The sequence below is a fragment of the Bidens hawaiensis genome, unplaced genomic scaffold, assembly GCF_021521415.1.
Source record: "Bidens hawaiensis isolate Kalapana, Puna unplaced genomic scaffold, B.hawaiensis_p1.1 tig00025960_1, whole genome shotgun sequence".
In the NCBI taxonomy this organism is placed as follows: Eukaryota; Viridiplantae; Streptophyta; class Magnoliopsida; order Asterales; family Asteraceae; genus Bidens; species Bidens hawaiensis.
Genome location: NW_027494162.1, coordinates 254841 through 320875, shown reverse-complemented (window position 1 = coordinate 320875; position 66035 = coordinate 254841). Strand labels below are relative to the sequence as shown.

The window sequence follows — 66035 nt, the reverse complement described above, 5'->3', positions numbered from 1 at the left end:
GGAACATATAAAGGAGCAACATTTTGTTTGAAAAGTAGCAAATAGTCACCCATTGATGTGGTGGACCCTGCCACAGGTTTGACTATTTTTAGTCAGCATGCTCTACATATTCATTAAGTTTTTCTTCAAGTTTTATGTTTCGTTGTTTGTTTATGCAGAAACCTTTGCACACATGTGTGTCGAGAAACGTGTCATGTTGGCCAATGCCCGTCACCATATAAATGTTCCAAAAAGGTAATAATACCAATGACGTTTATTTGTTTATTCATAATAAGTTTTAGTGTTCAATAGAATGTGTAGTTTAATATGACAATCTGTAAATATTTCAGGAATGATTGTCTTGCATTTGCATTCGGGACTCACCTGTGCAAATCAGGTCACTTATCCTATCTCTCTTATTTCTTCATAAGATATTATGCATTTGTGTTGACATCCGTGACATTGGAAGCTATTTTTAAGTAATTTAGTTGAATTGACCTTTTATCAAAAGGTGGCCCGTTTTGACCCAAAGCCATTTTGACCTTTGTTAAAACCAATTCAACGTAATTATTTTACATATGACTTATTAAAAACCATTTAGAAAAAGTGTTGCGTAGTTTTTTTACATTGGATTCAAATTTGATACAGGGGTATTGTGGTCAGAGTTGCATATATGTTTAATGGTACGTTATGACATGAACCAGATGACCTTTTTTAAAAAATGGCCCGATCTGACCCAACCATGTCTTGACCCAAACCAAGTTGACCTTCATTAAAAAGTAGCCCGTTTGACCTGAATAACTGGTTCATATGTTTCTTATATAAACGAAAATTCCCCCGAATTTCAGTTCGTTTGCAAGCCTAAAAGTTATTGTTGGCACGTTGTGGTATGGCTCATTGATATTTTATACTTGCAGGGAATTGCGTAGCAAGACGACTTGATGAGGGCCATGGGTTTGACCCCTTTCTTTTTTAGTTAGTTTTTTTGTATTATTAATTTAAGGGGGGTTACTTATTAAAATTACTTACCTACTTAGTTTAACGTAGTTGCAGGTTATTGTATGTATCGTGTAATGCAATGGTTCTTCGTATTGTAATGAGTCTGAAATGATATTGTTTCTGTTACGAAAATGGTTTATAATTTCTGATGCAATTGTTGTTTTTTGAATGCTTGATGTCCGATTCTTATTTACTCATTGTATACATGAGTGTTGGGGTTGACCTTTTATAATAGAAATTTTAATGCATCTATAATGCAACAGCTCTTGTTTGAATGCAATTGTTGACCTAAAATACTCAAGTAATGAAGATTGTACTAATTACATACAGATGATCAAAGAGTTATAGCTATAGATTTATTGAAAACTTATATAGATATTTTATTGACCAACATATGTAGATTTAGTATAAATCAACGATGGATTTCAAGTAAAAGTTATCAAAATGGGAGCAGTTAACACACGAATGCTTATTTTTTAAATGGTTATATTTATGACTTGTGTTTTCTTATTCGTGTGTTGGTTTATTACATTGAAGCGATGCTCATGACTTATGTATTTTCTTATTCATGTTTTTTACTTTTTACTTAATTGAGTAATGTAACGCTTATGACATTGATTAACCACACCAATGCTACAAATAAGAAAACTAATACATGAAGTATACTATATATACCGAGAGGGTTGATAATGTAACAGAAAACGAGTATCGCGTTGTAAATTAGCGCTGCCGACGGCATCGTGTGGTCCCCTACCAATATATATAGTGTAACGTGGCAAGAGAAGAGACATGGATATTCTGTTAGTTTCAGTCAGGCCCGGCCCAGAGGAGGGCGAGGGACCCAGGTCCACTCTCCCGAGAGACCCATAATTTAAAAAAAATAAAGTTGTATTTGACTTTGCTTTTGGTTGAATAGAAAGTGTTATAGACTATGGAAACAAATGTCATAGGTTCAATTCCCATAATTGGTATTCTGTTTTTTTATATATAAAAAACTTCATTTGTGTTTTATACAAGTCATTGGTATTCTTTTTTTATATATAAAATACAACTTCCATTACTTGTGTTTTGTATGAGTTATTTAAGTAACATGTTTATTATTAATTGTTTGTTTTGGGCTTTTGAAATGCCACCTTATTGATAAATTGTCAAATAATCTATTACATAATTGAGATCGCGATTTAGGGGCCTGTTTTTTTATTCGTCCAGTCCCCAAAATTTTAAGGGGGTTCTCGGAGACGGCTTGTTCATACATTGTATATATATAATAGATTCGAATGCTTAAACAAAGCTTAGGGACCCAAAAGATTACTAAACCAAAGACTAGGATGCCACTGCAACGTACAAAACCATAGGTAATCAACGCCATAGGTTCGCTCTACTTAGCCTATGTTGCTCAATCCATTACAAGGTTTTCGTTTTCACGGTAAACACCCAAAAAGGACGAGGCATTCACGTTGATGAATAATGTGATATTTTTACAAAAATGCCCATGCTTGGAATTTTTGGCTATGTAATACGTAAAGGTATTGTGATGTAAGTTGACACAACTTAATTTTTGGCTATGTAATACGTAAAGGTATTGTGATGTAAGTTGATACAACTTAATTTTTGGCTATGCAATACGTAAAATTGCATAAACCATTATATATTATCATACTAGGTTAGACACTTTTGTATTACATGTGTTGAATGAATCCAACACATTGCAAATCATCATTAGTTTATAGAGATTTTGTATTTAGATGCCATAAGTTACTGGTGAAATAAAAATATTGAAAATTTAAAAATTATAAAGTTAATTTTATATAAAGTAAGATATATATAGTTGAAATGTTCTTATGATTTAGTAAGGTTTTATAAAATATTAGTATAACCTCATATATTTATCAATTTAAGGATTATTATTTCAATAGAAGCGAGAGTTATTTAATATGGGAGAGGCACGAAGAAAATCTAGCAAAGCTAAAAGGTTTACAACTAAAATTCTTGATAGGAGATGTGGAATGTGACATTTATGACCACTTATAAAGAAGGTGTGATGTCACTTTCATTCAAAATGTTAAAACTAATAAATAATTCTTTTTAATAAAAAATTACATAATTTTGAATGAGCTTTTCAATATTTTTGTAACTACTGTTTCTAGTGTCTTATATTTATAGTAAACATTGTGCATTGCAAGCCATCAGGTTTCAGGGCATCTTTGTAAGAGACTGACTTTGCATTAAAGAGAGATTAAAACATATAGATATGTACATTTGGTCTAAGATCATATGCTTTGACAGTAAAACAATAAAAAAAATACATAAAAGAAAAATAATTATATTAAAAAAAGTTTAAGAGTTTAGAAGATCATCAAAATTTGACTCATAGTTCTCACACTCTAACAACCATTTTACCTTCTCGCTAACTTCATTTTTCAAATCCAAATGTGCCCTTTCTTTTCTAACATTAGCAAGATTCAAGTGATTCAAATCTCTTAAAAGAAACATATATTCTAATATTGATTTAGGATAGTGCCAGTGTTACACGCGGTGGAACATATTTAAAACATAATATATATATATATATATATATATATATATATATATATGTAACATCATATAAATTTAATCAAATGCAAATGTTGTACTTATAAATAAATGATATATTTCAATATTGTTCAATATTGTTCCAAATGATAGTATTTGAACTAAAAATATTTTTCAAACCCAGGTAATATTTAAAACGAAAGTACGAAATAATTCGTAGTAGTTGTAGAGATTATAATATTGGATTTGAAACTGAAATAGATTGGAAGATAATTTTGAATTTCGATTTGTTAATATTAAAGTCTATAACTTATTTTTGTAAAGTTCATATAAAGGTTGAAAGTTATAGTCAAATCATTATTCATTATCATTATTATAAAATAAAGTCTAAATCATATAAAAAATATGCATACAATTACCGGAAAATTAATTTGAATTTGTAATTTATATATATACAATAATCAAAGATATTTTTTATATTTATACAATATTGTATATTGTATATATTGTATATGGTCCTTAAGTTATTAACCTTTATAAACACAATTAGATTAAGTTGTTTAAATGTAACAATATAGTCAAAATTTAAATGTATATAAAATAATATATTTTAGTCAAATCATTATTATCAATATGGATCATTAATTATAAATTAATGGTTAATCATATACCAAAAATGTTTAGAATTACCATATTCAAAGCATTAACCTCCACTGGCCTTAAATATATAAGGTGAAATTTGAGTGCGTGATCAATTTTATAACTATCCATTACATATACTTATTTATATAAGGTATAATATAAATAGAAACGATAATAAAATTTTGAAATTAGAATATAAATAGTAATCAGATAGTTTCGTAAATTATCAAAATCTATCTATTCTAATAAAAGACTACCTGTTTTTGCCACTTGTCACTCTCGTAGCACTCCTCACATTTTTTTCACTTATTTTAATATATGGTCCTTATCTTTTAAGACATGTCAATATATGAATTCAAGTTTGCTTTTATTATATGTAAATCCTAATCGATTCATTCATTAACATTAATGGTAAAATAAGAAAATAAGGAATATTAAAATTGATGTTGCAGGTTTGTTAGAATATAATTTTAAAGTCACACCTAATTGCAAATTAAAACAAATAAAGGTGCATCATTGTCGAAGAATTTGGATTTGTATGGTAAACTACAAATTGTTTTTTAAACTGGGATTCAAGCAACCATGCTTAATTTTTTATATAAGATTGTTTCAGATTTGGATCTAAATCTTCTCATATGCATTTGAACTCGGGAAGATGTGATTTTCTTAATTTTCTCCAATAGTTTTCTATAAATATTGCAAACATAGAGAATATATATCTATCTATTATAATAAAAGCCTACAACTTTTGTCACTTGTCGATACCATAGCCCTCCTCACCCTTTTTATCAACCAATTTTCATATATGGTCCTTATCTTTTAAAACAATTCAATATATGACATTAAAATTATAGGTTTATTCCAACTAAATCCATTACTACATATAATAAGTATTCTCCATATGGATTGACAAGACACGATTAGTGAATTTTGAAGTGTTAATTAAAGTGTTTAAAATTATTTATATTCAAAATAATAAACAATAAGCATTCAATTCATAATATGTGGAATGAGAACAATTGACTTGAACTAAATTCTGATAACGCCAGCGGCTAAGGCTTAGCCTTTAATACCTAAAAATACATATGATTTTAAAACTAAAAGTTTTCATGTTGACCCGAAACCTAGAATTTGGACCCAAGAACCAGCCCGAATTACTTCGGTTCAGGTTCATGTTAGTATTTTCTTGGGTTCGAGTTTCTCGGGCCAGGTTAGTTTGGGTTCAGGTACAGGTTTTCTTAGGTTGCGTTTCATGTTACGGGTAAAAGTGGCAGCCCTACTTTCAACGATTATAAATAAGAATCACTACATTAATTTTATGCAACTTTTAATCTTCTAATATTATTTTAACTCGGAATAATCACTATTATTTGAACATGGTTTTAATGTTAGTATGTATTTTTCATTTTCCTGGCAATTACATTCATATGAAATAAAAAAATCATTTTGATATATTTAAATTTTCGTTTTTTATGTTGCTTGATTATACAATTTTTAATTGTAAAATATGAAGTTAATTAAAAAATTTATCATACACAGAATATTAATGAAACAAATTTATCATGATCAATACATTTCAAATTGTAAAGATTTTAAGAATAATTATATCATCAAAGTTCAGGTATATGGTTTTGGGATAATCATGTTTTTTTTTTGGATAAACATGAGGAGATGTTCTCAAATGACATCATATTAATTGATTAAAAGCTATGATATTTTATGTGTATGAATATTTTTTTATTAGTATCATGGATATATATTATCATTTATCTAGAGTTGGTATGTATTTGAAGAACCTTTTTTTGTCACACGAACAACTATATATAGCTATATCAAAAGTTATAATCAGATCTATATGTTACTTTATTAAGAATTACAAGCAGACATGGACTAAAAAGTTTGATTATTGATAAACAATGTATACCTAATACAATCATAAATATAATCGTAGTTATGTAATTTCTGTAATTTTAATCTAATTGTAATTGTATTAATAATATATGATCTATTTGTTGACTGTATTTCACTTAATGGTCAAAGTTTAAAATTTTCAGCAATTACCCGTGTAATACACGGGCCTCAAACTAGTAAGGTAATATAACTTATCTTTGAAAATTTTAGTCAACTTGTTATTTAAATTATTGATCATTAATTCTAAAATTAAGTTGTTTAAATGTAACAATATAGTCAAAATTTAAATGTATGTAAAAATAAATATTTTAGTCAAATCATTATTATTATGGACCATTAATTATAAATTAATGGTTAATCATATACCAAAATTGTTTATAACTACCATATTCAAAGCATTGACCTACATTGACCTTAAATATGTATGGTCAAATTTGAGTGCGTGATCAATTTTATAACTATCCATTACCTATACTTATATATGGTGATCAATTTTGTAACGATAATAAATTTTTTAAATTAGAATATAAATAGAAATCAAATAGTTTTGCAAATTATAAAAATACGATAATATGAATTATGTTTTAAAATATAGTCAAAATTTAAATCTATATAAAATAATATATTGTAGTCAAATCATTATTATTATAGACCATTATTTATAAGGAAAGTCAATATTCAATATTGATGTTAATTAAAGTGTGATTGGGATAATTAAAGTATTTAAATTACAATATTCATGTTAATTCGGTTATTTAAACAAATAAGGAAAGTCAAACTAAATAAATTATATTAATGGGATAATTAAATATGTACATGAATATACATGATTATTCAAAAAAATAAATATACATTAGTATTAAAAAAATACATCTTATAAAGTAATCCTCAATCCGTGAAATTAGATAATATGAGTGGGACAATAACCTGAAATAATAAAAATTGGATATTAATATTGATATTATGGATTATTTTAATTGTAATTAATAACCGGAAAATTTTAAAGGTGTTCCCGAAAAAACGAAATTGTGAGAATGACCATGGTATCTCGGATTTTTTCGTAAAATTTAAATTGAAATTAAGTTGTATGACTTGTGACATTCACCTGAAATTATAAAGTAGAATATTAATGTTGATGTTATGAAACATTTGATATTTAATTTATAACCGAAAAATTTAAATGTCTTACCAGAAAATAACAAATAATGATAATAACCATGGTATCTCCGTTTTTTATTAAGAAACTAAAATCAAATTTTCGTAAATCAATCGGGTAAATTACCTGAAATAATAAAGTTTTGTTATAACATTGATATTATGGAATATTAGAATTATAATTTATAACCGGATAATTTAAATGTGTCTTACCGGAAAAACGAAATAATGATATTGAATATGGATGATGCTGATTTATATTTAGAACCTAGAAGAAAAACATGTATAACAAAAAAACAGGAAAAATATTAAACTTCAAATAAATATAAAACACCCATTGTTATAGGTATAACACATAAACGAAAAACTTACCGGAATAACGTAAATACGTAGAAATATTAGCTCCATCGCCGTTTTTGATTTAGAACCTAAACTGATTTAAAAAAAATCAGTTAACAATGAAAATAAAGATAAAAATGTTAGATCTACAATAACCGGAAGAAAATATAATGTTGCCGGAAAAAGATATAACCTTGCCGGAAAATCATATAACATTGTTGGTGTAACATCCTGAAATTTCCAAAATAATATTAACTATATTGTTTAAAATTGGAGGGAAAGTTTACTCGGGTTAGCGGGAAATAATTAAATAGAGTAGGAGTTGGTATGGGTCGGGCTAATGTTGGGTTATGGACTTGGGCTATGAAGGAAGGAGGGAAGGACCATGGGCCTAAGCCCATGATCCATAATTATATAAACCTTAAATCACCAATTATCATTCATTTTCTCATACTCCATACACCACCCAAAACACACACTTAGCTCTCTCTCATCCTACTCTCCCTCTCTCTAGCCGAAACCAAGAAGAAGAAGAAGGAGAACCGATTTCCGACCCGAGGTAATGATAGTATGATACTGTAGAGGTCTAAAACCGTTAGATCTAGTTGCAAAACGATGAACCGACACCGTTAAACCGTTGAATTCACGAGATCCGGGTGGAATCAGGTATAAACCGAACCTAAGATGAGCTTAGGGGTCACCCTAGCTCAGATCTGGATTGAACGGGACGAAAAACGGTGAAAACGGTGCTGGAATACGTTTTTCCGGCCACCGCACGGTTTTCCGGCGAAGGCGGCGCCGGAAAGGCGGCGCCGGAGTTGGCTGATATGAGGATAAGGTAAATGTCAGAGAATGTTCTGACATTCTCTGACCTAAACCTAATTCGTTAGCGGAAGGGAGACGAACTAGCCTTAGTTCGTTATGCCGGTTCGCTAGGGGAAGATAACGAGTTAGCCTTAATTCGTTATGTCAATTCATTAAGTCAAGGATGACGAATGAACCCCTAGTTCGTTAAGGGTTCAGTTCGTTAAGGGTCAGTTCGTTAAGGGCCAGTTCGTTAACAAGGTCCAATTCGTTATGGAAGATGACGAACTGGATTAACGAATCAACTAAGGAAGGATAACAAATCAGAAGGTAATCTGGATAGCGAATTAGAGTGTGATCTGATAACGAATTACACTTAATTCGTTATGGAAAATGTGATGGTGAATAAAATAATAATTTAAAATCTTAGTGGAAAATGTGTTAAGGCGATTAATAGAAATAAAATTTTTCCAAGCTGATCTGGACCCTGCTAGGGGCTGCCGCCCCTAGACCCCGCTGCCAGGGGCGCTGCCCCCGGACCCCCGTTCGTTGAGGGTTGTAAATAGACTAGAAACGCGATATGGATAGTAATAGTTAATTGATATGTGTATTTGTTATACAGTTAGTCGCGCACAGCTAAAGAAGGAGTAATTGTTAACCAAGTTCAGGTGAGTTTCTAGCCCCGTTCCTTGTTATGTTTTCGGGTCTATGTGCATACTCAATGTGAAGTGTGAATACACTTACCTTAAGTGGTAAGTGTATGCTATAATGTTTAATGTGATATATTTATATATGTTATGATTGGCTGTCTGTTGGTGCGTGAACGATCTTCGGACATTGCACGCGTAAACAGGGAAGGTTAGTCGGTGTGCGAACGATCTTCGGATATTGCGCGTACCGTCTTTCGGGAATGATCCCCAAGTGGTTATTAGTGTGTATATAAATGTTGTGATGTAACTTGATTATTATATAAATGACGTGATGATATAAAGTGTGTTGTAGACAAGTAGAAGTAGGGTGTGATAGAAGTGGCAAGGGTCTAGTTAGAGTGTTAGTGGCATGACGATAGTACGTGGTAGGGTAAGCCTATACGTGAGTTCGTTATTAAAGTGGCAAAGTGGCATAACGTTTTCGTTATTAAAGTGGCACAAAGTGGCATAAGTGGCTAAGCTGTAGGGGTAGTTAAGTGGCTAAGCAGTAGCAGGCTAGACAGTGGGTTATGTGTCTACGGATATGTATATATTGTATGTAGTGGTTGTATGACAAGTTGCCTGATTAACTAGAACTCACTCAGCATAGCTGACTTTTAGTATGCACGCAGGTGAGTAGATGAAAGAACTAGCATGGGAACGGCACATGGCATGGATTGAATGGCTGGCATCTTGTAACATCCCGAAATTTCTAAAGTAATATTTATTATATTATTTTGTCGGGTGAAATAAACGAGTTATTGGAACGATAATAATAATAGCAAAATATGAAGACTTAGTAGGATAATTAGATGGGATTAGATATGGACCAAAAGGAAGTATGGGCCTTCGGTCCATGGGCTTAAGGGAGTATAAATACCCCCTTAAACCCCAATCCTTTCCATTCCATCCATTTATCCATCCTAATCTCTACACACTCCAAAACACACACAACCCGAACCAAGATCCAAAGGCGAGGACCCGAGCTCGTTGGTGCTAGATCGTCGTGACGAACCAAAGCAACAAGACCAGCTCGTGTTCGTAGTTCGACTCATTTACGGTACGTTTATATCGAGAACTTGTTCGTTTAGGTTTGGATTAGTATAGAAATGATAGATCTGTGTTTGTATGGAAAAATGAATCCAACAAAGCTAAACTTACTGAAAATGGATATGATTTGATGGGTTAATCGATTGATAAAAGAACCCGTAACCTATATGCCTAAATCGCACCCTTTAAACATCGATGTTAGGTCGATTTGATGGTTGGGGTTTGTAGGCACTGGTCAGACGATTCCGTGGATACCTAAATCGAGTTATTTGGTTAAGAAACGAAGATGATTAAGGGATTTAAGGACGAACAGTACCTGCAGCTGGACAACTTCGCCTGCAAGCTAAGTTCGCCTGATGAACTTCGCCTGCAAAGCTAAGTTCGCCTGATGACAACTTCGCTGCAAAGCTAAGTTCGCCTGATGACAACTTCGCCTGCAAAGCTAAGTCCGCCTGATGAACTTCGCCTGCAAAGCTAAGTTCGCCTGATGACAACTTCGCCTTCAAAGCTAAGTTCGCCTGAGGTTTAACTTCGCCTAAAGCTAAGTTCGCCTAAGGTTTAACTTCGCCTAAAGTCAAGTTCGATTAGAAAATAAATTAAAAACGATAAGTAAAAGTAAGCTAATACTAGGCAACCAGATTAAATCAGGCGAGTATTGATACGTGTAACTTATACAGTCAGCCGAGCTCAGTTAAAGAAGGGATTTACAACTATCGGAGGAAGAAGCAGAGTTCAGGTGAGTTCTAGCCCCATTTATGTGTTATGTTTTCGGGGCTGTGTGCATACTCGATATGTTTGTTAATACGCTTATCCTAAGAGAAAAGTGTATGCCTTATGTGAATGATGTGATATGTATGAATGATTGCTTGATGGTACGTGAACGATCTTCGGATATTGCATGTACTGTCAAGTTGTAACGCTATGTATAAGGTAAGTATGATATGTATGCTTATGTGTATGAACGTGATAAAATTAATAAAAGAAGGAAATGATGGTTGTATGGTTGTATGGTTACGAAAAGGGTACCGAGCCCTAATAATACTCGAGGTATGATGTATGGTTGTATGGTAACGAAGAGGGAATCGAACCCTACTAATATTCGAGAACTAGGGAACCGAACCCTACTAATATTCGAGGAAAGAGGGTACCGAGCCCTAATAATACTCGAGGAAAGAGGGTACCGAGCCCTAATAATACTCGAGGAAGGAGGGTACCGAGCCCTAATAATACTCGAGGTATGATGTATGGTTGTATGGTAACGAAGAAGGAATCGAACCCTACTAATATTCGAGAACTAGGGAACCGAACCCTACTAATATTCGAGGAAAGAGGGTACCGAGCCCTAATAATACTCGAGGAAAGAGGGTACCGAGCCCTAATAATACTCGAGGAAGGAGGGTACCGAGCCCTAATAATACTCGAGGAATGTAGGGCGTAATGCTCTTTATAACGTAAGATATGAAAGTAAGTTAATACAAAAGAAAGTATGAAAGTATGAAAGTATGAATGAAAGAATATAAGTTTATGTGTATTGTATAGTGTATGATTAACTAGAACTCACTCAGTGTAGCTGACTTTTAGTATACACGCAGGTGAGTAGAATGAGACAGCTAGCTTGAGCGGGCACATGGTGGGTGAATAGGAGACTGGCATCTGAAGACTCAAGATGTTTTAATGTAATTGACGTTTATTTTGAAAGACAATAATGTTTAATTGAGGCAAGTTTTGGATTGCTGTAACGTTTCATGAAAGTTTTTATATTCCGCGAAAGTTTTAATGAACTCTGATTTGTACGAACTGTGTTTATGAGTAAATCCGACGCTAAAGTAGGGCTACCGGTAACGGGGCCTTACACATCTGAAGATGGAAGAAAAGATGTTTTAAATATAATGTTTTTGTGTTACGGTATTAAAGAAAAAAGGTTTAATGTTTGTAACGAATGATTTGAGTTAACGTTTCCGCGAAAGTTTTAATAAACTCTGATTTGTATAATTGTGTTTATGAGTAAATCCGACGCTAAAGTAGGGCTACCGGGAACGGGGCCTTACAGTTGGCCATTAAAGTATAATATATAACATTACCGGAACACGATTAATCTCGATCTACATTACCGGAATATAGAAGATGGTGGATGGTGGAGTTAGTAAGCCGAGAGAGAGAGAGAAAGAGAAATTAAAATGATTATTGTGGAAAATTCTAAGGTTTAAATAATATGTGAGATGACACGTGACAGAATATTAGAGCACATGAGAATGGAAACATGCTGACTGGATTGTACATGTGGACAGCCTAGAAGAAGACCATGTGTCCACATTGCATTGCTTTAATAGTATTTAAAGATTTTAATGTTTTTTTTATATATAATATAATTTAAATAATTGTGATAAAGTTAAAATTTCCTTTAAATTATTGAAGACATTTTTTTCTTTAGTTGAGAAATTTTTAGTGTTTGTGAAGTATTTGGCAGGATTTATGTATTGGTGTAATTGACCACTTTTCGAAGGTTATTTTGATTAAGTTGTTTTCGGATTATGTACAAATTAGATGTTTATAAACTTAATACTGTTTTATTTGTGGTTGATCTATATACAATAGTAACCTTAATATGTCTTACATAGTTATAAAGTGTGTATGATTAATTGGGAAATGCATTTGCAAGCAATTTCCGGATTTGGTTATTGATTTTTTTTTATTTTGGGGGGTATAGAAGTATTACAATGCTACTAAAGAATCTTGTTTTTCCTACCAATATTCTTTGATTATATTGTTTTTGGGCTCAAGGTTTCTTTGATTTAAATATCAATGTTAATTCAATCAATCATGCCCAGTAAAATCCCACCGACAGCAAAGCTATAAGTAGGGTCTGGGGAGGGTGGGATGTAGGCACACCGTACCTCTATCCAGAGGAATAAAGAGGTGGCTTCCAGAGAGACCCTCGGCTCTAAGTATATGTGTATGAAGCAAAATAAAAGCTAATAATAAAGGAAATAAAGGAAATCAAAGTTTAACCGTTATATAAAAACTACTACTAATTATAATAATATTAATAATAAGATCACAGTTTAGCAGCTATATAAAAGCTAATAATAATTATAATAATAATAATATATGTAAGGGAAATACCATTATGGTATGTGACCTAAATAAGTTAAGTCTAAGCCCTAAGGTATTCAATTCTCTCTAAAAATCCTTAACTTTAATTCTACTTCTCCACGAATTCCTATCCTCAACCATGTCCTCGGAGAGGTTTAGGTCTATCAAATCATGCCTAATCCTCTCATCCCAAGTCAATTTCGGTGGTCCTCTACCCCTCCTCCCCTCTATAGTAATGTTTTCTACGGATCTAACAAGATTCGTCGTCTGTCTTCTCTTTACATGTCCAAACCATCTCAATCTCCACTCTCTTATCTTGTCTGCTATGTTCGCCACCCCTAATCTCTCGCGAAACACAACGTTTCTTATTCGGTCTAGCCTTGTGTGCCCACACATCCAACGTAGCATTCTCATTTCTGCTACCTCCAACTTCCGCACTTGTGCCTTCTTGATGGCCCAAGAATGTTAATTGAGCATATGTTCATACAAGCATAAAAGGGATCAAATACAAACCACTAAGATACTTAAAAACTCGTGAAAGCAATTTTAAACACATTCTTGTTTTTTTTTTCCAATTTGTATTTTTTCAATTTTTTATGTTATTAATCTTTGGCAAAACCGCAAAACCAAAAAGAAATTAAAAAAATATGTATGTAGCTCACAAAAGTATATATATGTAAACATCATAATATCAAAAATTTGTACCCTTTTATGCATATTTTTCTTATTATTAGCTCAAAAGTTGGAGGAAGAACTCGATGGATGGCTTAGGGAATGTGGTTTGACCAAGTCTTCCGACGTACGGGCTGTCATTGCTCCGTAAGTAAACGTGCACTTTCAATGTTACTCATAGTTTTGCTTTTTTAACCACTTTAAATTTATTTTCTTTAACTTGTTATTGTAATTTTGGTGGTATGATTCCACTAGACATGCAGGTTACTCTTATTCTGGACGTGCAGCAGCCTTCGCGTTTGGAAATATCGATCCAACTAACATGTAAACCTTATTCATCAAAAAACATAAAAATTTATATAATAACACACGTTTATTTTTATATATTAATATATATTTACATTATTTCAGCACTCGAATATTTCTTCTTGGTCCGTCACATCATCATTACACTCCTAAATGTGCTCTTTCTAAAGCAACAATTTCGTCTATTACAGCTCCGATACTTCTGTTACCGGGTTCGATTATGTAAGCCCTAGGTGACAGAATGTTGTGACTGTTGCCGAGTTCCATTATAGAACTCTAGGCGACGGGTCTGGCGACTTATGGTTGTCTATGAAGTAACAGGATGGTGTTGTCGACCGTGTTTGTGCTTTGATTATGAATGTAGCCCGTGTAGTCTCTGCTGTATTTATCTTCACATCATGAAAGAAATGACCACAAAGTGATTGTTGGTTTGAAGTGACAATGGATTAATCACATATCGAGTTGTAACACTTCTTAACAAGTGATGTTAGATTTTAACGCGCCCAAGTGTTCTTGAATTAGGACATCCATTACATTGTAGTCACAGTTAGTATATGCTAAACTAATTAATGAATTTGATTTATAATAGTCTGGCTCCGGGTCACAATCAAAGTGAACGGAAGATTTGAAATATTTATAATAGTTCTGGTACGGAAGTAGGCTGATATTTGGAGTGTTTGTTAACGGGCTAACACGTTGTCAACTGATCAGGTTCATCTCAGTTGATGATAAGGGTATTTTTGGAAATTTTGGCAGATTATATTTGGTTAATAACGGGTTAGACATAGTTTTTTCTTGATTTTGGGTTAATTATGTGGTAGTAGTATTGTATTCAACAGTTGTTGCAAGGGTATTTCAGGTATTTATGACTTAACTGACAGTTGGCAAATTGATATTTAGTTAGGCTCGATCTCGATCAAGATCTTTTTAAACAGATGGGATAAAAGGTAGCCTGTTCCGTGTTGAAAGTGGTTGTCCTGACTCAAAATAATATCTGTACATAACTATTTAAATGACAAAAAAAAAAGGATTTCTATTAGTTTGGATTATTGTTTGCTAATGTAGTGGTGATCTATTTGTTTCAAGGTTTCGAGAGTTTTGAGTGAAGACGTCAACAAACAAGGTCTCGGAAAGACCCCTCTTCGTGTTGCTAAAGCCCTTCATGAAGGCACTAGAGGTAAACTTTTGATTTCCTTTTAGGAGTTAATCTGTCTATGAAAATTACTATATAAACATAATTGTAAGTTAACTGGACTTGAAATGAGAGGAGTTGTAATGATAAGTCATATGAGCCACACAGAGAGTATTTTGTTCTTTTTTAACATTTGTGTAGTCATGAAAAGTCTTTGTTCATTTTCCTTTACAGGTGGACTACATATTAGGAGATAAAGATATCATATATGATACGATATGTCACAAATGAAACAAGAAGAATCATATAAGCACTTTCGAATTGATGTTTGTTGGCGAACTTATCAGACGTTAGTATGTATGTACCAAAAACTTTTTCATATAAAATGTTCTGCCACAACATGCTGGGTAGGGGTATGAATACTAGAATCAATTCTTTATCAAAATCAGATTACATTAATTTGTATCATTAGGCTAATAGAATCAATTCTTCTTTTTTTTTCTAGCAAAATGACACATGTAAGAACATGAAGTAAATTTAATATTACTTTTGCAATTTTTGTGTTTATTTGGAGTGTCAAACATCACATTAGGTAGAAGAGTCAACCATATTTAGCATAACAGTTAGCTAGAATATGTGGCTAATTACATTATAATTCTAAATCCGTGTAACACTTGAGTTATAAAACCTAGACACAAACCCATGCGGATTCTGTTGTGCGGGTTATAAAACCTAGTTTGCTATTTAATTTTTAAAGTTCAAAACCTTATATATGTTACATCTTTAAAAATCAAATGCGGATACATAAAGATACCAAACAAAGAGAAAAAATAAAACAAAAACAAAAAGGAAAAAACAAATACCACAACGATAAAAAAAAACTTCAAAAAGGAGGGTGCATATCAACTAGTAAAATTGGAATGGAAAATAAATAAGATACCAAATAATCGTTTTATTTATTAATACGCTTAACAAGCCCAAACACATAAACAAAAACCGTCAGCCACACACTTTCCTGTCCCCACCCCTCTTCTTTCACGACATGTCTTGATACAAGTATAAGGTTCACATGGATTAAACCTCCAAGTTTCAGAACACGCTTCGCCCGTCATCAGTGTGCTCCCTATATCAGTTAGACATAAATAAAGTAATACAAATAAGTAATATGTTAGCACAATCGTGTTACTCATATATAAGAAGGTTAGAAGTAAATAACTTGAACGCGTGATAAGCAAAAACTAATGTATAGCTTACCGACAGTTGCGACTATTAGTAAGATAGCAAAAAAAGTCTTTATAAAAGACATGCTTATGAGATTTTGTTGTATTTATTATAAAAGAATTATGTGGTGGAGTGTTACTTATAGTCAGGAATTTGTTGATCACAAACTAAATTTTGATGGAGTATTAAATAACAATATTTACATGATTTTAATAATATTAAATGACAGTAAATGCATGACATTAATAATGATAATTTTAATAATATTAAATTGCAACAAATACATGACATTGATATTGTTGAATAAGAATAAATTCATGATATTAATAATATAAAATTATAGTAAGTGTATACTATTAATGATATTACTGTGAAAACGTTATACTAACAAGATCTAGTTTTAAGACATTACATGAATTTGAGTTGAGATTATGTTTGTTTGAAGATTTACTTAAATTATATACATGAAAAAAACCTATATAAATTAGCTGATAAATAATAAACGAGTCGAGCGAGAATTCTAACATACAACTAACAGGTCAAGCTCGAGCTTTTAAAAAAGAGCTCGAAATAAACCAAGCTTGAGCCTAGTCAAGCTCAAGCTTGACTCTGCTCGTTTACACCCGTTCACTTGTTTAGTATACACTAATGATTGGTGTGCTTGGAAGAATCTTATTTTACTTTTTAATGGGTTTTTATTAATAATAATCATAATCATAATATAAAATAGTTGTAAATAATTCTTTTACATAAACTAAACGCAATCATGGAGAAGATGAGGAGAGCATCACACGCAGGCTCATGGTACTCTAATCATTTTAAGTTCTTCTTTTAAACATTTTTTAATGATTCATAACCTTTTAATGGTTAAATGGTAGTCTTAAGTCGGAAAGTTTAAAAGTAATCATTAAGAGGTAGTCTTTTAAACATTTAGATTTGTGGTTATCGCTTAACCATTAGACAGCTATGAACATTTAAGAGATAGCCTCTTAATAATCAACTTCTTAATCATTAAGAGGCTACAAAACAACCCCTGAGTTGGGACCAAATGGTTAAGGGCAATGAGGTAAATAAAGTTTCTCTTTGCTCTACATGCAAGTCGCATGTTATTTCCTTCATTATCTTTTAACGTCCTTAAACTTTTTATACGTCATTTTGAAAAAAATTTACACCAAATAATTGTACGCTTTTTTTATATTTAATATAAATATACTATTGTTATACTTTTGAAAAAAAAATCCAAAATCCATTTGGGTAAAACGCAATTGACAAAACAACACATTAAAACACACAATGGACAACATATAAAAAACAATGACTTAGAATTTATAACACACCATATTGAAAACCCAATTGAAAAGGACATGTATTAAAAAACACATGACTAACCTAACCTAATATATATATATATATATAAATGATCTAATACAATAATCTCTTATCGTACAATAGGTACGTGAGTTTCTCGAACGTCGATTTGTGGAAACACGCGGTGGCAAAATTTTAAATTTGTTCAAATCCGATTTCGTCTCTAATTAAATCATTTGCTCATCAACCACGATCATACATAGACTCATCAGAAACATAATCAAATTTAAATTGAAAATGGAACGGTGTTCTCCATCTTTGTTCTAGTTCATGGAGTTAGACTAATTGAAGATTGAGAATTGGACTAATCGAGCAATTGAACTTAACAAACAATAATGAAGGTTCAATTTTGTTTTAGAGTAATTCATATAAAACCTAATTTTAACATATCTGAGCCGTTAAACGTTTAAACGTTCAAAGGTTTGTTTAGTACAAAAAGTTTAGAATGATCTTCAAAAGCACATCCAAACACCCCTATAATTTTTTAATGCTTTTTTAAATGATTTCTTCTAATATTTTTTCTGTTGACAAGCAGATGTCAAAGAATTGTTCGGCGAAAATAAAAATTAAATTTCTACGATACGAGCAATCGAGCCAATGCAAAAGCACACGAGACAGCAGTGTGAGTTAAGCATCAGCAGCAGCCAGATTGGGCCACTAAGATTTCTGATATTATGTTTATACATTTCAATATTTGAATAAATGATCATGTTTGCTTCTTGTCAATAAGATGACATTTCTGAATCTTAATATTTAAAAAAACATGTTTAACATAACATTATAACACAATCGTCGAACGTTCAATAATTAATATAACAATCATATTTTGTTAAGTTTGGCGAGGAGGAAGACGGATGCAGAGGTGACAGCGGCAGGGACGGATTTATTTAATTGAGTACCGGGTCAAGCGAACCAGGTGTTTTTCGAACCGTAGTGGAGCATTTAATAGCGACTTTTTTAGCGAACTAGGTGTTTTTCGAACCGTAGTGGAGCATTTACTTGACCCGAACCGTTAAACCAATCCGAATTGTCAACCCGACCCAATTTTTTTATACGCGTTCTTATATATTTAGAGCATCTTAAAATAGCGAACCAGATAAAAAAAAATTCTAAATCCGTCACTGGACAGCGGGGATGAAAACGTCATTGGGAATGGCTTTCGGGGCGGCCCGTTGCTTGATGAATGTGGTTACGATAGGTATTCCGAAGATGAAGAGGAATATGTCTTTGATTCCCATTCCGGTTACACCGGAATCCAAGATTACATCTTGCAAGATTCTTTGAAACTCTTCCTTGGTTATTGACTTCTCTTTTCCTTTGTGGTGCTTCTGCAATTCATTCTCATTATTCCATTCCAAATATTTCACCAACTTTTGAATCATATTTGTTTGACCAAAATAACAAATCTGAATTGTGTTCTTGTGTTTGTTAGAAGTAATTAAAGGTAATTATTTTTATGTTAAAAAGTGTCAAATAATAATAAAATAACAATAATAATAATAATTATATTATTATTTTTATAAAGAAACAAGTCAAATAGTCAAACAATGAAAAGGGTTTGTTTAATTCAAAGACTTAGACTATTGTAACAAATTTGTTATTTTTCTTAAAGAAAGCAAAGTATCATAAGAGCTTACATGGTAGGCTTGTTCAAGGGTAGAAGTCCTTGGAACATGAAATTGAGTGCTACCAAGCATGGTGTTCATTTCTCTATCAAGACAAAACATACAATAATAAGATATTGTTGCATTTCTTGATTTTATGAGAAAATGCTAAATAAAAAGGTGAAAAATACTCGACGATCTCACTGACTGCATGATAAAACTCAGCCGAGTTCCATTTCTTGTTACCATCTGAAAAGTGTTTATCATAGAATTTTCCTATCATTGGACCGATATCCTTCTTTTCTTCTTTTCCTGTCGAGCCGATCCATCCACTTCAAACATTGTAAAAATATGAGGAAAAAAAAGAAAAATATATAGAAATAGACAAGTTGGAAAGATACCAATAGATTGGCCCATGTCTTACAAAGGTTGAACGAGACTTGAGTTTATGTGTAGTAATATATATGAAGAAAAGGATAGAAGTTCATATAAATGATTCTTGTCAAGGAATATAGGAATACTTGCATAGTGGTCAAGAAGAGTACTTGTGCTTTTGAATGAAGTAAAGAATATTAAGAGTTTATGTAAGGATTTGTTCATCTTCTTTATAATATATAACAAAAGCCCTTCAAATACATATAACAAATTAAAATTTTGAACTTTTAAAAAAAAAGATCTTATTTAATATTTAATACATCAAAGTTATTATAAAAAATCGAGTTGTATATGAACCAAGGGTATTCACGAATTACATGTACCCGTCATCTCGTCTTAACCAAACAAAAATTTGTGAGTTTAAACTTGTTACACAACCCTTACCATGATTACTCACATCTCCTGATCAAATACAACGTTATTACCACAACTCAATTTAAATTATATGCGACATGGCGCAAACAATATAATATTCATACAACATGGCGGTGTTAAGAGGGTTTAGGATCCATTGAACATCCAACTGGCAAAATTTTCTATCAGTAGGCTATTTAATGTTGTCATTTTCTTATAGTTTGACCTCTTAAATTATCGTCAGTAGAGTAGTTGAAACTAATATAAAATTTATGATATGTCATGGGCCCCTATCAATACACCCAATCAAGTGAACATGTGTAGTTTTCTATACTTAGATACACACTAATAATACTTGAAAATCAATTCAAAAACAAAACTAAGGAAACAACTCATTGATCCCTTATAAGGTCTGCCCAAACAAAGTCAAGCTCATCATATCCAACATCCATAAATCAAATCCAGTTATAACAAATCTATAAAGTCCACAAAGGAATCCATAGAGTTGACTTCTTAACATAATATCCACTTGCCCATAGTTGACTTTGACTTGGTCCATACCAAATCATCAAACCATCTATACATACATTTACATATCTCCACTTTCACAAAAACAAAGAGATCTGCAAATCATGGAGTACAAGCATTTCAGCCATGAACACAACTTGTCCATGTACCAAGTGCAACTCGGGCAACAACTGCGGTGCTCTGGCTGTGACAAATTCTATGATAAAACTATCTAAGCATGTTGGCAGTGCAACTTTTTTCTTCACGAGCATTGTGGGAACGCCACTCGATATATAAGACACCATTTTCATTCTCCTCATTATCTCATTCTTAGCCCATACCCGACTTACCCGTCAAATTGTTTTTTGTGTAACGCGTGTGGTACTACCGGGACAAGGTTTTCATATTGTTGTGCTTTGTGTGAAGTTGATCTGCATGTCAATTGTGCTTTCCTCCCTCCAAAGGTATGCTAGTTCTTTAATTATGTTGTTTTGTTAAATGTGATTTTGGTTATTTAAGCAAGATTAGCAATAGATCGAAAGGGGTTTGACCGTTTGACTACTAACAATTGTGTTTACACAAATAGGTAACTCATAAAGCTCACCCGCACGAGCTAGACCTTAACCATGGAAGCCCAGCTGGGGTTCCGAACCAAGTTTGCAAAATGTGTAGAAAGTCATTGGATGCAAAGCATTGGTCTTACGAGTGTCGGGTGTGTGCAAACTATGGAGTTCACACGTTATGTGCAACAAACGAGATAAAGATGGGTTTGTATCAGATGGATGATGGGTCAGATCCCGAACCTAGTGAACCAACGACTCAACCGGGTCCAAGTAATGGTCAGGCTGAGGTAGAACTAACGCCAATGGAAGCTCTGGCAATTCTTATGGGACTCTCAAATGCTGCTTCTTATGTATGAGGCTATAAGCTTTCATCATTATCGTTTTTCATAACCGTTTTAAACTAGTTTTCATATGAATAACCATGAGTTCGACTGTTCAAGCCTTAATTTTTCGAACTACATCAAATGTATTGAATTTGACGCGGATTGTAATCATTTGTAACTTGCTAAAATTATTCTCTTTAAATGTACAAAATGTGAAATGTGTATTGTTTTTTGTACCAGTAGACCCGAAACTACCCGAAACTGATAAAAAAGATAATGATTGTAACATGCTATAGACAATTACAATGTGTATTATTTATTTTGATGATTATGACAAAACAATTAACACGGAATCTGTATTCGACCATACGTGCCAATTCACGATAATCTAGTTACTAAAGCACTTTTGATTTAGGTTATTCATAAGTTTATGATTATATTCGTCCATCAAAATCGTTTCTTTTTATATTCGTTATAAACGAAAACTAAACCAGGTACACATCTAGCATCTAAATGATCTACAAATATATAGGTTCCATAAAAAGTAAAATAGGTAAATAATATGAACTTAAAAAGAATGAGATAGCTAAAATTGTATGATATAATAAGTCACTATATCCAGACCATAAAGAACACAACTAATATTCAAAACTAAAACATATCCATTCCTATATCATGAGTTTATATCTACAAAAGTTTCATTATGTTAATTATTAAGCTGTTACAACATGACTACCTCCTTTCAAAGGAAGCATGCAAGAGTACGTCACATACTTCACACTATCCAAAAGAACCACCACAAATATTCTTGAAAATGATTTACCTTTTCCACCACCACCAATACCGCCCATCACGCCGTCCACGTCACCTCCATCACCCGCCTCCCGAGGGTCAACAAGCACCGAAACGACCATTGATGAAACCGACTTGTTTTTGAGGTGGTCCTCGTGCTTTGAGTCATGACCCGATACTTGTTCTTTGGTGATGTTGGTGGTGGAATCTGAAAGAGGTATTGGAAGACTGTGGAGGATTCTTCTGTTCTTCACGGTGGTGATGTGGGTTGAGTTGTGGTGGTTTTCTGTGGCAGTGATGTTTACTGCTGACGTGGCAGGGATTATGGCTCCTGAAGCTCCAGCCACAGATGCATCAAACTGAAATACTTCAGTGCACATCCCTGAACTCAACATTAGTCCTGTGTAACACAAAACAGTTTTAGATTAGTACCCTTTTAAAACATAAACAATCACATTGTTATGTTTTATTGAGTAATCACAATCAGGTAAAAAAAAGGCTCCTTCAGCTGGGAGTTGGGGGTGTAAACAAGCCAAACCATTTGTAAGCTACTCGAGAGCGGCTAGCTAAAGCTCAAATCAAGCCGAGCTTAAACGAGCAGAAGCCTAAAAGTATGCTTGTTTATCAAACGAGCCTGGGTCGAGCCCAAACTTCACTTATCGAGCTCGAATCTGGCTCGCAAGCCTAAACGAGCCAAGCCACTTGTGAGCCACTCGAGATTGCCTCGCTAAATGCTCGAATCGAGCCCGAGTTTAAACGAGCTCGAGCCTTAAAATAAGCTTGTTTAATAAAGGAGCCCGAGCTTCACTTATCGAGCTCACCCTGATAAGACTTAAGCGAGCCTATTCTTTATATAATGTTTTCTAATATATACTAACTATATATATTTATACAATAATTATTATTATTATGCACAAATTTATGATAAAAATAATTAAATAATATATATTATGTTATATATAGGTATTATAACAAAATATATATAAACCTAATAATGACTGTATATAAATCTAATAATTTATAAAACGAGCCAAGCTCGAGCTTTGGCAACAGAGCTCAAGCCCTCGTTAGGTAAACGAGACAAGCTCGAGCCTAGATGAGTTCAAGCTCGGCTCGGCTCGGCTCGTTAACACCCTTACTCACCAGGAGCAACCTCTCAGTCTCCTTAGACCCTACTTATGAGTGGAATTTCACTGGGTACATTTGTTTGTTTGCCTGTTTAGGTATTGCTAAATTGTAGTAAAGATACAAAATTGAACATTTACCAGAAAGACCTTCGCGAAACCATTGCTGCATGTTACCATTAACATGTTTTGACTGCAAATTCTCCTCATTTGATGGAAGTGCTCTTTGATGATCACTTGAAGTCCTATACATATGCGGTTGTCTTCCACCAATCCTGTTTACAGCTGGAATAGGGATTGCAGGGACCAAATCTAGAGCAACTGCTAAACCAGTATCGTCCTTTTCAACAGTTTCTTGTTCTTCCTTTTTAACCAACTCTTGTTCTTCCCTAAATGCAATAGCTTTCTCACTTGCTAGAACAGATGAGATTATCAAACTACCATCAATTTTCACAAGCTTATTGTTCCTCGGTACGTAAAGAGACGCAACTAGAGGCTCACTAGCGTTACGATTAGTTAAATTAGTTCCATTCACATGTTCATCACTCATCAACACCCTCCCTTGGTGTTGCTGATTGTCAAACTTATAATGATTAGGCTTAACAGAATAACTACCATTCGTTACTCCACCAAATTTCACATTCATAATCGGAACCAATCCACCAAAAAGCACAATAAATAGCAACAATCCAATGAAGCTAATACTAGCAACCTTTCTGGTTTTGGTCTTTGATGTACCGTCAGTTTTCTTAACATCTTTTTTCAATTTCTGTGAAGATGCAGGCTGTTGAGTCTTCAATTTTGGGATTGGGAGCAATGGCACTTGAGAACCGTGTGATTTAACAACATAAGGCGGATATTGCATCCACGGATATCCAACTGGAGCCATTGCAGGGTGCGGTGGATACGTTACCGGAGGTGAACACATACCACCACCGGCACCGGCAACCATTTGTTGCTTCAAAGTTGCATTCTCGGCTGCAAAGTAACTAACTCTAGCATTCAAATCCTGAATAGTTGCATGCATTGCCTTAACTTTATCCTCTAACTCCTCAACATATTGTTTTTTCCTCTGGCGAGATAGCTGTGCGCTCTCACGGTTTCTAATCAACCGCGCTTTCTTCTTATCATCCGTTTCATTAACCTGATTTAATCTTTCAGTAATTATAGAACCTTCATTCGACCTACGGTTCTTAATCGTTCTAGCCTCCGAATTCACATCAAAACTCTCGTTCTTCCTCTTCAACACGAAATTACTCGCCGTCTCACGCTTCATCTTCCTATTAACAACCGAATTTCCAGAATCAGGAGATGGACAATTCACAGCAAGCTCCGATCCAGACGAAACCGGATTCTCATTCCTCTCTAAATTCACATTTTCATCAACAAAAACTCTTCCTGAATCATCCGAAGTGTTATGTTCAGACACGAAATTACTCTTCAAATTCCGATTAACGGAGTTTCCAGAATCAGGAGACGGATGATTCATAGCAGGTTCCAATCCACCCGATCCGCAGCTTCCGGATCCCTGAGACGAAACCGGATCCTCCTTCCTCAATTCCAAAGGCGAATCGTTCAAAATCCTCTCTAAATTCAAAGTTTCCTCACCGAAACCATCCGGTGACGAAACATCAACAATTCCACACCCGTCCAATCCGTAATTTCCTAATAATAAACTATCGTTCCTCAATTCCGATATTAAATTCACATTTCCATCAACAAAAACTCTACCGGAACCATCCGGTGACGTAAAGTTAGGGTTTCCAGAACAATTACCTGACACCGTACCAGCAGTTTCACAATCAGGCACAAAATCGATGAATTCTTCAGGATCAGGAGACGGTAGATCGAACGGATGAGATTGATTAATGAAAAACTGATCATCGTCGAATGAGAAGAAGTCGTCGTCGAACGTGAGGTCATCGTTGGAGAGTATGTAAGGGCTGAGAGGTGGAACTGGAAGCGAGGATAATGGATCGTCGATGGCGGTTGCGTCGGTCATTGTTTTAGGGTTTTGGTGGCGGACTCGTCGGAGATGATGAAGGTTCTAGCGGCGTTAGAGAAAAGAGAAAGAGAAACGTGTGTTTTGCTTAAAGGGAAAATTAACGCGAAGACCCTGCCCGAAGTTAATTAACTAAAAAAAGATAAATACGCGGGTAAGTCTCCGTTTAGACGGTTTTAGGTCAACTGCGAGCTAAAGTGCTAAACCATTAGTGACGGTTTTTAAATCTTGAAAACATAAACCGAATTATGACTAACGGTTTGGTTTCGGTTTGATTTTACGGTTTGTAGCTTGAAAGCAGCTAAATTTAGGAGTGCATTTTTTAACCGTACCCAAATACCCAATGCCACCAGAAATGAGTAAGTGACCCGGCATCTAATTGAACCGAACTTGAAAAAGTCGCTTACCGTATCCGAACTACCTTATTTGGGTCGGTTGTCAGCTAGGTTTTTCCAGATTCCCGTGAAACTTTAGACATAGTAATCTTGATTTTTTTATAGGTATAATTAGTATTTAGTTCAAATTCCAAGCTAACCTTTTCGATTTTCGAAGCTGACTAACCTCTTCGAACTTCGAAACTGAACCATAATATAAGCGGCCTATCAAACCGTTTGTTCCACAACTATCATTCGGAAACAATCGATTCTAGAGACATGCGATTTTACCATTTTTCTTATCATTTCTTTTTGGTTTTGAATATTTTATTTCTTTTTGGTTTTGGATTATGAAATTTGATGTTGTTAAAGTTGAATATGGTTTTACATTAAACCCGAATTTACATGTCCCATTCAACCGGAAACCTGAACAACCCAATCTTATTTGGGTCGATTCTTGGGTCAATTTTCTTTAAACACAAGCCCGAATAACCCGAGAAATTTACCCAAAGAACACCCCTAAGCTACATTATATACACAACTATTTGATAACCCCATTACTTGCCGAAACCTTCATTGTTGCTTACCGTATTATTTAACTAAAAATAAACCCGAACATATGATTAAAATTTCTTGGTTAGTATGGTGGTCAATAATGTGTGCATGATCCATTTTTATCATCTATATATGCTTGATGCACTTTTATAAACTTTTTGGGCTCACATATAAATTTAAATTTCCCTTCTTTTAGAAAACAAAAGATTGAAAAATTTAAGAATAAATTAAGAAACTAAAGGAATTATATATGTATTTTAACCTAAATCCCCTTTATCTATGCTACAATTTAATTTATACGAAAGTATATGGCAAGGTAACTTTAAACCATTGGGTCATGTAATAATATTATGTAAATACACTTAATGATGGTTTAGGCTAAAATGTATACAATTCCCTTGGTTTATTTATTTTTCTCAATTTAAAATAATAATGAAAATTTCATATATACTGTTAGAAACTTGTGTGATCTCATGACACAAAATAAACTTGTATTTACCTAACACGGAAAGTTAATACAAAATATACGCAAACATTGTAGAAACATGATTGCATGACACAAGCAAAATGTTCTTGATATTCAAATTGAATATGTACTTGCGCGTTAGCGTAGTTTAGCATACGCCGACACACATGTAATTATTTTGGTAGAATGGTAAGGTGGTTAGGGTATAGAATAAGAGATTAATGATTTAATCACTGTGGAGTGTAACATTTAGCCGGTCAACAAAAATTGCATGAATCCTGACTCATGATGTATAATTCCTCATTATATAATGCATCTATATCAATGGCTACCAAGGTCAATAATGGCAACATAGATGCTAAATTTACCTTTTGACCTATTTTGCCATTTGTATGCATAGTTCCATAAACAATTTGACTCCAAAGTTAGCTATCAATGATTGTTGACACCCCATGACCATTCAAATAAAACTCACAAAACATCAGTTGCTGCCATTACTTAGCTCTATTATGGAAACATAACAAAATATTGTTTATACAAAAAAATTAATAATTGACATGGATATTAGTATATACTTACATGGAGAAAAAGATTACACTTGGAAGGAATCTACTATAGCTTTCAATGTTTTTTGAGATGTGGGCCATTGTTTATCATTGGCACTAGCAACAAATAAGATGACAGTATTTCCCTTTGCTGTAGCCTTTGCAATATTGTGTGAACCAGTTAATGCAAAAGGAGTCTCTAAAACGTACCTATAATACTGCACAACATATCAAAAAATGTCAACCAAATATATATCACTTAGGATGTTATAATATAAGTGGCGCGTGAAGTCGTGAACACATGTCTCGTTCGTGTAACGAACGGACATGAACACACGTCTCGTTCGTTCATTTATGTGTTTGCATACTTTCATTTTGTTTCGTTAGTTACCTTTGTTTAAGTTCGTTCGTTTACGTCTGTTTATACATTCATTTAGAATACATAGGTCCATTTCAATTTAAGTCTAGTTGTATGAAATTAAAATATCAATCTTACAATTTAGTCTAGATTTATTAACTTTTTGCCTCAACAGATTAATGTCGACATTTACTTTAACTTGGTGTTCGCTCGGTTATGTCCACCCATCATATGGTCATTCGTTTATATTCGTTTATGTCCGTTTACATTTATGAACCGTCCATTTATACTATTAACAAACGAACACAGACACACTCATTTTCTTAACAAACGATCACGAACAAGAAAACCTCATTGGTTTAATTGTTCGTGTTCGATTGGTTCGTTTACAAGCCCAATTACATCTATAACCCTGCAATAATCACTAAACTTCCTCATAGAGCAACAAATTTAAATTACATCCTTTAATGGAAGATATATATATATATATATATATATATTTGCTCTTCTAGAGTATTAATGGTATATAATGCAGTTCAAGATGAAAATGTTTAACATCTACAAAGAAATTTAATAAGTTGTGTAAATAATAAAACATGATCAAAGAGATGAGTCTATAAGTCGATACCGTTTGGTCTCCAATCTTTTCAACTGATGTTTCAACAAGTTCTTCATCCAAATCAAGAGTATTTCCTGTAACAAACGGGCCAAGTGACCCAATAACCTTTTCCGGGCTGCCCATATCTTCAAGTGTTGCATTCGGTTTATTGGTCAAACGTATTAACGGTGAAGCCACCACTTGAACTTTGCCTTGTTTTTCATCCTCGAATTTCACCTCAATCCAAGGCTCTGCACATTTTGGTTGACAGTAATTTCCAGATGATATGTTAGGGATTCGCAACTGTTTCCATGTTGGTGGAAGAACAAATTGGTATGGCTGCACATTTCCTGCAATCAACTACAATCAAAATTTTACTATAGTAACAAATTCAGAAACTACAATAAAAAGGAACATGATTCTAGCATCAACAGTGTTGGTGTAGTCATTATATTTAGCCAGACTAGCTTCACATTACATGCACACAGGATAACAGATCACCTCAACCAACATAACAAATTGCCTATAACGATGTTGCGGCGGTCGGATGTGTTTTGACCCCAAAATGCCCATACAAGATACACAAAACGCGCCCATCACGTATGCGAAGAATTCATTATTAAACAAAGCTAAATTATAGGTAACATTTTAGCTTGTTACCTTTTAAATACTAAAATATAAAACATTCTCAACATCTCACCTCTTTGGTCAGATTTTTTAAAATTGTTGGTCTAATGAGTTCAAATAATCAAAACTCATTGCTCAATCGATGGTCGGATTTGGTCAATCGTATTTGCAAAACTCGGACCCCATTACAAATGCTAGGCGTTCGGTACTAAAATAATATTAAGAATTTGTTTAAAGATAAGATTTTAACTTGTTAACTATTAAACACTAAAAATCCATTGTCTAATTTGTTCCAATACTCAAAGCATTGCTCAATCGATGGTCAGATTAATTCAAAATGCAAGCATTAGTCTAATTTGTACAAATACTGGTTAACTGCATTTGAATGAGATTTGAAAACCTAAAATCAAATGCAATCGACGGTCTAATTTATTCTACTGGTTAACTGCATCAACTGCAGCAATGCGATATCAAAACCGGGAAACACGCACAAAAGATCAACCAAATATTATTCATTACTACATATGGCATATCAATGTCATCAATTGTCGTTCATTTGGATTAAATATAGGTCGAATAGTGTGGTTCTAGACTAGGAGAAATGGAGGAGATTTGATTTGTAATAGTGTCTTTTTCGTGTGGTGTTTTGTCTCGCCCGCTAGCTGCTTGTTAGCGGGTTGTTAGACTGTTTGTTTTATGAAATTTGCTGTTGGAAAAAAAAAACATATGACATATCAATGACCTATTATGGAGATTAAACAAACAAATTCACCCAGTCTCCACTGAATTATATATAACAGCTTAAAATTAGAGCACCTAAATGAACCTAATAAAATGACAAAATAAACCTAACTAATTTATAAACATTAAAGAGACGAATTCGATAAGGAAAACTACCAGCACGAAGAGTCTTTGGAAGAAGCTTGAAAGAGAACGAAAGTGGACTGCGGAAGGTAGGAACCGACCTCCACTTCTTTGGCGTGTGAGATGGAAGGAATTAAAGTTGTTAAGGGTAGTAATACAGTTGAGGAATTGTCTTCTAGAAGAATAAGATGGAGGTTTGGAGTGGTTAGGTTTAGGCTTGTTAGAAGAAGAAGCTGGCTTTGAAGAGGAGAAAATGGAAGATGACACAGAAGCTGAAGCCATGGATGAAGCTGAGAGGATACAGAGAGAGAGAGAGAAAGGTCTCCCGCTTTAATCAGGTTTTGTTTTCGACCGTTCGACAAGGTTGTTTTGGTTACGTGGACTGCAATGCAAGGCAATCCAAACAACCCCTTTTATTTCTGAGTCGTCTGGACGAGCAAAATTCGATACCGGTACCATTTCAATATTATCGGTATCAGTGTAACACCGCGTCTTAAATCCTATTAATATTTAGCTAAATATACTAACTTATAAAGTATAGGGACCAAAATGTAAAATCAGAAAACTTCATCCATCGCGATATGCAATGGGATAGGCATTAAGCCCATCGCGTAGCGCGACGGACTTGCACAACAACCCAGATTTGGGTGGCGTGGCGATACGCGATGGTTCAATTTATTAGACCATTGCGTAGCGCGATGACGAGGATCAGTAAGTGGACACGTGTCTAACTACGTGTCAACACGTGGCACGATATGACATGCCACGTGTCACCATCAGATAAGGCGGCGCCAAATTGCTGCGTCGCGATACGCGACGGGGTGAGAGGAACCCCTCGCGTATCGCGATGGGGTACGGATTTCGCCTATAAAAGGGGTGACGGGTATTGAGCTCTCCTCATCCCATCACACCTCTATTTTCACACACTTAGCATTGAAAAGCGTGCCCTATTGCCGTATCAAGCCGACGTGTCATTTTCTCGAAGTTCGTGCAAGTAATGAAGTCATAATCAAGTAGTAATCATATAAGCGAGTAGATCAAGATCCTGCCTTTTTCTTATTATCATTCTAAGTATCCGATCTAAGGTAGGAGTTATGTTTAAGTTATTTGAATTATAGTTTTGACAATCAATCGAGGCTGTGGCCTTTAACCTTGAAAGTATTTTTGTAAACATTCACATTCATAAACGAGTCTTCATAAACGTTACTTCATAGCAAAGTAATGTTAACCAAAGATATATTTTGGCGGGCATGTAGTAACTGTAAGGGTGATAACACTAGTAGTAAGTTTCTTGCCTAAGGAAAAGTAATTCGTACAAATCTCAATCAACCGAGTAACCCGTTTACTTACCTGGAGAAACTTACCAACATGTTATAACAGATTAAGCCAAAGCATGCTACATCAAACGTCACATAAAAACTAAGTGTTTTCATTCACAATCAAAGATAAACAATTTCAAGGTTAAGCTTAGCAACCATAGCTTAATCAAAACATCATTCAGGTATTTATTCAAACCTATTTATGTATAGGTTAAATATCATTCTCAATCAATCACAGTCAAGGTTTTCCAACACGGACGGTACAGGTGAATATGTTAACCTTTTCAATCAATCAAAACATATTTATACTCGACAAGATGAACGGGTGTTTGTTTTAACGAGTCAGTCAATGATTTCATGAGATTACATGATCTCTAAAACGTTATAATACAAAGTAGATAATAAAATCAAATCAGACCGAATATACATGTGTCTGGATTCAAACATAATTGTTAAGCCTAATCAGTCAAAAGCTAGATAGCCGCAGGCTAAACGGTCATGACTAGTTCTCTGTTCAGGGCCTCGTGGCTCGGAGAATACCGTTATGTGTGTAGGACAGTGGTACATATACCGGAAGCAGAAATGCTTCCGCTGAGCTTGTCGAGAAAACTATATTTGTATTGTAATGTCATTCAAATGTTTTATAGAGTCATACGTGTTCACCAGCATATAGCTGGCGTGTTTTTCCAACCCATTGCAGGTAATTAAGCTTAAGTAGCATTAGTAAGGATTGGAGTCTTAACGAAGATAGAAGCGCGTACGAGATGGCTCCGTTTTTTATAACTAAAATCCTTGTAATATGAAACGTATATTTTGTAACCTAAAACTTGGGTATTTAATTCCCAAGTAAATTTTAAATGTAAATTAATATTATTCAAACCTAAAGTCTTCCGCTAAAATTAACCCATAACTCTGATATATTTACAAAACAGGTACCAACTTGTGGTCACACGTCTAGGCCCTAAGTCGGGGTGTGACCATCAAAGTTTTGGATTTTAGTATTTCTCGAATTTTACCTTAAATACCAGACCATTCCAGTATCGTACTGGTACCGAACCGAAAATTTCGATACCGGTACCCAAAATTTGTGATTCTCTGGATCGGGATTTTTTGGCTCGTTTCAAACTCTTTTCTTGAGCTCGAGTTTGGCTCGTGAGTTGTTTTCTTCAAGCTTAGGTTCGGCTAGTAAGTTGCTTTTTCAAGCTCGAGTTTGGTGTGTAAGTTGTTTTTTCTTCTTACGAGAACTCGAGCTATGCTGGTTTCAAACTTTTTTTTCTGAAGCCCAAGCTCGGCTGGTGCGTTGTTTTTTAAAGCTTGGCCTTGCCTTATTTTTATAAATTAATTAGTTTATATATGTTTTTAATTACTTTTATATATCTTGAGAAAAATCTTATACGAGCCTAGGCTCGACTTGAGTTTGGTTGTGCAATGTGAAATTAATATACAAAAGTCTGAAATAGGTAAAACTTAGTTACACAACACTTGTTAAAACTCGATGAGTCAGAAGCCTAATTAAACAAGCTTCCCATGAGCTTGGGGTTTATAAGTAAACTAACTTATTTGAGGCTCGGGCACGCTCAAGTTCGAAAAAACTTGGCTCATTTCAAGATTTTTTTATCGATTCTAGCTCAGAGCTCGCAAGCAGCTCGACTCATTACACCGTACGAAAAAATGGTTACAAGCGTCAATGTTAAGCTGCTATATATATGTTAGGTTTCAATGTGTGCTTGATTTGCATTTGATAACTGTGGAATCCGAAATATAATTATTGGTCATGAATTTTATTCATATCGAAGGCTCTGTAAATTATGTGATAAATAGACTAATTCCATTTAATCTAAAAAGCAGTGATTACATCAAAACAAAAAACTAGACTACCCACATCACGGGGTGTATTTGAGTGTACTTATAGTTGAGGTGACAAACATATGTAAGAAGTGCAACATTGGAGCTACATGGATTTGGAGGTGATGCACTTCACAACAAACACCCAAAATGCATTTATGGTGGGGCCCATTATATTTAAAGTATTACTTCCTCTGTCTCAATTTAAATGTCCTAGTTTGATTTTTCAAGTCTTTATTTTACAACTTTGATCGTAAATATTTTTGTTCATGTCATATAATTCTTGATGAAAATTATATGAATGGATTGAGTTTTAAATGTATTTTACATTGATATAATTTTCATCAAGTATTATATGACACGAACAAAAATATTTACGGTCAAAGTTGCAAAAGAAAGACTTGAAAAGTCAAAATAGGACATTTAAATTGGGACGAAGGGAGTATTTTTTATTTATTTATTTATTTATTTTTTGAACTGTGACTATATTAAAAACACGGCAAACGCCAAAAAAGACAACAACAAACACCGACCGAATTACATGAGATTAAAAGAACACCAATCTACCCAAGAAACCCGTTGAAGTTTTGGTCTATTACAATACCAGAGGAACCCCAAGACCTTTACATCCTCAATAATATCTTCTACAATAACCGGTTTGTTTTCATAGATCAACTCGTTCCTAGCTTTCCAAATTCTCCAACAAGCAATGAAAATAATACCTTGGAACACTTCTTTTTTCACCTTAGACAAAGCAACAATGTTGTGAAATTCCACCAAATCTCTAATGGAAAAGCCAAAGAACCGATGAACTTTGCACCACGACGCAACCCCACTCCACACCTTGTCCGCTACACTGCAACCAGCAAAAAGGTGATCAACCGTCTCCTTAGCTGAATCACAAAGCCGACAAATATCCGAGTCCACCATGATGTTCCTATTTTTAAGAGCCTCCAGAGTAGGGATACGATCCAAAACGGCTCTCCAAATGAAAATATGGAATTTCCTCGGAACCTATTTAGACCGATCAAACACATATCTGTTACTCACATCCCGATCATCCACAATTAATCTTCTCACACCAGCCACTGAAAATTCTTTTCCAATGTCCCCTCTCAAAACCCATCGATCAGCTCCTCCAACCCCGAGAACCACACCCAACAGGATAAAAAGCTCCTCCCATTCTAAAAGCTCATCCTCCGAAGTCGGTTGTCTTCTCCATTCCCACATCCACTCAATCAAGGAACCAATCCTTCTGACCCTCTCATTCACAAAACATAGTTTTTTTTCCAACTTGAATAACTTTGGAAATAAGTCTTTTAACGGACCTCGATCATGCCACCAATCTACCCAAAATCTTATGGTTTTCCGTCCCCGATCTTTCCTCTGAACAGACTAACCAGACTGCACTGTCTGACCCTTATTTTCTTTACAACAACTCCGATATTTTCCAAACTCCCGTGATTTTTTTATTGACCGGGACAGATTCCCAACTTCTAGAGGAGCAGTGAATCGACTCAATAACTTTCCTCCAGAGACTTCCTTGTTCGGTTTTTAGCCTCCAGAACCATTTGGACAACAAAGATTGATTAACGTCTTTTAACCTAGATATACCTAGGCCTCCCTTATTGATCGGAGAAGCAACTCTTTCCCACGTGACCTAATGAATTTTCCTAACCTCTTCCGACCCTCCCCACGAAAATCTTTTAATCTTGCCTTCCAAGGTGCTGATCACGCTAACAGGAGCTTTAAAAATAGACTGATAGTATATAGGCAATCTTTCTAAAACCGACTTTATAATGACGACCCTCCCCTCAATCGAAAGAGAGGACACTTTCCATTTCGAAAGTCTTGAATCGAAAACCTCAATAACCGGCAACCAACTGTTAACTCTATTCATATTAGCGCCCACTTTTAAACCAAGGTAAGTAAAAGGGATCGAATCTGGAGAGCAACCTAGGAGATTAGCCATTCTACCCACTTCGTTACCATCCACCCCGCAACCATAAAGCTTGGATTTATTCAAATTGATTTTTAACCCTGAAAAAAGATGAAAACATCTAAGAATCCGAGAAAGATTTCTAGCGTTATCATCATCCCACTCGCCAATAATCAAAATCATCCTCAAACAAAAGATGGGAAATCAGCGGACCTCCGTTCGGGACCTGAAAGCCCTTAAAAAGCCCCTCTGAACACGCTTTCTCAATCATAGAAGACAAGGCTTCCATAACAACCAAAAACAGGAAAGGTGAAAGAGGATCCCCTTGTCTCATACCTTTAGAGCATTTAAACTCAAACGTGTGGGACCCATTAACCAGTTCGAGGAACTGGCAACTGAAAGGATACCCCGAACCCAACTTCTCCATTTCACCGAGAACCCCATTTGGCTCAAAATGCTATCCACAAACTCCCAATTAACGTTATCATAGGCTTTTTCAAAATCAATCTTAAATAAAATACCTTTTTCTTATGGATTTTTGCCCATGAAACAATCTCATTTACCACTAAAGGCCCATCCAGAATAAGTCGATTCTTAAGAAAAGTCGACTGAGAGTCCGAAATAACCGACGGAATTACCTTTTAACCGATCGCCACTACCTTGGATATTACTTTGCAGATGGCACCCACCAAGTTAACGGGTCTATATTCTCCGAGCCCTACCGGGTTCACTGTTTTGGGAATTAGAGTAATAAAAGAAGATCCGCAGCCCATGTTTAAACGTTCAAATCCAGGAATCTGGTTATTGATGGGAGACTTCTTTTATATTCTCCGAGCATAGTTTTTTTAATAACTAATTTCAGTAAATAATAATTAATAAATTTTAAACGTTTAAACAAATAATAATGTAAAACAAAAACTAAGTAAATAATAATTTATATTTTAAGTTTTCAATTGTAACTAATAATTTATTTTTTAATTTAAGTTTTATCTCATGTAAGTTATTTTAATCTAAAACAAACTAACTTATTTATTTACATTTGTGTAACAGTTTAAAAAAATCCAAAGGCTTGTTATTTAATAATTTTAAATATTAATTTGAATATTGATTTTCTTTCTATAACTTTCCAACCGACTATTTCTTTTTAAACAATGTAATTATGATAAAAATTTATTAATGTATTTTATTTAATTATTTAAATAATTTCTTTAATAAAAAAGTATATTTAAAAAAAATAAAAAATAATGATGATGTGAAAATAATAAGTTAGGTTGTACATGGGAAGAATGAATATGGTAGCGTTGAGGATAAAATGTGCATATAAAAAAAATAAATGAAAAGCTAATGTTAAATGCTGACTAGGTCTGAATATTATAAATGCGTCTAATAGCGTTACGAATAGTAATTATGATAATTAATAAATGTAAAGTTTACAGCAAAATGATTTTAAGGCTTTATCATATAAAGAATCTTTTTGTGAAGTTATACGTAAAAAGAATTACACCGTGTTGGATTACAAGAAAATGGGAATTATTTGTGACAATTATGAAGATTCCTGAAGGTAATGAGGGGCGAACCTTCTCTTAGCTAGAGGGGGAGAGTGTTCACCACTTTACCTTAATTTTCTTTAGTGTTATTCATATGTAAAAATCCTAAGCATTTATTAAAAAATTAGTGTTAAGCTCCTCCTATCACCTCTTATAAAAATATTCCTAGGTCTGTTATTGGTGGTAAACAAAGTGACAATGAGAAGTCAATATTGGATGTTTGAAGAGAAGATTAGGTGCATGTTTGGGATTGTTTTTTTAAAATGTTTTTTGCTTTTTGGAGAGACAAAATGTTCAAAATGCCCCTTCAAAAGCACCTAAAAGCATCAAATTGATGCTTTTAGGTGCTTTTGGAGGGGCATTTTGGACATTTTGCCTCTTCAAAAAGCAAAAAACATTTTAAAGAAGCAATCCCTAAATATTTAAATGAGTTAAATTGCAATAAACAACTTTTTTCTAGGAGTAGAATAAGTCATTTTTTCTTTTGTCTTTGTATTTTCGGTTTTGTTTATTTTGCATATGATAATTTAATTACTTAACTATGGAATTCGTGTTAACTGAGTTTGTAACATACAATTATGCATGCATTATTGTGAAGCTTACAAAAGCATCATGGTAAGTTTTGCATTGGTTGATAATGGTATATCTAAACACTTGCATAGCTGTAAATTTGGTACGTTACAATATGGTGGTGTTATAACTATCATTACACGAAGGATGAACTGTCTTCTCTCTCTTCTATGTTGTCTTATGGAGTTATGTCCACTTCCGTCCAGCATGTTGGTGTGATAACTATTGTTACATGAGAACTCTTTTAGTGGTAAGTATCAATCCCAACCACCACCAAGCCTATCACGCAAGCTCTAAGCATATCTTCCAACATCTATATTGGTCGCTCACTCTCTCACTTATTTGAGGGTGATAAGGTGTGCTTGAATTCACTTGTGCTCCTAACTCTTTCTCGAAATCATGCATGGAAATGTTACAAATGGATCACACAAAAATGGTAGAGGTGTTCATCATGTACTACAAGTAATGTTTACATGTCATACTTTATAATATTCACTAGAGTATGAGATGTTCAAATGTTCAAGATATAGTTATTAATGTTTCTTGAATAGTTTTATGTATATTTTTAGACATCATCATCACATCATATTATATGATGAATTATTTTTGTTAGCCTGCATAATTCGTCTAAGTTATATGTTTATTAATGTTTGCTTCTAGACACATGAATTTAACAGATTAAAATAAATTAACACGTGTTTTATAACGGGTTCATGAATCTTTCTAGGAGATAGGACAAAGAGCGTTAGAAATCATAAGAGGTAGACTTTGAATTTTTTTTCCTGTATATAAATTGAGATTATAATCAGACCGGTTTAATAACTTCTAAAACTCATGATACAACGTAGAGTAACATGCGATTTTTTCCTTCTAGGGACGTAAATGAGTCAATGATACTAGTCCAATATGAAATAATTGAAGTGACAATAAAGTGCAACGTATAAAAAATAAAACCTTTCACAACATAATAAATACAAGGAAAATTCGACTTTAATAGTTTAAACTATGACTTATTGATCGGTGTTACTTCATATTGACATATAACCAACCATTCATATTGCTACATTTTATTATCGTCATTAAGAATAATTTCAATATAATGAAAAGGTAACTTCGTATACCCTCGTAAACCATCGACTAATTTATATCCTTATCGTAGTGTTGTGAATTGTTTTGAAACGACATAAATGAAAGTTATAGCATTCTAGATTACTTTTATGTTAGAGTAAGATTGTCCTTTACAACGATAGAGTGTTTTGACACTACCAGTGTGAATTATACTAGTTAATAAGTCATAGTTTAGATTATTTAATCCAACTTTGCATAATTATAAGTAAAAGATCATAATCGTATATTGTTTAGATTGTTTACAATTTAAAAGTAAAGAATTATAACCTGATTACTTAACAAATCAGTTAACTATTGACTAATTTTAATCCTAATCGTAATGTTGTGGATTGTTTTAAAATGCCATATGTGAAATCAGTGACACACAAGGTTGCTTTTGCATTATGGTAAGATTGTCCTTACAACGACAATAAAATTTGTGAGTGTTCTTAATCACATTACTAGCACGGACTATTTTTAACTAATACGTTAATAAGTTATAGTTTAAATTATTAAATCCAATATAGCTTAATTATGACTTTAATTATATATTTTTTTCTTTTTATAGATTGATTACAATTTAAAAGTAAAGAAATCTAACCTGTTTAGATAACAAATTTGTTGGACAGCATGTGTGTTTTGAAATATGACAATAATATATGGACAAATAATCTTGGTCGTTGACCAAAGTCAAAAAGGTTGTGAACCGAGAATGATCGGTAAATAGTGCGACACCTGGTCACGGGATTGATTTGCCAACCTACATATGATTTGATATCTGTCCTACTCTGCATGCGCACTATCCCATTATCAAGCAAAAGTCTAATAAATATTGTTTTGTCTTGAAAATATCACACTTATGCAAAATGATATCGTTTTGTTTTAGATGTTGGGACACAATTTGCAAAATTCGAATCGAATTTGAATTTCGATTTCAGATCGATTTTCAAATATGACGTAAGTTCGAATTTGGAATTCAAATAAGCCTATTCACATTTATTTTGTAATCAGATTGGTTTATTCGGATCGGATTTATCTTCAACTTTTCATAATGGAATAACTCGATTCAATTAACTAGAGTAACTCAAAATTCGATATACTGAACATTTGTTGGGTTAATCAATTGACGGGTTGAGTAGTGAAACCCGAAAACCATAAATAATTTGTTTATGTCAAATATAGTCGTTATCAAAATGGGTTGGCATGCAGTAAATAAACCGTAATCAAGTTACAGACGTCTTGAACTAGTCATAAACGGGGTTAACAAGTTGTAATAATGGGTTGACCAATAATCCCACATTTGCGTTTAGTTACACGGGGATAAAAAGGATTACGCCTACCTCAGTTATTTTAATTAAACAAATTGAAGAGGTATGTACCCGCCTCAACACCGAGCGAGGCGGGTCAACCCACAAAGATATAAACAAGAGGCTTGAAATCAAGACATTATGAAGGCGCAAAGCCAAAACATATGCGCATGGCGCATATCACATATGCTCATGCATCACATGCCCAGGCATCACATATGCTCAGGCACCACATATGCTCAGGCATCACATATGCTCACGCACATCACATCTGCGCGTGGCGCATCCGCGCGTGGCGCATATCACATGCTTGTGCATATCACATCTGCGCATGAAATATCTGCGCGTGAGAATAAAGAGAAGACCTCGCGCATCCTCAGGATAGGCGCATATCACACATGCACATAATCAACCTCGTCCTTATCCAAATCAGGATTAGGGCAACCTTGATTGTGCACGTCAGACAACCTTCCAGAAGGTATCTTTTTAAGGAATAAGAATATGCTGATGTTGACAGCTGCCAAATGAAAGGTGGACAACTCAGCATAACCCATGTGCTACCACGTGATTATAACCAATGAGAAAGCACCAGGTGTCCCAGAGGACACGTGGCGCAAAGCAATTGGAGGAGGCCAACAAGGCTGAGCCCAATCAGTGGAAACCCTAGTACTATAAATACCACATCAACTCCACAAGGAGGGACATTCAATCATATTCAATTACATTCAATCACAGACAGTTACAGTCAGTAACACACACAATCACATCCAATTATAGAGTATTCAGCTATTAAGCAATACTCTCCAGATTTCCTTACTCTGATATTATTATCTTCTCTCACAAATACTTATTCTCACACCGGAGGGTTACCCCAAAGAGGACCCCTCTGTCCCTTTCTGAGGGGTAAGTTGATGGTGCTGTTCATTTTGTAGGTGGAAGAACACAGATCCAAGAAAACCATCGGTGAAATAGTATAATCACACCCGAGGAAAGTAGATCGTCTACCAGTGAGTCGATCCACGTTTCTTCATTGGCGCCATCCGCTGTTACAACGGCAATCAGATCTCATCAGATCTATATATAAAAACAAATTTTCACCATGGTTTCTGGTGCTCGTAACGTCGATCAAGTTCTGGAGGATATTGAACGTGAGGATGTTAATGAGGGACAGCAGTTTCTGAGGGGGCCGCGTGATTCTACGCGCACCACCAGTAACCGTCCCTTCATCACAACTCCTCACGGCCAGACTGAAACTCCTCCAGACGATCTCACGTTACAAAATCTTGCCGGCGCGAAACAAAAAGGACCAATGGGTCCAGAAGATGAAACAAATGATCCTAAAGAATGGCTCATAAACGAGCAGCGGCGTCTAATGGACAAGTACAATGAGATGGTCAAACAGAAAAAGCTAGCCGACTTAACACAAAGGCAAGCGTTTGATAAGCAAACTGTTCATGGAACAAAAAGGCCGCGCGCGCCGGAAGAAGGACATTCTGTTCACACTGCACACACTGAGTTCAGTGATGAAGAAGTGCACAGCATGAGGAAGACGCGAGATACTCATGCAGGAGGCTCACAGATCCGCGCGCCTGTGAACATGGCGCCTGGAGCCAGAGCCGATCTGGATCTGCACATACCGTACAGCCCACCAGTTAGAGGGCAAGTGGACGTAACCACACCGTACAGACCAGCCATCTTGGTGAAACATTCAAAGTTCACTGAGCGCATCACGAAGGCTCCCATCCAGCACAAAACCAAGATGCCAAGTGGTTTGGGCAAATATGACGGCACAACAGATCCAGATGATTTCTTGCAAGGTTTTTACAACACGGGAAACCTAGAGAGCTGGACGATGCCAACATGGTGTCACATGTTTGCTCGCTGCCTCACGGGCGCGGCGCGTGTCTGGTTCGAGAGCTTGCCGACTGGGCAAATCGATGGGTTCGAGGAACTATTGGAAAAGTTCCAAGCCCACTTCGTACAGCAGCGCAGACACACGCGCGACCCTGATGACATCATGCACTGCGTGCGCAGGAATGATGAAACGATTGAAGACTACATAACACGTTTCAATCAGGAGTCTCTGGCAATCGGAGGTATAACTGAGCAACTCCTGCGCGTGGCCTTTATACAAGGCGCGCGCAGTGATCAACTCCGCCGAGCTCTCGTAAGCAGAGATGGCATGCCCACCACTTGGGCCAAACTAATGGAAGCATCGCGAGTCTTCGCGAGAAATGAAAAACAAATTGCCCAAGATAGGGCAAGGGAAAGAGCGCATCAAGCTGAGTCACCGCGCAGCAAAGAAAAAAGGGGCAAACAGAACTCTGTATGGTCCAGGTTGCAACCAACCAGTTTTTCTCCCGCAGAAAAACAGGCGCAACCAAGCTCACCTCAGCCCCAAAAAGACATTCGTAATCGCGGGGAAGGTGATAAGAGGGAAGGCGGCAGAGATCCTAGCAGACCTCTGCCAAGAATATGGACTCCCCTCACTAAAACGCCTTCACAGGTGTTAAGCACTGAGAATGTCCAGTTCAAAAGCCCGAAGCCACTCCACTACAAGGGACCATCAGACAGTGGCAAGTACTGTGAGTTTCACAAGTCCACAGGACACAACACTGATGCATGCCACCACTTGAAGGATGCAATTGAAAAAGATGTAAAATCAGGCAAGCTGGCTCACCTGGTAAAAAACTCAAGACCAGAAAATGAACAATCAGGAGCCTCAGCCAGCAAAAAGTACAAAAGAATCTGTGTAGCCGAGGGAGGAAGGCAAGGGCAAATATCAAGAAAGAGAAGCGCGCAAATCCAAGGAGATTGGCGCGAGCAACAAGTCATATTCCCAAGAATCAGGGGAGGCCCTTCCATCAGCAGTCCTCTTGTTATCACTACGCACATTGCTCATTACGAAGTGTCAAAAGTCCTGGTGGACACTGGCAGCGAATCAGACATCATGTATGAGCAATGTTTCAGAAAACTGGATCCGGCAGACCAAGCGAGGCTTGAAATTGTGAATGCACCAATCTCTGGTGTTTCAAATGAAATCATTCATCCCCTAGGTCAAATACAATTTGAGCTAACTATGGGGGATGAGAAACACAAGCGAGCCGAAGTTGTCAACTTCTTGGTCCTGCCCACCACTTCTTGCCACAATATGATCTTGGGTAGAGGAACGATTGCCCAATTTAACGCCATACCGTCGCCAGCGCACGGCGCGTTGGGGTTCCCAACACCAACAGGTGTAACTTTTGTATACCGAGATCATTTGTGCGCAGTGACAAGTACTCCGCGGGAGGGGAGAATGAAAATTCCAATGGCAGAAAACGCGCCAGAGGAATGGATTCTAAACCCAAAATTCCCGGAGCAGAAAATCACAATTGGCGCAACGATATCAGACGAAACGAGGTTGAGAATGAAAAGGTTGCTCACAGCATATATGTCGATCTTCGCGTGGCAGCACTCTGATATGACTGGGGTTCCGCGAGACCTGGCGCAGCATTCTCTCAACACCTTCAAGTCTGTAGAGCCAATTGCTCAAAAGAAGAGAGTCATGGGGGATGAAAAGGCGAGGGCCATGAATGAACAGGTTGAGGATCTATTGCGCGCAAACATCATCCGCCCGATACGATACCAGACATGGGTAGCCAATCCTGTGATGGTAAAGAAAAGTAACGGGTCGTGGAGGATGTGCATTGACTTCAAGGACCTCAACAAAGCGTGCCCAAAAGATTGTTACCCCCTCCCAAACATCGATGCAAAGGTGGACTCCGTGGCGCCATTCCAACAAAAATGCCCTTTGGTTTGAAGAATGCGGGCGCCACATACCAAAGACTTATGGATGCCGTTTTCAACGAGCAAATTGGAAGAAACCTAGAAGTCTATGTGGATGATTTGGTGATCAAAAGTAGGGAGGAAAAGCAAATGCTCAAAGACATCGAGGAAACCCTTGGGCGCCTAAAGGAAGTTAACATGAAGCTCAATCCGAGCAAATGCACTTTCGGCGTACAAGAGGGAAAATTTCTAGGTGTAATGGTCACCAAGGATGGTTTCAAGGTGAACCCTGAGAAGGTGGAGGCCATCCTTGACATGCCCTCGCCATCCACCATGAAAGAGGTCCAGAAGCTGAATGGTAGATTGGTTTCAATCAACAGGTTCCTAGCGAACCATGCAAGCAAATCTACCCCATTTGTCAATACATTGAGAAACTGCTTAAAGAAAAGCCAGTTCAAATGGACTCCTGAGGCCGAGCAAGCTTTCAGTGAGATTAAAGAATGTTTGATAAATCTGCCCGCGCTCACAGCTCCACTTCCTGGTGAAACTCTGACACTGTACCTATCAGCAGGAGAGCGCGCCATCGGCGCAGTATTGTTGGTGGATCGCAAGGGAATCCAAACGCCAATATACTATGTGAGTCGGGTGCTGACAGATCCTGAGACGCGCTACTCCATCATGGAAAAGTTAGTTTTGTCACTAACACACGCGTCGCGCAAGCTTCATAGATATTTCAATGGTCATCCCATTGAAGTACTGACTGGTTACAACATCCAGCAAGTCTTGCGGCGCCCCGCGCTCTCGGGAAGGCTGACAAAGTGGGCCCTGGAATTAGGTGAACACACGATCGCCTATAAGCCCCGTCCAGCAATAAAAGGACAAGTCTTAGCTGATTTCATCGCGGAAATTGCAGAAGAAAAAATTGAAGAGGCTCAGCGCGAGGTAGACCCTCCGCGAGCCAATGACGAAGAAAATGTTTGGAGATTGTTCACTGACGGAGCTTCAAATAACGAAGGGTCCGGCGCAGGCCTCAAACTGGTGGATCCATAGAATCAGGAATATACTTACGCCATCAGGTTGGACTTCAAGAGCACCAACAATGAGGCTGAGTATGAAGCCCTGCTGGCCGGCCTGCGCATCGCGCAAAAATTCGGAGTTAAAAAGCTAGAGGCCCATGTCGATTCATACTTGGTAGCAGCACAGGTCAATGGCCTTTATGATGCCAAGGAGAACACCATGCCTCTATATCTAGAGCAGGCGAAAAAGCTCATCGAGCAATTTGACTGCTTCAGAATCATTCATATTCCGCGCAGTGAAAACAAATCTGCAGACGCGCTGAGTAAGATGGCATCAACCAGTTTTGATCACTTTGGCAAAGATGTCAGGGTAGAAGTAATGAGCAACCCGTCGGTGGTAGCGAAGTCTGTCCTGGTAACTCATACAACCCCTTCATCATGGATAACTCCAATAATGGAATTCTTGAAGGAGGGAAGAGTACCAGACGATCGCGCACAAGCGAGGAAGATAAGGCACAAATCGCATAACTATGAACTGCTTGATGGCACATTATATCGACGCTCTTATCTTGGACCGCTCATGAAATGCCTAGATGCTGAGGAAGCAAGCTATGTGATCAGAGAGATACACGAAGGAATCTGTGGAATACATGCTGGCCCGCGCATGGTGGTTGCCAAGGCAATGAGCGCAGGTTACTATTGGCCTGGCATGTACTTGGACGCTCTAAAAGAGATCCAAAAATGCAAAGCATGTCAGAGCTATGCGCCAAACACCATGCGGCAAAAAACAACTTGATTCCGGTGACCTCCGCATGGCCTTTCCACAAATGGGCAATCGATATTGTGGGTCCCCTACCGCAAGCGCCAGGGCGAGTAAAATTTTTGGTAGTGGCAGTAGACTATTTTACAAAATGGGTTGAAGCCAAGCCACTAGCAAAAATCACAGCCGAAGTGATGAAGCAGTTTATCTGGAGCCACATCATATGCCGTTTTGGCTTGCCCATGGAAATTGTGAGCGATAATGGCAAGCAATTCACTGACAAGAAGATATCCAGCTGGCTCAAGGAATTGCGCATCAACCAAATTTTCACTTCAGTTTATCACCCTCAGGGGAATGGACAAGTGGAACGCGCGAACCAAAGTTTGTTAAATGGGCTGAAGAAAAGGTTGGAGGGAGAATCCCATTCTTGGGTTGAAGAGCTACCTAATGTCCTGTGGGCACACAGGACATTAAGCAAAACCAGCAATGGCGAATCCCCGTTCAGCCTAACCTATGGAACAGAGGCAATGATTCCAGCAGAAGTTGGATGCCCATCCCATAGAGTGCTCATGATGAGCAAGATTGATAACGAGCGCGAAAGAAGGTTGGATCTCAACTTACTTGAAGGGCGCAGAGAGGCGGCTATCATCAGTGAAGCCAAATACAAGAAAAAACTGGAAAAATATTACAACCAGCACGTGAAAGAATGCCACTTCAAGAAAAATGATTTTGTCCTTCGAAACAATGAAGCTAGCCGCGCGATACCCCCGGGAAAAATGTCCCCCAATTGGGAGGGACCTTATCAAGTCTCGGAAGAATTGGGAAAAGGCGCATACGCTTTAAAAGATTTGAATGGAAAGAAGATCCCGCGCGCATGGAACGCGGCACAGCTTAGAAAATGTTTCATGTAAAAATGTCAAGTTTGTAATCAAGGCTTTTTAAGCCATTATGAATAATGATACGCGCTATCTTCTCTTAATGTGGATTCTATTACCTTTTGCATACATGTTTCACACTTCCCTTTATTAGTTTTGAGCAATATGACAACATTGTATTGACATCAAAAACGAAATAAAAACGAAGTAAAACATACATGCGCGAGCTTCAAGCTCAAACGCGTTAACGAGTCTTAACTCTAAAACGTCAGGGCCTTAGCCCAATTCTATTACCTTTTTGCATACATGTTTCACACTTCCCTTTATTAATTTGGAGCAATATGACAACATTGTATTGACATCAAAACAAAATAAAACGAAGTCAAACATACATGCGCAAACGCGTTAAAGAGTCTTAACTCTAAAACGTCAGGGCCTTAGCCCAAAATTATGAGCCTTAGCTCGGGGCCTTAGCCCAATAATGTGAGCCTTAGCTCAAATAACTCACAACATCCATCCTGCATGCTGCGCAGCCTGACCATAAAATACCTAAACACAACTAAGGCAAAGCAAATGCCAAAACATAGTTGTTAAGGTCTCAGGTCGAGGTCGCGCATAAAATTGTAATGGATATCTGAGTAACACATTGACACGTAAAGGCTAAAAACTCATAATTCCATATAATAAATGCGCGATAATGTCGCGCAAAAGAGGAATAATGAAAACGCCAAGGGACGTGTCAACATAATCAAGATATGGCAAAATCACTTACAATATGACAAGGATTAAGTATAATAATTTCCTTACAACCTTGTTCTTATTTCAACGTGCAAGCATATCTTATATTCAACAAGCAAACATGCAGTATAAAGAGATGAATGGGGAATGCGCAAGATGCGAAGAAGGGAAAAACAAAATTTCATTCCAAAGCGTTGAAATTTACAACTTTACAAGATGAGATACAAACTACAAATAAAAAAAAAAAAAAACATGAAGGGCTTCTCAAGTCTCCACGTTGATATCAGCCTCTTCATCATCCTCATCATCTCCCTCGGCATCTGGCGCAGCCTGCTCCTCGTCATCTCCAAACTGACCATAGTCAAGTTGTTCATCTTGAATGGAGTCTTCTATCACAACAGTGTCAGGAGCGGATCCTTTGGCCACGCCAGAGCCGCTTGCAGGAGCAGCATTCCCCGCGCCATCATCGCCGCCACCAGCCCCTTCGCACTCGTCAAGTAATTTCTTTAGCGCGCCGAGGTCGGGCTGGTCAGCAAGCGCGGAGATCTGCAAATCATAAGCAAAAATATGAGTACAAAAATACTTGGAAAATAAATCAAAGTAATCTCATTAAAGTTAAAGTACCTGCCCAAGGATGGGAATGGGAGTATTCAAATACTTCTCTCCCATCGCGGCCATGGACGCGCAGGCAACGTCGCTCTGATAAGGGTATTCGGATGGGTTCTTCTTCAGCATACCATATTCATAGCCATCCTTAAACCCTTCAGCTCGACCCACCAAGCGCGCGGCAGCGTTGCAATCCATCACAAGGGCCTGAAACTCGTCTGAATATTTCATCGCATAAGCGCAACGAGTCATGCCCTGTGAGACTAGCCATTGGCGATCCTGCGCGAGAGAAGAAACAGTCGTCTCGAGGGCAGGAACCTGAGAGTTTAACAACTCAACAGTTTCCTTAGTCTTTTTTAGCTCCTCTTTGTCGGACGCTGCTGCCGCCAAGGCTTCTTCCTTTTCCGCCCGCGCAGAATCAAGTGCTTCCTGGCTAGACGCTGCCATCGCCAAGGCTTCATCCTTCTCAGCCTGCGCGGACGCCAGTTCCTCCTTCAGGCGCGCAACCTCACTCTCCAGTGATGATTTTTCAGTGATAGACTGGACAAGAGCTTGGTCACGCGCCTCCGCCTCCAGCTCCAAGTCGCGCGCTCTGCGCGCGTACTTGGCCGCGTCCGCCTCCGCCGCCTGCAGCTTCTCCCGCGCAGCCTGAAGCTCATGACCGCGCTTCACGAAGGCGCTGTTGGCACTTGCTCTGTTCTCACTGAGCTCTGCTTGGAGCTTCTCAGCTCTCTCGCGAGCATCAGAAAGATGCCAAGCAGACACCTTAGCCTCTTGCTTGGCTTCCGCAAGAGCATCACGTACTTTTACGTAATCATAGCGAAGCTCTTGGGAGGCAGCAAAGAAGGCCGACCCAGCAAACATATGATCGTTGAGCAAGTCGTCGCGAGCGCGGTCCTCCTGGAACCTCCTTTCAGATGGAGGCACAGCATGAGCCCAGAATTCCGCACACACACCCATGGACTGAAATGTGCTGTCTTCAGTAATATTCCATCTCGGGCGGTAAATGTGATCGGCTTCCTGCAAAAACAAAGTAATTATCTAAGTCATCAAAACGTTAAGATGGAAGTCCGCGTAGCGGAGCAAAAAATAACATATACCTGCGGGGATGAAGCAGAAAAGTCAGCGCCAGCCCCACGAGAAGGCTCAGCCGCGAAGCCTCGTGGCGCTGCAGAACTGGCGCGACCGCGGTCGGAGTCTTCAACTTCAAACTCCTCTTCCTCCTCGGAAACAGGCCTTTTCTCCTGCGACCTAGAGCCAAAATCGGTCTCGCGAGGAGGGCTGTGTGCAGGAGGAGGTGAGGGAGGTCTCGACGCCGCCAGGTCGGCGCGCAAAACGGCCTCCTGCTCCTTAGTAATCCCAATGAGGGGAGATTCATCGCTTGCAGGAGCAGGAGCAGAGCCAACAGCGCTGGCACCGGCGCCAGGAGTGCAGCCAGCAGCTTGTACGCCAGCTACGGCTTCTATGAAAAAATCAACAACAAGAAATGGTTCATGACTTGATCTAAAAGAAAGTCAGAAAAAAAAAGAGCGCGATACGTACTTTGGCGCAACTCCGTTCGCGAAGCAAACATCGCCATGAAGTCCATTCTACCCTTCTTTGAGGGTAAAACAGGGGACTTCGAAGCGACCTCCGGCGCAGCCTCGGCATCTTGTTGCGCTGTCGCCGGCTCTACAAACATTTGAGTGAGCAAAGATTCATTAGTAATTCTATCAGAATCGCGCTCATAGAACCATAAAAGATAAGCAAAGGATAAGCAAAGTATACCTGTCGAAGGCGCAACACCGCTTCCCTTTTCCGCCGCGCGAAGGGAGGAGGTAGTGGCACCATACCTCAGGTGGACAGGAGGTCTGCCCACCTTTTGAGGCAGGGAAGACAAGGAAACCTTGGTGGTAAACTCCTGGGTTTTCCCAAATCCCCCCCCCCCCCGAGTAGGAGGATCCTGAACAACAGGGGCAACATCTTTCTTCTGTTTCTTACTGGCCCCCGCGCCAGTTTTCCCCTTAGCTTTACGCTTTAGTTGGGGCGACTCCTCCTCCTCCTCTTCCGCGAGCTCCAGCTCGTAGTTTTCGAGCGCATCTACAATACACGCAACAGAAGTGTTAGCAAAATTTGGTATTATAAAGGAAAATGCATAAGTACAAAGGCTTACCAGGCGCATCGCTGTCGAAGACAAATCCCAGATCAACAGGGATGAACATGTCATCAAAGCGATAGGGGAAACCAACCTCCCCAGCGCCGAGCGCGACGGAGCCACCCTCCATATGCTCATCATATGCGGCGTGGATATACTCCTTGGTGACTGCACAAAACAAGTCAAATGATATCAGCAAAAAGAATTATATTCGCGCAGAAGTAAAGCAATGACATAAACTTACACAAGCCGTCGACTTGGATAACGGGCTCAGTCGCGCTGTCCGCCCACCTCCTGCTCATACCAACCCCCACCAGCGCCTCCTCACAAATGTTCTTGGCGGGGGATGGTTCAGCGGTCAACTTATTAACCCAGGCGCCAGTTGGGTTCTTGAGGACACCCACATCCGCAGGCGCAGAAGAAATCGCGCGCATGGTCATGCGGATGGGGATCACACCAGCCCTTATATAGAAAAACCTCTCAGACCAGTCATGAAGGCTCTTGAATGAAACAGTGGAGCACTTCACCTTCTGACTGCGAGGAATAAATGAGAACCAAGAATCTTGGATCTTGGGCTTGTAAAAAAACTGAAAGCGCCGAGGGGTAGGCTCCTCGCGCTGGGATTTGCACATGAACTCAAAGTGAGTCATGCGCACAAGTCCAAACGGATGGACTTGGGATATATGAATCCCATAAAACTTAAGCAGTGCACCCACAAACCTTGTCATCGGGAGACGAAGGTTGCAGTGGGTGAAAAAATGGCTATAAAGGGATATATAGCCGGTAGGCGGGTCCGCCGCCGTTTGCCCGGCCCCAGGCAACATGCAGCCAAACACAGGGAGAAAACCCTGAGAGGCGATAAGGCTGTCAAGATCAGCCTGCCTCAGTTTGCAGGGGATTTCATTCCACCTCTTCACGGCCTTGGTCCTCCCTACCTCCTCCGATGAGACCTCAGCAGCCTTCTTCCCCTTGCCGGTCTTCTTCAATGTAGACATTACTAACGATTTTCTACGGCAATGGATGGGGGAGATTGTGTTGTCTGAGCTATCAGACATACAACTGTGACAACGAACAAAGGTTGCTTCTGAAGAACAGATATTTGGAAGCAGAACAAAGGTAATCGGAAGACAAGGAAAGAAAGAAAAGAGCTCTGAATAATAAACAAGAAGATGAAGGATAAAAAACTCTAAGGGCTGGCTTTTATAGGCCCAGGAGAGAGAAAAATTGGTGCTGATCGGACTTCACGCTCCCCCACTCGCAGGTGTAAGCCAACGGGAGCGCGACACGTGTACATGACACTGTGTGAGGGGACACGAAAAGAAACTGTACAGCTGCTGCCAGAGTTCACGCGCCACCACTCGCACCAACAGACCAACGCGAGCGCGACACGTGTCCCTGACACTATTTGAGGGGACACGAAAGGCAACTGTAGCACCTCGAGCACACGAAAGGTCTGACACGTTTCCATCACTGACCCATGTCAGCAACAACCAACCACGTACCGGGACGATTCGTTTTCAACTAAAAGGATAGAATTTCGCGCAACGATGAATAATAAGAAGAAAAAGACAAAACCCCTACTAAAAGAGCAAACTATTTAGTCTAACATCTATCTTACCTCGCTCGCGCGAGACAAGACACACATTAGACTGGGGGGGCTTGAAGAGGTATGTACCCGCCTCAACACCGAGCGAGGCGGGTCAACCCACAAAGATATAGACAAGAGGCTTGAAATCAAGACATTATGAAGGCGCAAAGCCAAAACATATGCGCATGGCGCATATCACATATGCTCATGCATCACATGCCCAGGCATCACATATGCTCAGGCACCACATATGCTCAGGCATCACATATGCTCACGCACATCACATCTGCGCGTGGCGCATCCGCGCGTGGCGCATATCACATGCTTGTGCATATCACATCTGCGCATGAAACATCTGCGCGTGAGAATAAAGAGAAGACCTCGCGCATCCTCAGGATAGGCGCATATCACACATGCACATAATCAACCTCGTCCTTATCCAAATCAGGATTAGGGCAACCTTGATTGTGCACGTCAGACAACCTTCCAGAAGGTATCTTTTTAAGGAATAAGAATATGCTGATGTTGACAGCTGCCAAATGAAAGGTGGACAACTCAGCATAACCCATGTGCTACCACGTGATTATAACCAATGAGAAAGCACCAGGTGTCCCAGAGGACACGTGGCGCAAAGCAATTGGAGGAGGCCAACAAGGCTGAGCCCAATCAGTGGAAACCCTAGTACTATAAATACCACATCAACTCCACAAGGAGGGACATTCAATCATATTCAATTACATTCAATCACAGACAGTTACAGTCAGTAACACACACAATCACATCCAATTATAGAGTATTCAGCTATTAAGCAATACTCTCCAGATTTCCTTACTCTGATATTATTATCTTCTCCCACAAATACTTATTCTCACACCGGAGGGTTACCCCAAAGAGGACCCCTCTGTCCCTTTCTGAGGGGTAAGTTGACGGTGCTGTTCATTTTGTAGGTGGAAGAACACAGATCCAAGAAAACCATCGGTGAAATAGTATAATCACACCCGAGAAAAGTAGATCGTCTACCAGTGAGTCGATCCACGTTTCTTCACAAATTAAAATTATTACAAACAAAACTAAATTATGTTCAACAAAATAGATTGATAGACCCCTACTACTACAATTTCTAGAATAAAATATAAATTAAATTAAATTATCTCTCTTAGAATAAAGATATATAGTCAATTTAAAAGTTTTCTTATTTTTCAAAATAATTTGACATTGCAATCATCTTTGACTACAATCAAGATGACAATGATTAACTCATAATAAAAGCATAATTTCCGTCGTTTAAAATTATTTTTTGTTCACATATTAAAAGAAAAGAATAAATTTAATTTGGCTTTTTGCATATTTGCGTAAGCAAGGAAGTCATCTATTTCATACGGATTTATGGGTGGACACTAGCTTTCAATGGCAACCGGTCCAACCGGAATCTTAGCAAATCAACACATATCACTTGCTACTAAAGTGTAACCTATGTTATCCATTCACTCTTCAATTTGGTTATCAATTTATTCTGGTATAAATATATTACTACATATAGCTAGAGGTTAAATGGTTTGAGTATATAAGTTGAATTACCTGAAAATCATGTCAATCGCGTAACACGACACAAGTTTCACAGGTTGAAACAACATGGTTTGTTAACCAAAATTCGTTTCCATTAGATTTTGCATGTCAATACTAGAAAGTATAGATTTACAACATGATTAGAAACGTGTATATATATAAGACAATTATCTTAAACAATAAAACTGTATGTTTATTTCTCTGTTACTTTTAAAATTTTAACCCAATATATCAAATTGATTTAAAGAGTGACATAAAACATCATAGTTTGAACTTATATTAACCAACGAGTTGAACAAGTCAACCCACTAACCCTTCATGTAATGTAAAATACGACCCACTTATCTAAACATGTGTATGGGCATTGAATAATCCAAACTCGTTTAGACTAAACTCAAACTTAGAAAGTTTGTTTAGGCCACCCACTAAACCATCGTGAGTGGGGGTGTGGCCTTGCCACCTAATCGTGAGGCGTGGTGAACATCGCATTGCCCCTTTGTGAGAGAGGCAAAAGCATTCAACCAATAGACGATAATGGACTCACAATCGTTGGTAGAAGCCTTGTGTTTTTTAAGAAAAAAAATTATTAAAAAATAAGTGTGAGTATGACCACAAGCCTGCCTACATAATAACACTCTTTGCTTGCACTCACTTGACAATGTAAACTCTTTGTAAATGACAGTTTTTATACATGGTAGATATAAACATAAAAGGTAAAAGAGCAATGAATAAAAGTTATTGGGTCACACATGCGTGAGATAGGGGGCTCTCTTTATCAAATATTAGTTTAATTTTATAATTTAATGAAGTGAATTGTTGTTAGGTCACCTTTTCAAACAGAAAATGATAGAATGACAGTCATGAAAGATGGTGATAGATACGATCATATATTCATATTCATGCCTAAACCGGTATGCACCATAAAGATATCACACGTATCTGATCTGTAAATGAATGAACCGTTTTCAAGTTAGACTTGCTTTATGTTCATATTTACTTGTTTGATAAACAAATACTTTAGTAAGTACCCGATTTATTTACGGCACTAACTTTAATGATATATGACACGGCATGATATACCTCAAGTTGTAACCAAATCTTTGGGTAACTTCATCAAGCTCATCGCCTAGCATTTTAGTTCTTTCATGATTCATTATCATTACATTGTTACAAAAGATTATATAAAATTTAGTTGCGTTAACTGACCGTAAAAAAATGCACAATGGCATCCCTAAAGTAACGTCATTATAATATAAAAAAGTGAAAAATTTACCCGACAGCAACCAACTTACTTAAGTTTTCAATAATTCAATGTTTTTTTTTCGTTATTTTAGAGTCCTTCCACTTTTATTAGGTGTTTCACTAACCTTGTTTTTTTTTATTAATTTAAAAATCTTAAAGTCAAAGTAAGACAAATAAAACATATAAATCTTGGTTACTAATAAGTGACATTTTTGTTTTGGTTACCTGACGCGTAACGTATGCACACCTGATTTACCTGATTCGTTAACTTGCTGAACTTTAACTGACCGGATCCTTCCTTGAAATCGATCCTTGAATAACAGTTTAACAATCAATTGTTAATAACATATAATTAGCTGAACCAAACCCTACCTCGCGTATACGACTTAACTTCCCACTTGAACCGGTTACACATTAGATGGCTCAAAAGACTACAACTTGGTTTCCATTCCTCAAAGGTCCACACAAAGGTCTAATATACTAAACACGGTTCACGCAATCAATGGGTTCATGCAAAGTACGAATTCATGCAAAATACGGGTTCATGCTAAGTACATTCATCATTCTAACTCGATTTGACATCAAGTTTGCTACTTTAACATATACTAGAGGACTCGATCTACAACTATAATGATTTCTAGCTTCAACCAATTTCTAGCCAAAAAACATGAGATCTATCTTCTAAGGGTCAGGCTGGATCAAGATTAATACTTTCTTGATCTACATCACCCGATCTATCATTTAATGGCCTCACAAGCCAAGATCCATCAACAGAATGTAATCTTTAAGTGAAATCTTACATTTTTCTTCTTGAACGAGCTAGTTTGGATTACTAGATGATAGATCTTGCTTCTTGATTTTGTTAGCACAAACAAGTGAGATCAGATCTTGATGAAGGATTCTTGAATGGAGTTTGTGTCATAGGGGTGTCAATCGTGTCGGGTTTCAACCCTAAGCCAACCCATATATATATATATATATTTGTGTCAGGTCGTTTCGATCTATTTAAATTTGTGTCATGTTCGGGTCATGGCCAAAAGTCACATTATTTGTTTAGTTAATTGTTTGTTTAATTGTTGTGATACCACATCCGCATATGAATTGTATTATCCTGATCATGTAATATCAAAATCTTGTTTTTGCTCACTCAACAATTTTGTAGACAAAACCATATTTTTACATGTGTTGCAGATAGCTTTATTGGATGTTTGAAGTTTGAAGCTTATAGAATTTATGTTTTAGGTTATCAACGAAAATAAAAACAATTGTTTGCATTTATTTATTTGTTATTTAATTGTTATAGAATATTTGTAAAGTGTACTTCGATTTTATGGAAATTAAATAATTAGATATTGACATTTATTTAATAGTGTCTTATGAGCTACTGAGTGATCAGTCGTGCCCCAACATATTCCGCCGAAGGTTGGGGTATGACATTAATGACTTGTGCGTTTGTGTTTCAGTGACTTGTATATTATTACGCACAACTTGGTATTGAATAATATTTTTTTATGAAACACATAAAAACAAGCACGTCGCAACAGTATTTCATGTGAGGCACAAAATGTTACTTAAATGAAAAATGTAACTAGGTTAGGACCAATGAGCAAAATGGTCATATAGTTTAAACACTTGCTCTGATTTTTTAAAACATTATGTTTTTAACTAAAATGGTTAATCGAGGTAAATTGTAAAAATCAAAACCGTAATTTACTAAGTAAAGAAAATATAGTGACAAAGATGAAGAATAAGATACATAATGCTAAAAAGGTTAGTGATAAATTTAGTGAAAAGTAAGGGTTACATTGAGATTTCAATGTGAATGTGGATGCTCTAACTTAGTTACATAGTAACATTGTATATGGCATATAATCACTTCCTAGTCATAATCAGTATCATATCATACACCTTTCAGTCATCATTATCGCCGTAAAAGTATAATGACAATAATGCCCCAATGGGTTCCCTGAATTGGAGAATATAGCATTATGACCATAGCTTAAAATGAAAATCTTCAAATGTAGATATTTAGTGTTATTCTTGTATATATGTTAATATGTAACCATGCGTATAAGTCGTAAATAAGAATATGATTAAAGTATGATTTTTGAAAAATGATGTAACCTACCATTAATCCTAGTTAGTTATTAGTGAAAAAATGATATACGTATGCTTTATTTTACACAATATGATTTTTGAAAGACAAAGTGAAGCAATGTGTTCTAAACATGAAATTGACATACTTTGAAAGTGAACAATAAGTAAATGACGATGATGTTATGGAATTGCGTTGTCATGATACCCACAAAGCACTTCGAGCTTATATTATGAATGTAGTTATTTGTAGTGTTTCAATAAGTTATGTTGTATTAAAATTAAAACTAAATCACACGATAAAATTAAATACTATGTATGAAAATGGTATCAACAAGGAGTGAAATCCAAATATAAACCAAACAACATAAATAATGTATGTATTTATCAATAACTACTAATATTATTACTATTAATAGTTATATGTTTAAACCAAATATAAACCAACCATAAATAATGTATGTATATGTTTTGAAACATTATGTTATGCTAAATATATAGCTTTGGTTATATAAAAACACGTACCCTTTAGAATATTAACAAGAGAGTTGCTTGCTGCCGGCCAAGATGATCTCGTAAAGCCGGCAATAATGTTTATAAAGAGTAGTAAAGTAAATATTTTTCTTCCATTTATATAAATTCACCCAAATTAATTCAAGCTAGCAAAAAAGAAATTAAGGTAAATGATATATATATATATATATATATATATATATATATATAATACAAATATGTTTAAGTAATTAAGACAAAATACTACATATTATATGCGTGGCGGTATAAGTTTATAACCGGTCAATTGTCATAATAAAATAGAATTTGAAATAATAACATATATCATATCCAGACCTATTTAAAAGATATATACACATACAAAGTTCCCGCAATATTGCATGAAATGATGAATATTACATCACTACGGACACTCGCTAACATTTTCCCATTGCTACAATCATGTCCAAAAGCCGTTACCAAGGATGGAGAGTAGGGCTGTTCACGAACCGAACCGAACCGAACCGAACGCGGACATGCTCATACTTGGTTTGGTTTGAAAGCGAGCCGAACCGAGCGGATTGAAGTTAAAGAAACGAGCGATATCTTTATGCTTGAACTTGGTTTGGTTTGAAACCGAGCGGCTTGGTTCGGCTTGATTTCGTACAAAGTTTCCAATTTTAAATTTCTATAACTTCAAAATATCATTAATTCAAGACTTTGAACTCTAAATTGTCTAAATCTCCACCTTAAGAATGTATAAAACTCAAAGTTAACAACAAAATATATATAAAACTAGTGGCTATGGTCTAAATTTGAACTTAGAATTCAACACAAAAGAGATAAATTTTAAAAAACTTTATAAAATTGTATACTTTTATATATATACATAAAGTTTATATATAAAACTAGTAAATAAAACATAATTCGAGCAAAACGAACCGAACCAAACCGAGCGAGGCCTTGCTCGTGCTTGGATTGCTTTTAAACCGAACCGAGCCGAACGGCTCACTTCCAAACCGAGCCGAAATCGAACGAGCATATTTCAAGTGAACGATGAACGAGCGGTGAGCGCCGAGCAGTTTGGACAGCCCTAATGGAGAATAAGGTTAACCACTGAAAATTGGAGTCTATAATATAATAAACTAAGATTTATTTTCCATATTACGGTGGTTGTTTTACATTTTTCGTTTATACTATTTTTATATTCTTTTTCAGATTTTAATTTTATTTATTTTCATAACGTTAATAATATACTTAAGGCGCATTCGTTTCACATAATTCGTGTGAATTCAAAGGAATTAGAATTAAAATCACATGACGTAGCGTGCTCGTTTCGTTTGAATTTGAATCATAATTCCATTTTTGATGTGTTCGGTCGTTAAAGAATTGGAATTGATATTGGAATTCAATTCCTTCAAATTCTTTTAAATAAAGGAATTCTAAATCCTTCCACAATGTGGAGGAATTCAAGTAAATTTATTGGAATCTTTGATAGGTTAACATTTCGGTTGTGTTCGTATTCAGGTCGATGCTACGGGTCGTAGCGCTTTCAGGTCGTCGATTCAGGTCGGTTCGCGCTCGGTTCGACGTCCCAGGTCGGTTTGCGTCCGGTATGACGCCCCAGGTCGGTTCACGTTCGGTTCGACGTCCAAGGTTGGTTTGCGTCGGGTACGATGACCCGGGTCGGTTCGCATTCGGTTCGACGCCCCGGGTCAGTCGCCCTAGGTCAGTTTGGTTCGACGCTTTGCTTTGGTTCAACACTCCGGGTCAGTTCGCGTTCAGTTTAACGCTTCGCGTTAAAGTGCGTTGGGTTCAACAATCGGGGTCAAATTGGTTCAACTCTCTGGGTCATTTAACTTCGGTTCGATGCTTCAGGTAACTTCAGTTTGACGCTCCGGGTAATTTCACTTCGGTTCGACACTCCGTGTCAGTTCGTGTTCAGGTTATGGTCGGAATGAGTTTTAGGCTTTTTTTAACGAGGACAACAAATAAAACATTTTAGTTTTATAAATATTTATTGTTTTTGATTTATATTTTGAGATGTGATTTTTTTTATATTATTTTTGAATAATTTTGAGGGGTTTTTCATCTTCATAGAAAACAATTTTCATTTATCGAACGAACACATCAATAATGGAATTGGATTCCAATTCATATTGGAATGTTCAGATTCCAAATCCAGTTCTTTCTAATTCCAAATCCTATAGAAATTTCAATTCCAATTTCATTCCATTATGTGAAACGAACACACCCTTAGGGTTTGATGATGAAATGAACGCGTTGTGAATTCAGGTCAAATAAATGAGGACCCTCTATTTATAAATAAAACAATCTACTGACTTAAGAGAATATAGAAAACAACCAGAGAGCTTATAAAACTAAAAGTACTTAAATACATATGTATATAATGTTCTATTAATTACTAGTTTGAGGTCCGTATATTACACGGGTAATTGATGAAAATTTTAAACATTAGCTATTAAGTAAAATTCAGTTAACAAAATGATCATATATTGTTAATACAATTACAATTTGCATTAAATTTGTAAAAAATACATAAATAAGGTTACACAAATATGTTATAAATAAGTAAAAATTTTCTTTTCCACTACATTTGTTGTATTGGTTGGTATACAATGTTTATCAAAAATAAAAATCTTTAGTCCATGTTTACCTGTAACTCTTGATAAGGTAACATATAAATTTGCTTGTAACTATTGATGTAGCCACATATAGTTGCCCGTGTGACAAATAAAATTTTTTCAAGTACATACCAAATTACCAACCCTAAACAATGATAAATATATCCATGAAACTAACAAAAAAATACGCATACACGTAAAATATCATAAATTTTAAACAATTAATATTATGTCATTTGAGATCTTCAATTCATTATTATCCGAAAAATAGATTACCTGAACTTTGATGATCATCCTTAAAATCTTTAGAATCTGAAATTGATTGATTATGATAAATTTGTTGTTATTAATATTCAGCGTATGACAAATTTTTAATTAATTTTATATTTTACATTTAATAGTTGTATACTCAAGCAACATATTATAGTAAGTTGTTAGAATACTTAATTAATCGATATATATATATATATATATATATATATATATATATATATATATATTAACAACTTATAGAAAAAAAAAGAAAGAAGAACAAACAAAGATTTCCGATTTTATGAAAGGATGGTAAATGACTTTTAACCTACTTAACTATTTTTTTTACAATTATTATGAAAATTGAATATTCTTGAAATGTAATGAGGAACATGTTCATTACAAATAATAATAAAAATAATAAATATTTCTATTAAGTTATTTTATAGTTAAGGTGTGAATCTTAATGAATTTTTACAACATATTTGAATAATAAATGTTATAACTGTAATTTTTTAAAAATATTGCTCATAACTTTATCATTTTGAATATAAACCATAATAAACACTTTAATTATGTAATAACCAACAGGAAACACTAACATAGCCCCAATTCGTTGTATTTGTATAAAAATAAAATTAATAAATTAATATAATATTGAAATTATGTAAAAATCTAACAAAAACAATATTCTATGAATCTAGGTTTCTATATCATAAATGATTTAATAGAAAGCAAAAATAGTGGGATTGAAACGGATTTTTTGGTTTAATATTTTAAATTTGAATGTTTTTAATTTGTAATGTGTATTATAAGGCATATTAAATTAAATATATTTAAATGTATAAAAACGTATAAATCAAATCATAAAATATATGTTTTGAAACATTTTGGTGTGAGTTATGGAATAAAATATTGAAAGCTAAATATTAATTTTTTTTATTACTAAAACCCTTTATATTACACAAAAAGTCAAAGCATTAATTAAAACTAAACACCAAGATTTATGCATAGGGATTCTCCATGTATGCAATATTTATATAAAATGTTCGGAGAAAATTAAAAAATACACATTTTCCTGGTTCAAATGCATACGAGAAAATTTTAAATCAAATCTGAAACCAATCTTATATAAAATATTATGCACTATTGCTTGAATACCAGTTTAAAAACAATTTGTAGTTTATTACCAAATAAATCCAAATTCTTAAACAATAATACGCCTTTATTTTCTTTAATTTGCAATTACATGTGACTTGAAAATTTTATTCTAATAGACCTGCAAATTCAATGTTGCAAAAAAAAATTTATTTTACCATTAATGTTAATGAATGAATCAATTGAAATTTACCATTAATAAAAATAAACTTGAATTCATATATTGAAATTTCTTAAAGTTAAGGGACCATTTATTGAAAATAGGTTGAAAAAAAGATGAGAAAGGCTATGAGATTGACAAGTGACAAAATTAAGTAGTGTTTTATTATAGTAGATAGATTTTGTGTGTTTTAAAATTATTGTTTATAACATAGAAGTTACTTTTTTAGTGGTAAATTTCTTTTTAATCTTCTTTGTTTGTGTAAGTTAAACTTAAAACCCTTCCCTCCAAAATTGTTTAAATGTTGCCAATTGACCACGGACTATTCACTATTTTATCTTTGTATATGCTTTTTTCGAAATTATTTTTGAATGCTATAATATTTGAAATTGTGTTTGTATATAAATATATTAAGAACTAAAGAACTTATTATAATTAGTAATTTAGTTACTTTATGCATATTGATGAGAACATATTAACATAAAAATCAGTCCCAACTAAACGCATAGAAAAATGTGTTTTTATTTACAATGACTACATTCCTACTTAACTCCTTTCCTATATGTGTGGCTCATTTTGCCGTTTGAATGATGTGGAATGTAAACATGGGATATAAAATGGCGCCAAACTCTTTAATTCTTTATAATTTCACATGCCTAAAGTTGATATGACACAGCAACATGTGCATACTACTATACTTAATATGTTAATATTCTAACTTTTAATGTTAACTTTTTACAAATTAATGTTCCTTAACCTTTAATCTTAATTTCCCTATATTCGAGCTTATGAAGGTGAACATACAAATCGTTTCTTTTTATATTCAAGTTAATGAGCGTGAAAATACAAGTGTTACATTAAAAGTTCATGATTTACACTAGAACTACGCATAAATATCATAATATAACTACACTTAAATATCATAACGTTTGGCATACAATAATTCAATATAATAACCTTATTTTGAAATGCCGGAGTTACCCTTCGGAAGTCATAATAAATACAATCAAGTGGTACAAACTTTCCAACGGATGAGATTATGGATCGACATTTTTGGTGTTTTATGTTTGTTAGGAAATATGGTAAAACTTTTACCATTTTGGTAAGTGGTTGATTGTTATATTTAACATATTATAAAATTGGTGAGTGTGTTATTGAAGTGTGAGAGTGACGTATTGAATTTGAAATATGAACTAGACAAGTTCCATAACCATTTTTGTCATGACTCATCTTCACCACTATCTATCTCCATGTGAATGATTGAGTTCACTCATCAATTACTACAAATGATTCACTCACTCATTCATTCATTCACAGCAAAATGTCTTCAAACAAAGAGGATGATAATGGTGAAACTAACTATGAAGATACCAAGGACAAGAAAACCCTTGGAGGCATCAAAACCATGCCATTTATCCTAGGTATATCTCTTTCTCTATGCATATGTGTGTGTCAAATCAATAAATTCACCGGTGGAATTAAGACATTCTGGTCGGAGAATGGCTAGTATTAGGGTTTTATATCCGTTTATTAGAATGTCTCTTTATCTATGACTTGTACCGGTGTTTTCAGTGTTTCTCATCTCTAACTTCTTGTTAGAGGTTGTTTGTAAAGTTTTTGTTATGGATGATATTTTGTTGGTCGTTAAAAAATATATAATATTTTACTATGAAAATTCTTCGAATTCTGTGGTTGTTGATGGTCATCTCCATTTGGATCCCCATTGGAATATTTGGATCCTCATGAATTATGAATACATTAAAATTATGCATCAAACATTCCACAATCAATTAGTGAGATTTAGTATATGTTATATCATATCAATTGGTGTCCATTCTATAGAATATAGATTACACCTCACGAAGTACTTCCAATAATAAATCTCCTGATCTAAAAAGATTAAAATATTTGAATACCATTATTATATTAAAATAGTTATATCAAAATTCTTTCACGTGGTGTAGATAAAAAAATAAAACATTTAAATTTCAATTCAATAACTCATTCTTTTTATACGTTAAAATATTGGAAAAATGATTTATTTGTTTGTTATTTTTTTTTCTACGTGTTATCGAGCTATATAGTATCACGAACTACTTTGTTTGTGTGTAACTTATACGGACATATGATGGGTGGTTCGGTTTAAAATTGGCAGCAAACGAGGTATGCGACAGGTTTGCGGGAACCGGTTTTCATGCGAATTTGATAACATATTTGACACAACAATTGAACCTTCCGATGGTTAAGGCTTCAAACATACTAACGAATTTTGGAGGCACATCAAGCTTCATGCCTCTTATTGGTGCTCTTATTGCTGATTCCTTTGCTGGCCGATTTTATACAATCGTTGTTGGTCTACTTGTTTATTTACTGGTATGTTTTCTTTATTTTTTTTCTATTCCAACATTTTATTTTATATTAATATCACTTATAGATATATGATAGGAAATAATGAGAATAATAGCTTTAGGTATATACTGTAATACTTTTCCTTTATAATAATTTTATGCAAGGATAAATTTTACATACCCATTATTTAATTTGAATTCGTGTATATGTGGAAAAATGTCTTCTAACACACACATTTCTCAACTACTTGTTTTAAAAAAATAAGGAAGATAAACGTCGTGTATAAGTACACACACCCATATCCTAATTGTTTTAAAAAAGAAAGTTAGATAAACTAAAGTCTTTGTACATATATAAAAGAAAAGATAAAAATAAAGGGGCAACGGTTGTACATAAAATAATAATAATAATTTTTATTGACACCTGAATATAAATAGACATAATTTGAATATGAACCTATAAATGAATACAAGAAAATTAAATATCCATCGGACTTGATTTCTCTACATACAATTAACTAATATTATAATAAATTAATATGCAACGTATTTTTTGTGTTAGTTCATAGTTGTGTCTCTGTGTACTTGTTAATCCCTCCATAAAATTAGAATAGTACAAAGAAAAATATGATGTGAAAAATATCATGTATTTTAAATCTATTCTAGCTAGCTAGTTTATATGGTTTTATTCGTATTAAATACTAATGGCTTTATAAATTTAACTTTTTTTCTTTTGCTTTAAAAATAACAAACAATTGTTTATCTTATCAAATAAGCTAATATAATTATAATTTTGCCCATGTTGAAGGAATAAGGTCACGGACTCACGGGTGTTTGTCTCTTAATTATTTCTTAAATTATTTGATATGCACTAATCATGTATTATTCACGGAATAATAAAAAATGTTATGATTTTGTAACACATGAATTTTATTTTCAGGGAATGGTTTGTATCACCACATCTTCAATACTACCACAATTTCGACCACCATCCTGCCCCACCAAAGAAAATTGCATAGAAGCTTCATCATCACAATTATGGATCCTCTACCTTTGCCTCCTCCTCACCTCCCTCGGGTCTGGCGCGATACGCCCTAATTTGGTCACGTTTGCAGCCGATCAGTTTGACATGTCCACGGGGAAATCAAACCCTAGTAGTGTGGGTCGTAACTTCTTCAATTGGTACTATTTTTGTATGGGACTCGCAACCCTAACGGCTCTAACGGTAGTGGTTTATATCCCAGACCGCGTTGGTTGGGGCCTGGGGCTTGGAATCCCAACCATTGCAATGGTTTTATCCTTTATCGCGTTTGTGGTGGCGGCTCATCTTTATAGAAGGGTAAAACCCGAAGGGAGCCCGTTAGTTCGAGTGGCTCAAGTGGTGGTGGCTAGTTTTAAGAAGAGGAAACTTGTCGTGCCGGAAGACCCAACACTTTTATATGAAAATAAGAAATTGGATGCCAGCATTTCTGCTGACGGGAGACTTTTACACACTGATAGTTTAAAGTAATACTATACCTCTAACTTTTAAAGTTAAACAAATACCAAAGTTGTTTAATTATTCGTGTTTATGGTTTAACGGGTTCAACTTGAAATGAACTCGTATTAGACATGAATAATGTATTAGACATATGAGTCCAAACACAACGTATTTATTTGTGGGTTGACACGAATAGTTGGACACCAGCTATTGACTCACCTGCCTAAAGTTTTATTACAATATTTTTTATATATACTTAGAATCACAACAGACAAAAAAGTACATTTTACTTTAAAACCTCATATGCCTATTTTAAAAAAAATTACACTCAAAACTATAAAGCCTCATAAGCCTTTTCATCTTCAAATATCTTCAAATATCTTCAAAAAGAGTGAAGATATCAATCTTTTTATCATGAATTTTTTTATAAATTGGAATTCTATTAATTAATAATGTCATAGGTGGTTTGATCGAGCTGCAATAATGGCTGAAGATGACATGAAAGATTCTACCTCCCCGAACCTGTGGCGAGTGGCAACAGTCCACAGGGTCGAGGAGATAAAATCTGTCATAAGAATGGTACCCATTTGGGCCTCCGCGATTCTCATGATCACCTCGCAATCTCATCAACATAGCTTCATTATCATACAAGCCGGAACTATGGATCGCCACATGTCACCTTCCTTTGAAATACCACCTGCAAGCCTATCGATCTTCAGTGTCCTCACCATGCTCATTTGTCTCTCGGCCTACAAACGATTCTTCGTTCCATTTGCACGTCGCTTCACCAAAAACCCTATAGGCGTCACATGTTTACAACGAATGGGAATCGGTTTCATGATTAACATACTTGCAACATTAGTGTCCGGACTAGTTGAGATAAAGCGTAAACAAGTCGCTTCTGCTCATAACCTAATCGACAAACCAAACGCCGTAATTCCCACATCAGTTTTTTGGCTTGTACCGCAATTTTGTCTACATGGTGTAGCCGAGGCGTTTATGTCAGTCGGACATTTGGAGTTTCTTTATGATCAATCACCCGAAAGTATGAGAAGCACTTGCATGGCATTGAACTCGCTCACGGCGTCCATAGGGAGCTATCTTGGCACATTCGTGGTATCGATGATCCATGACCACACCGGAAAGGAACACAATTGGCTACCGGACCGAAATCTAAACAAGGGAAAACTTGATTACTATTATTGGATAATGAGTGGTGTACAAGTAATAAATTTAGTGTATTATGTAACTTGTGCTTATTTCTACACATGGAAACCACTTGAAGTGATTAAAGATAGCGAAAATGAAGGCGATTTGGAGTTAGCGACCGAGAAAACACCCTTATCAACGTCCCAATCGAATGGTCAAAACCGGGATAGTGACAAAAACCCGGACCAATAGTGTAACGAGAAGAGAAGGTGATCGAGCAACTTGGTTAGATAGCTACTGACCACATTGCAATATATCGAATAAATGTGTGTAGTACATTTGGTACA

General features: G+C 35.9%; 5 protein-coding genes, 1 long non-coding RNA gene and 1 pseudogene across 7 annotated transcripts in view; 3 read left to right on the top strand and 4 right to left on the bottom strand.

The window, feature by feature from the left end:
- The first annotated feature begins 13908 nt into the window (after positions 1 to 13908).
- Positions 13909 to 14350, top strand: LOC143572509 (uncharacterized). Its single transcript, XR_013142270.1, has 3 exons — positions 13909 to 14012; positions 14121 to 14189; positions 14277 to 14350. It is a non-coding gene; the product is annotated as an uncharacterized LOC143572509 (long non-coding RNA).
- A 4660-nt stretch (positions 14351 to 19010) lies between these two features.
- On the bottom strand, positions 19011 to 21219 carry LOC143572524 (uncharacterized). The gene is made up of 4 exons (XM_077057669.1): positions 19898 to 21219; positions 19688 to 19808; positions 19530 to 19602; positions 19011 to 19220 (listed from the first exon to the last, which is right to left on the bottom strand). The coding sequence occupies exons 1-4, from the start codon at positions 19911 to 19913 to the stop codon at positions 19011 to 19013; spliced, it is 420 nt and encodes a 139-aa protein (XP_076913784.1). The 5' UTR covers positions 19914 to 21219.
- On the top strand, positions 20918 to 21711 carry LOC143572523 (protein VACUOLELESS GAMETOPHYTES-like). Its single transcript, XM_077057668.1, has 3 exons — positions 20918 to 20965; positions 21041 to 21256; positions 21379 to 21711. The coding sequence occupies exons 1-3, from the start codon at positions 20918 to 20920 to the stop codon at positions 21709 to 21711; spliced, it is 597 nt and encodes a 198-aa protein (XP_076913783.1).
- Positions 21712 to 22362: 651 nt separating this feature from the next.
- Positions 22363 to 25667, bottom strand: LOC143572518 (bZIP transcription factor 17-like). Its single transcript, XM_077057664.1, has 2 exons — positions 23736 to 25667; positions 22363 to 22870 (listed from the first exon to the last, which is right to left on the bottom strand). Exons 1-2 carry the CDS (start codon positions 25594 to 25596, stop codon positions 22392 to 22394), a joined length of 2340 nt encoding a protein of 779 aa, XP_076913779.1. The 5' UTR covers positions 25597 to 25667; the 3' UTR covers positions 22363 to 22391.
- A 1342-nt stretch (positions 25668 to 27009) lies between these two features.
- On the bottom strand, positions 27010 to 30265 carry LOC143572522 (psbP domain-containing protein 6, chloroplastic-like; annotated as a pseudogene). Its single transcript, XR_013142272.1, has 4 exons — positions 30017 to 30265; positions 29892 to 29901; positions 28523 to 28852; positions 27010 to 27754 (listed from the first exon to the last, which is right to left on the bottom strand). The product of XR_013142272.1 is annotated as a psbP domain-containing protein 6, chloroplastic-like (transcript).
- Positions 30266 to 33684: 3419 nt separating this feature from the next.
- LOC143572521 (uncharacterized) lies at positions 33685 to 34077 on the bottom strand. The gene has a single exon (XM_077057667.1). It carries the CDS (start codon positions 34075 to 34077, stop codon positions 33685 to 33687), a length of 393 nt encoding a protein of 130 aa, XP_076913782.1.
- A 27928-nt stretch (positions 34078 to 62005) lies between these two features.
- The window catches only part of LOC143572517 (protein NRT1/ PTR FAMILY 3.1-like), a 4111-nt gene continuing 81 nt past the window's right edge, over positions 62006 to 66035 (top strand). The window contains exons 1-4 of the mRNA XM_077057663.1: positions 62006 to 62132; positions 62867 to 63084; positions 64000 to 64565; positions 65001 to 66035. The exon at positions 65001 to 66035 is cut by the window's right edge and continues 81 nt beyond it. Of these exons, the coding sequence (XP_076913778.1) occupies positions 62033 to 62132; positions 62867 to 63084; positions 64000 to 64565; positions 65001 to 65940 (1824 nt within the window). The 5' untranslated portion in view covers positions 62006 to 62032 and the 3' untranslated portion in view covers positions 65941 to 66035. The remainder of the gene's footprint in view (positions 62133 to 62866; positions 63085 to 63999; positions 64566 to 65000) is intronic.

Coding starts and splice junctions, on each gene's coding strand:
- LOC143572524 (XM_077057669.1), bottom strand. Junction 19,603..19,687: donor GCAGTCAGTGAGATCGTCGA/GTATTTTTCACC, acceptor TTGTCTTGATAG/AGAAATGAACACCATGCTTG. Junction 19,221..19,529: donor CCCTTGAACAAGCCTACCAT/GTAAGCTCTTAT, acceptor AATGAATTGCAG/AAGCACCACAAAGGAAAAGA.
- LOC143572521 (XM_077057667.1), bottom strand. CDS start 34,077: ATGGTGGACTCGGATATTTGTCGGCTTTGTGATTCAGCTAAGGAGACG.
- LOC143572523 (XM_077057668.1), top strand. CDS start 20,918: ATGGAGTACAAGCATTTCAGCCATGAACACAACTTGTCCATGTACCAA. Junction 20,966..21,040: donor ACAACTTGTCCATGTACCAA/GTGCAACTCGGG, acceptor GCATGTTGGCAG/TGCAACTTTTTTCTTCACGA. Junction 21,257..21,378: donor GTGCTTTCCTCCCTCCAAAG/GTATGCTAGTTC, acceptor TTACACAAATAG/GTAACTCATAAAGCTCACCC.
- LOC143572518 (XM_077057664.1), bottom strand. CDS start 25,596: ATGACCGACGCAACCGCCATCGACGATCCATTATCCTCGCTTCCAGTT. Junction 22,871..23,735: donor GTTTCGCGAAGGTCTTTCTG/GTAAATGTTCAA, acceptor TGTGTTACACAG/GACTAATGTTGAGTTCAGGG.